The 71,815-nt window shown below is 42.4% G+C and overlaps 2 protein-coding genes and 1 pseudogene across 3 annotated transcripts in view; 1 reads left to right on the top strand and 2 right to left on the bottom strand.

Moving 5' to 3' along the window:
- Positions 1 to 16,472, bottom strand: part of LOC146617601 (multifunctional protein CAD-like) — a 16,987-nt pseudogene extending 515 nt beyond the window's left edge. Inside the window, exons 1-29 of the transcript XR_014906893.1 lie at positions 16,366 to 16,472; positions 15,110 to 15,249; positions 14,805 to 14,934; positions 14,528 to 14,670; positions 14,069 to 14,210; positions 13,800 to 13,971; positions 11,403 to 11,588; positions 11,166 to 11,275; positions 10,823 to 10,965; positions 10,553 to 10,684; positions 9,345 to 9,578; positions 9,032 to 9,253; positions 8,750 to 8,938; positions 8,097 to 8,221; positions 7,382 to 7,515; positions 6,898 to 7,010; positions 6,138 to 6,332; positions 5,969 to 6,048; positions 5,556 to 5,802; positions 5,154 to 5,252; positions 4,728 to 4,951; positions 4,348 to 4,530; positions 4,046 to 4,264; positions 2,290 to 2,457; positions 2,009 to 2,191; positions 1,195 to 1,299; positions 530 to 778; positions 343 to 424; positions 1 to 50 (exon numbers count right to left, since the gene is read on the bottom strand). The exon at positions 1 to 50 is cut by the window's left edge and continues 117 nt beyond it. The product of XR_014906893.1 is annotated as a multifunctional protein CAD-like (transcript). The remainder of the gene's footprint in view (positions 51 to 342; positions 425 to 529; positions 779 to 1,194; positions 1,300 to 2,008; positions 2,192 to 2,289; positions 2,458 to 4,045; positions 4,265 to 4,347; positions 4,531 to 4,727; positions 4,952 to 5,153; positions 5,253 to 5,555; positions 5,803 to 5,968; positions 6,049 to 6,137; positions 6,333 to 6,897; positions 7,011 to 7,381; positions 7,516 to 8,096; positions 8,222 to 8,749; positions 8,939 to 9,031; positions 9,254 to 9,344; positions 9,579 to 10,552; positions 10,685 to 10,822; positions 10,966 to 11,165; positions 11,276 to 11,402; positions 11,589 to 13,799; positions 13,972 to 14,068; positions 14,211 to 14,527; positions 14,671 to 14,804; positions 14,935 to 15,109; positions 15,250 to 16,365) is intronic.
- Positions 16,473 to 45,179: 28,707 nt separating this feature from the next.
- LOC146617600 (uncharacterized) lies at positions 45,180 to 47,561 on the top strand. Its single transcript, XM_085373494.1, has one exon. The coding sequence runs from the start codon at positions 45,180 to 45,182 to the stop codon at positions 47,559 to 47,561; it is 2,382 nt and encodes a 793-aa protein (XP_085229620.1).
- A 7,358-nt stretch (positions 47,562 to 54,919) lies between these two features.
- Positions 54,920 to 66,304, bottom strand: LOC146617599 (uncharacterized). The gene is made up of 5 exons (XM_085372395.1): positions 66,201 to 66,304; positions 65,253 to 65,377; positions 65,011 to 65,072; positions 57,088 to 57,426; positions 54,920 to 56,989 (listed from the first exon to the last, which is right to left on the bottom strand). The coding sequence occupies exons 2-5, from the start codon at positions 65,309 to 65,311 to the stop codon at positions 56,793 to 56,795; spliced, it is 657 nt and encodes a 218-aa protein (XP_085228521.1). The 5' UTR covers positions 65,312 to 65,377; positions 66,201 to 66,304; the 3' UTR covers positions 54,920 to 56,792.
- Positions 66,305 to 71,815: the final 5,511 nt, after the last annotated feature.

Below are 71,815 nucleotides of genomic sequence, written 5' to 3'. Positions count from 1 at the left end.
CTTATGGGTGGCGCCAGGCTCCCGTAGGTGAACGTGGACATCGATCAGACCTGTGATTCAATCAAAAACCAAAATACTTCACCCGGTATCTTTGTACTAGTTTGTCTGCATAGCTCGACTTCAAATATTTAGAAAAAAACAGTACTATGTGAAAAAGAATTAAAATGAGAAGCTGAACTATTAGTGCAAGTAATTAGTAAAGCTTTTAGTAGGATGAAGTATTTACTGTTTAAAGAACCTCAGTCTTTGAACAACTTTGCTTTAAAGACTCAAGAATTCCTGTTTCAGAAACAAACATCTAACATTACATTAGTGTTGTTGTTGCCGTTTACGACCACTCACCGGGCAGACGGACGAGTGTCTGGGATGCCATGCTGTCAACATGAGTTTTCACTGGTGGAGTCCTTCCAATCTGACGAAGAGCCTGCAAACGAGTCACCCTTTATTAATCATGTTCCCATAGAACCACATCACACAAACATCCTAACAAAACAAAAAACAAACAACAAGAAAAAAACAGATCGCGTACCTGAACAAAGAGCTTGGTGCACTTGATATCGATGATGAGCGGGACAGAGTAGTCGATAGCCATACGCCTGGTCCTGTAGCCTTTGGTGACAAAGGAGGAGAGCCTTCGACCGCCGCTGTTCCTCATGGAGAGGTTAATGACAAGGTCGAAGTGGTTCTCCTCCAGGTAGTTCATGATGCTGCGCTGCTTCTCTTTGGTGGCACATTCATCGCTGTCGTACTCCTCAAACGGCCAATCGATTGCAGTCACCTGTACAAGGAGACAAAACAAACTTAAAGTTTCTATCCTGATTTCATCCTGTCATAGATTAATAACACTATATTTTAAGTATTAAAGTACTTAAGTGAACGCCACAATTATGAACAATGACATTTCTAAATAAATTTCTGCTGTTTTTCAAAAGCTCTAGCAAAATAAAACATTTTTACAGTTACATTGTATCCATGTATAAGTGCTGCTCATCTGGAATCTTTGGTTTAATGTGCAATTCAAGAGGAATGATAAAGATGTAAAGGGTTACCAGGATTAAAGCATTTAAAAACAAATACACACAAACACGACCATATTCATGAGTCACTCACAGATGTGCCACTGCAAAATAAGTCGATTTTGATTTAAATAAAGTTTGTTACTCCAAAAAACGAAGCCTGTGTTAAAAGAATTACCTTGACTCCATGCTCTGTGTAGAAGTCAGCCGTGCCCATGCTGGCATACAGGTCATATCCCAAAGACTCCAGGGCCTGCACGGTGGGCAGCAGCTCACTCTTGTTCTGCAAACACAAGTCAATGCAAATAGTTTGGATGAACAATAAAATCATAACATCAGTGCTGAAAGCTGGAAAAATCTATTTCGTTTACTATGCTTCACACAACCGGAACACTCTGCAGCTGCTCCTTAAAATCAGATCACTCTTAAACTTCTTAAATCTATTGTGGTAGACAGACAGTTTCAGTTTCAGCTCATCTTATCTGACATCGATGGCCTTTTCATACAGTTCCATTTGCTGTTTTTTTAACCCAGCATTCATATCTTTAGACTTCCCTGAACCACGGTCGCCCCTTAATATAGTTTTTATATTTTCAGGCAAACAGATCATAATATTTCAACGCCGCAGAAAAATAAATGTGGTTCGATGATTTTTATTCCATTTGTGTTGCTGAGATAGTTTTGATCGAGTTTAACTACATCTGGTCTCATGGTGATAATATTTACAGTTATCAGCTGTTGGTGGAATCATCAACAGCTGCTGCAAAAACAAATAATCAAGGTTTGTTGCTTTTCTCGTTAGGAAAGTAGCAGATGCATAAAATCTGTTGTTTATTCCCATGTGACTGACCAGCCACAAAAACATCTGCACCTTTAATGTGCCACTAAAATGCATCATTCGTACTTCCAGCTGCATCACTTGTGAGCTGAACTCACTGTTCACATCTGGATCCCTATCTGTTGTGTTTTTGTCAGTCGAAACCTTTAAGTACCTTATAGCTGCCGATGGAGAGCAGGATGTTCTTCTTGGGGATCTTGAAGCCTGTGGAGAGCATGGCTTTGAGGTAAGCCTCGTACCGGTTCTCCCCAAAACAAGCTACTTCTCCAGTGCTGGTCATCTCCACCCCGAGCACCACATCAGCTCCGGCCAGCCGAGAGAAAGAAAACTGAGGGACCTGGAGGACATTGAAGCAATCCGTGATGCTCAGTCAGATGAGAAGACAAAAGTGATTTAACATGAAGGGAAATTTATGATTGCTTCCACACTGCTTACCTTGACTCCCACAATCCCTTTCCCTTTCATCAGGCCCACTGGCTCCACGTCCTCCCCCATAATGTACTGGGTAGCCAGAGCCACCAAGTCCACTCCCAGCGTCTTGGACACAAAGGGGAAGGAGCGAGAAACTCGGACGTTGCACTCGATCACTTTGAGCTGGTCATCCTGAGAGAAAAAACACAGCGGTGAATGAATGCTCTGACCAGTGTTGATAGAAGACATAACTGTCCTTTGCATTATTGACACAGCTTAATTTTCACAACTTAAAGAGGACTTTCAGGGTCTGTACTTTACAATGTAAACACCTTAAAGTAACGGACAAACAATGCCATCTGTGGTGGCTGTAAACGGGAAGAAACATATCTGTAGCTTGTTTTCCCAAATCTACAGCAAAAGCATCACATTTACTTTTATTTTTCATGGAGGTAACTTGTTAGTTTGCTTGCTCTGCATGAAGATGACATAACTCTTATATGAACGACTGGCACCAAGCTCAGCTTCTCTCAAAAACTAACACTGCATTAATCTTTGCTTTCCTGGTGTCCTTGGTACTCGCTCTAACGCAGCGGTCCCCAACCCCCGGGCCTCGGACCGGTACGCGAGTCGTTTGGTACCGGGCCGCGAGAGTTGAGGCTCAGGTGTGAAATGTATAGTTTTCAGGGTTTTTAATCAGTTTTCAGCGTTATTTTGTTATCGTTTTTATCGTTAACTCTGTTTTCCTGGATCTTTTCATGTGTGTTATGAATAAATCTTTTTTTGGTACTGGTACTAGTTTTATTTTGTTGTATTTATCTGTGACACCTTAAAGGCCGGTCCGTGAAAATATTGTCGGTCATATTGCGTGGCGCAAAAAAGGTTGGGGACCGCTGCTCTGACGCATAGTTTTTTTGTTTTTTTAAATGACCCCAGCTGCCTTTTAAAAGCTTCAGGAGCACAACAATGAGGTCACCTGAAAAAAAAAAAAAAAAATCCATGTAGCACTTGTATATTTCTGTTACACCAGAAAATAACCCCCAAACATTTCTATGTTTTTATTAAGTACACGCAATATTTTCACTCTCACATTTTACTCTGTACTGGAAGACTTGTTCATTTTCAAGATTCATTCATCCATCCATTTTCTTCCACTTTATCCGGAGCCGGGTCGCGGGGGCAGCAGCCCAAGCAGAGAAGCCCAGACCTCTCTCTCCCCAGCCACCTCCTCCAGCTTATCCGGGGGAACACCAAGGCGTTCCCAGGCCAGCCGAGAGATATAATCTCTCCAGCGTGTCCTGGGTCTGCCCGGAAAACCTCGCCCAGGAGGTATCCAGGGGGCATCCTTGTCAGTTGCCCGAACCACCTCATCTGGCTCCTTTCGATGTGGAGGAGCAGCAGCTCTTCAAGCTTCTCTCAAATAATTTTTCACCATATAAACTAAGGTTTTTTTATTTAGGCGTCATAGTTCTGAAGAGAGATATGTGTTTTTTAATAGGTGGACATTTCTGCCAGCAGGTTGGGGATTAAAAAGGTCGATCATGCTTGGCTAATTTGAGCAACTGTGCCAACTTTACAAAACTATACGTTTTTATACCACAACTCCCCGTTCAGCCTTAAATGCCAGAAGAAGAAGACTAGTCTCCCTAAATCTGACTCTGTTTATTACCGGAATCTGGAAAATACTGTAAGAAAGCTACATAAAGTATCAGCATTGAGTAACAATTTAAATTCACGTCCTCAGCAACAGCATTTAACAGTATTTCCATGTACTTCTTACCTTTGCAATTAACTGCAGGTTAAACGGCCCGGTGACTTGCAGCTCCTGACCGATGGCGTGAACGATCTGCATGATCCTCTCTATGGTTTTCTGATTGAGGTCCTGAGGCGGTGTCACCAAGGTGGCGTCACCAGAGTGAACTCCAGCGTTCTCCACGTGTTCAGAAATCGCAATGCCCATCACTACACCGTCACATGCGACAGCGTCCACGTCTATCTCCTGCGAAATTTATAAACAGTACAGCCTCAACTCAACTTGATAATAATCAATAATTCTGCTGTAATTATCAGGTCTTTAACTACCTTAGCCTCCTGAATGAATTTAGAGATGACCACAGGGTGTTCCTTGGACACTGCTACAGCGTTACTCAGGTATTTCTCGAGGTCGCTGTCACTGTAGGCGACGTTCATGGCCGCTCCGCTCAGAACATACGAGGGGCGAACGAGGCAGGGATAACCGACCGTCTCGCAAAACTTCACAGCAGACTAGAGCAAAGAAGAAACGTAAACGTCATCGAACGCTGGCTTTGCAACTATTTTTCTTAGTGTTGTATGTACAATAGTAAATAACAGTAAATATAATTTACTAGCATATTAAGGCAACATTTGAGGGTTAAACATCTTTAACTTTACAGACCGAGACATCGGTGACATAAAACGAGCTCATCGTCAGTCTGCTGTACCTCAGTGTCTGAGAGCTCCTTCCACTGCGGCTGGCTGATGCCGATGGTGTCCAGCATTCGGGAGAACTGAACCGGTTCTCAGCGCTGTCGATGAACTCGGGCGAAGTCCCCAAGATGTGGCACTGCTGGCGGTGCAACGACATGGCAATGTTGTTGGGAAGCTGGCCTCCCATAGACAGGATCACTCCCTCTGGGTTTTCCCTTTCATAGATGTCCATCACCACCTGAAAGATGCATAGAAATACTCATCTCTAACCACGAAACACTGCAGATTAATACGTGTACAAGGAAATTAATAACAGTGTTAGAAAGTTTGAGGGGATGACTTGCAACAAAGAGCCCAGAGGCTACTTTCACCCAAAATGTGAGACTTGAATCAAGTCACATTCACCACAATCACACTTTCCCGTATCAGCTAAAACTTACCTCAAAGGAGATCTCATCGAAGTAGAGGCGGTCGCACATGTCGTAGTCTGTGCTGACTGTCTCGGGGTTGTAGTTCACCATGATGGTCTTATAGCCCATCTGCAAATGGTTTGATGCTTATTTCGTAACATTTGGATTACTGGCTCTGGGGTGTAATAATACGTGTAATAATCAACACAATAAATGACAAAAAAAGATCTAAATTTGTATGTTTTTTCATAAATAAGTAAATTAATCCTCTCAAGCTAAAAAAAAAAAAAAAAAAGTTTAGTAAAGGAAATAAAGAGATGAACTGAACATGGAGGCGGTTCTTCCTGCTCCCTGGATTCAATTTCAGTGAGGTAAAAGACTAACTCAGTCATAAAGAGAGCATCCGGTATTAAAGTCTCACGTAGGCCTTACCTTCCTGAGCTCGGTGATGCACCCAACAGCGCACCAATCAAACTCCACGCTGCTGCCGATGCGGTACACGCCCGAGCCGATCACCATGACGTGCTGATCGTTGAAGCTCAGGTCGTCCTCTGTGCCGTGGTAGGTCAGGTACAGGTAGTTTGTGTAAGCCGGCCATTCAGCCGCCACTGTGTCAATCTGCTTCACCACTGGCAGGATGGACCAATCGTGACGCAGCTTTCTGACGGCCAGCTCTGTGCTGTTAGAGGGAAACGTGGATTCAGTGATAGAGGACAAACCAAGGAAGTTTGGATTCTTTAAAAGCACTTTATCTAAAATAACATTTCATGCTGATAATACCCTAATCACAGAGAAAGTTACCATTAAGTTAAACTAAGACAGTGATTATTTCCTTTCCTACCCACCTCTGTACAGCCAGTGCTATCTGCTTGTCTGAGAAGCCCAGCTGCTTGGCCTTAAGCATCACCTCTGGAGGCATGGAGCTCTCATCCTGGACGGAAGGAAATTAATCCAGCATCTTAATCCATTTCGAACAGCTCTTAGTTTTTTCACGTTATGTCTTATCGGCCTTACCTGATTGTAGGTCTCCAGCAGCAGCTCGTGGTCGGCGATGTTTTTCATCTTGTGCAGGAACCAGCGGTCGATTTTGGTCAGCTCATACAGCTTTTCCACAGTGTAGCCAGCTTTGAATGCTGCCGCCAGCACAAAGATACGCTTATCTGTAGGAGTCTGCAACTCCTGGTAAGCAGAGGGAGCACAACATACTAACTGTGAAGTAAAGTGCTGCTAGTTATTTGCCAGCCATGAGCATCAGCACAGACATTTGGGCTTATTTTCTCAAAATAAATAAATAAAAATAAATCAGCCACACACATAGTAGCAGAACATGATTAACAGCATGCAATGAAACATTCCTCAAAAAACCCAGAAGCAGGAAGCATTACAGTAGTAGATCGCTCAGGGGAGATCTGGCACCATCTACTGGTCCCGTTAAGACAGAACAATACAGTTTTGACCTTTTAAAATGTCCTTATCACAATCATTTATAGGGTCACCATCCTAATAGAGGCGTAGTAAAACAGATCAACATGCTTTAATGTGCAGCACCATCACTCATCCTTAAAAGTCGATGGCATTGCATAGCAAAAGCACTAATGTTGTGTTCTGACCAAATATGAAGCAAATCATTGCATGTTTGGCTGAAAATGGTTAAAAATCTTTCAACCTGGGATAAAGTATTTGCTGACACTGTGCACTGAACAGGTCGTGCAGCAGCAAGGCATTTTTTAACCAGTACAACCATTTAACCTGGACTTCAGCTATGGGAGGTTACCTTTTCAGAGACAGGCTTGATGGTGTGGTCAAAGCCAACACAGTTCTCATCCACCATCCTCAGAGCTTTCTGGAAGGCTTCCTCAAAGCTACGACCAATAGCCATCACCTCCCCTGTCGAGGAAAAGGTTCAAGCACTGAGCACAATATCCATAATAAGCACCTGACTTACTGGCTTCTCTGCCCGCACTGGTAAAGGTTAACTTTATAATCAAACTGTGAAATAAAGCAGTAGAGTAAAACTTTAATGCCCTCATGGAGAAATCTGCTGTGATAGCAGTGCAGAAAAAATGAATAAATAAGAATAAAAAAGAAAGAAAAAACATAGTAGGTGCAAAAAATGACCATCTGAATTTATTGTTAGCTTTACTGAGACCAAACTAAGTATTTTTAAAATGCTCTGGAATACTAACAGTACTAAATCTACTACCTATTTACAATTTGTTACAACATATTTTTGTTCCAAGCTCGCTTTTGCCTCTTACCAACACTCTTCATGGAGCTGCCTATCTTGGTGGAAACCCTGAGGAACTTGCTGAGATCCCAGCGAGGCACCTTCACCACACAGTAATCCAAACTCGGCTCAAAGTTTGCCGTCGTTGAGTTTGTCACTGAGTTTCTGGACAAAAATACAGATGCAGTGCAAATATTTTTCATTGGTGAATCGCTTAATTTAAAGGCGCTTTACAGTTAAGACATTTATGCCAAAAAAATTTAAAAAACTACAATGCTTATGTTGCAACTGCTCAAAGCAGCTTTGTCAAAACAATAACTTCAAATTAACCAAACTGCCAGCTGTGCAGGTGATGAATATCATCTTGTTTCCAAATTTCTTTGCTGATGAAAAATTGTGAGCACGTTTATACTAAAAAAAGATTGAATTTCAATGATCAGATGTCTTTAAGTGTAATGATTGACTAGCTACATGTTTCCTGGGTCTGTGTGACACTGTGGGGTCCACATGCAGTGAAGGCAGAGAGTCTGTGCTGCCTTACTTTACAGGCATCTATGCGTCACAATTATTTTTTGGTCGTTTAATATACAAAAATTGATTTTAAGCTTGAATACTTTAAACCCCACTTTTAAAAAATGTTCAGTTTGGCAGAATACTGGAACGTCTTTGTTGGATGTCATCATTCTGTAAAAGCAGCGATGCCCCTGTTAGTTCATTATCCGCCGTTCTTAAGCTGAGAGACGTACTTGAGCTGTGGCAGTGGGATCCCCAGACCAAGTTTAGCTGCTACGTAGGCCAAAGGATAACCAGTCGCTTTACTGGCCAGAGCAGAGCTCCCTGACAGGCGGGCATTCACCTCAATGATGTAGTACTGCAACACATTATACATAGAAGATACAATTCAATCACAGACATTACGGGAATTAGACCAGGAGCAGGAATACCAGCTCCCCATGCACACAAGACCTGTTTAAAGGCCTGTTCTGATACATAAAGCCTATTCATACAAATCTATTCCTGGTTTGTATGAAATGAACTTGGTCACATTGATACCTAAAACAATTTTCTTTTAAAACTTATTGAACTAGGATTTACATAGCAAAGGCTTTTTACAACCTTGTTATGGAGCCAAAACAGTAAATGTAAGCCGTTGACATACCTGGCTGTTACATTATCTGCAGATCCAGCCGCACACTCTGTACATCCTATAGCCATATAAACTGTATATACTTCAAGTCATGTTACCACCCATGCTTATTTCAATATACCTACACTTTCTGTACTATTCATTACAGCATGTCACTGGCTTTAAAATAAGGAAATGCAAAACAGATCCACTTTATAGGTGAACAGTCCTATTTGTGCTTTTCATCACCCAGGTCTTCACATATATGCTTACCTGTTCAGATTCGGGGTTAAGAGCGTACTGGATGTTACACTCTCCCACGATGCCGAGATGTCTGATGACTTTAATGGCCGTGTTTCTCAGCATGTTGTACTCGCGGTCATTAAGCGTCTGACTGGGAGCCACTACAATGGATTCCCCAGTGTGGATACCCAGTGGGTCGATGTTCTCCATATTACACACCTAAACAAGAGGAAACAACAGCCACTTTAAATCGCCCTCAGTTTTTTTTTTAGTGAGTATAAACCGTTTGTTCTCTGGTCTCCTTTTACTCACAGTCACACAGTTGTCATAGGCGTCCCGGACCACCTCGTACTCGATCTCCTTCCAGCCTTTCAGGGATTTATCCACCAGCACCTGAGAGGTGTGAGCGAATGCTGCCGTTACCAGAGAGGTCAGCTCCTCTCTGTTGTTGGCAAAACCGGAGCCGAGGCCTCCGAGAGCGAACGCTGAACGAACCAAGACGGGGTAGCCAAGACGCTCAGCAGCTGCCACCGCCTACAGCAGAGTTAATCAGATAAATTTAGACTTCACTGGGGCAAAAAACAATCCAGAAGCTATTAATTTATAAGCGAACACGTCTCCTCACCTGTTCCACCGACAGAGCTGCTTCACTGGGAGCTACATGCTCATTGATCTCTTCCATTTTCTCCACAAAGATTTTTCTGTCTTCGGTCATCTCAATGGAGGAAACAGGAGTTCCCAGAACCTGCACTTTATATTTCTCCAGAACGCCCAGCTTGGTCAGCTCTACACCGCAGTTCAGAGCAGTCTGACCTCCAAAAGTCAGCAGGACGCCGTCCGGGCGCTCATTTTTTATCACCTGTAACAACAAGATGTAATGACACGAAGCACTCACAACACATGAAAATGAGACAAACAGCTCTGTGGATTTCACACTGGGAATTTCATCCCGTCCAAGACATTTGGAAGTCTGCAACTGAACTAAAAGCAGCTTAAGTGATCTTTGATTTTTTACTGTAAAAGCCTTTTAGCCTCTTCGTTTCCACTCTATACTGCCATATGATGGATGCAGGTAGAAAGCTGAGCAGGGATTTTTATATCTTTGAGCCAGCACATTTTTACAGAAACGTATTATGAACACTGAAATTTAAAAAGAAATAAAAATAATAACATAAACTACATTAAATAAACCTGGGCAAAGAAGGTAAAAATCTGAGGGAATATTTGTCCTCAAACTTGTTTCTTTTCATTATCATTATTAATCCGCACTCTTATTTTTCCTCTTACTAATTACTGGCTGTTGTCTCTATATTGCATCTATATAAAAACCAGAGTGGAGCAACGAGCTCTCTTTAGTCCACCAGCACCACCCTTTATCTTACATGATGACTTCCATGGAGCCGCGGATTTAAGGGCTGCAACACAAAGCTCATGTTTTGCCTTTGCTTTTAAACACTTGTGCTGCATTCAAGTGTTCAACCAAACAAAGTGATGGACCACGTAAAAGTATCTTATCCACAGTAAAGAAATAAAAATAAAGGTTGTCCTAGAACCCACTGTCCCAATTCCTACAATACAGACACAAAAGAAGACTGAACTACCTTCAACAGTCACCAAAGCTACAAACACACCTGTACAGAACTGCTCTGTGTTCTTTGGTGGGCTGTGATTATGTGAGACCCCCTCAGTCTTTTAGACAAACACAAGCTGGGGTCAATACTGACTGATCTGAAAAAACAAAACAAACAAAAAACAGTTGACCTACAAATTTCACTGTGTCCACAGTTTCTCTTCTTTCATCAGTCACAGAGTTGCAACAGAGAGAATCCATACCTGAGTGACGTACTCTGCTGTAATCGGCAGAAAGTAGACTTTGTCAGCCAGATCTTTGGAGGTCTGGACAGTGGCAATGTTGGGATTGATCAACACAGTCTGGATATTCTCTTCCTTCAGAGCCTTAATAGCCTGGAAAACAGAGCAGAGTAACATCAGGAGGCACAGAAAAAAGTCCTCTGCGTTCAAGTGTTCTTCTTTAAATCCTGAATTAACCCTCCGCTTTACACACAGCCCAAAATAAGACCAAATAGCTCCTGTTTCACAGACCTGCGAGCCGGAGTAATCAAACTCTCCAGCTTGGCCGATGGACAGTCCACCTGAGCCTAGGATGAGGACTTTTTTGGATCTGACATGCCCTTCAGCCTTTGGGGAACCAGTGAAAGTGAGGTGGTCCATCAGACGCTGCTTCACTGGAAAAATATCACACAAATTGCTACTTATTAGTTGTTACACAAGCCAGACTTACAAGGGTTTCTCTTCTTCACAGGCATAGTTACATTACTACTATTAAATACCAATTACTACTGAAAACTACAAAAGTACTTTAGACATAAATTAATATGCACCACAACATTTAAGATGATAAAAAATGAAAGTTAAATTGGAATACCAGATTTTCCAGTGTTGCCCTCTTTATGGTCTTTCACCGTTTCAATGAAGACATCAAACAGGCCGACCAGATCTGTAGGACCAGCCATGTGCTCTGGGTGGAACTGAACACTGGATGAAAGGGACCACAAATGATTTAATTGGGTTTTTTCCGGCCAGTACAGAGGCACTTAAGGTACCAGAACCAGTCACTTCTAGAGTGAATCACCACTGGACTCCATCTTTCACCGACTGTTACCTGAACAGAGGCTTTGTGTTGTGTACGATGCCCTCGTTGGTGTGGTCGTTAGCATTTGTGAAGAGCATGTCCCAGTCTTTGGGCAAAGTGTCAGGGTTGACAGCGAAGCCGTGATTCTGACTGGTGATGAAGCAGCGCTCTGTCCCATTATGGATGCACGGTTGGTTGTGTCCACGGTTACCGTACCTGAGAAACAAGAGGAAATAACACACTAATTAAAAGATGGATAAAAGACATTTCCCACAGTTAACAAAATCTATAATTATACATTTAGCTTAACCAAGGTGCCCTCTAATGAGGCATTATTATAGCAGAAGCTTTAATTGTCACGGCTGCCGAGGCGAGCCGCGTGGAGTTGGAAGAAGGACCCAAGATGCAGGCAGTGGATGAGATACCGGTGGTTTTATTTACAGAGGTGTAGTGGCAAACAAACAGTGGGGCATAACAAATAACTAAATACACCTAAACTGGGAGAACTAAAAATAACAGACCTGGGAGCATACGACAACGGGATGAGAAGCAGCCGAGGAACAGGACACCGTGGAACACAGGGTAACAGACTGACACAGCGTTACACAGACGAACCAGCAACAGGCAGGAGAACACACAGGGCTTAAATACACACACCAGTAATCAGGGGATGAGAAACAGGAGGGCAACACAGCTGGGAGGAATCTGAGCTGACGGAACAGGGGAAACGTAAACTGAGCACACTCACATATGACACAGACCTTCACAATAAAACAGGAAACTCAGACACATGGAACCAGACAAGACATTGAACTAAACAGACAGATTCACAAACAGATGGGGTGACACCATAGACAGACAGATACAGACGCGGACACAGAGGCAGACTGAATATAACACAGAACTTAAACAATCATCATCAAGAAAATGATAACGAACTAAAAGTGCTGGGTCACCGACCCAGGACCATGACATTAATTAACTTGGCCTTTAGATTGTTCATCCAGGTACAGACAAAGCACATTTTAGGACGACTTGTTTGACACTTGTAGTCTTTCAGAAAGAATCTCCACAAACAACCTGTAATCTGTCTGATGGGATGCCAGCCACATTCCAGCAGGACACATGCTGCCCACTCCGACCTTCAGACTCAGCCTGATAAAGCTGCCATCGACAAAGTCTCCCATAATAGATATGGCTACAGAATTTGGCAGACGTGTTTATTCAGCCTTTTTCAGAACAACGACGCTCAATCCAACCCTCTAGTGATCATAAGGGAGACGCCAGAGTGCTGAGAACAGCAAAAATCTGCATTTCACAAAGAAAGTGAGAGCGTGTTATACAGTACAAATAAAATGTTCACGTTTCTCCAACGTTGTCTTCCCAACAGTTTCACCGGATGGCCAGGAAGCGTTCGCAGTGTCTTCTCGGGCGCTTCTCTGGTGCTGATAATTGGCGTCTGTCTTGTGTCAGTGACGTAAAAGACGGATTTAATGCGACACGACCATTCAAACAGCAGTCGCTTTCTGAAACATCGGATATGTATCGGATTCAGTACCACATACGAAAGTGACCCAGATCGGATTTGAAAATATCGGATTTGTGCCGTTCACACGGTCAAACCATGATCGGATATGGGTCGCATAGGGTCAAAAAAATCGGATTTGATGCGCTTTCGCCTGCAGTGTGAACGTAGCCTTAGTTATCCATGTCCCAGTTTAGTTTTCCATACCATTCTGCAATAAAGCAGCTTTTTGAGTTTAATTTGGTTGTCGTGAGTTTTGCATTTGGGTCCTTCTCCTGCCTGTACACAGCCGAAACACAACACAATGATCCTGCCAGGAAGGCTTGCAAAATATGAGGACGTCCTATTTCACAACTTTAAGACAAGTCCACATCTACACTAGAACATACAGTGAGTTCTTCATTCACATGTGCTCACCCTTTCCACCAAAGGTCATGAAATTCAGCTTCTGACCAGCTGTTCTCACAACAGTGCAGCTGTGGGGCCGGAGTAAAAAGATGGAGCAAAGGTAACTTAAACAAATTTAAATAAAATGTTTTCACACCATCCACCTTCACTCTGGATCTTTTTTTGTTGTTGCTCATGAAGGATATTTTTTTCTTGTGCTTTTAAATCACTTGCTGTTTAGTCCAGCTCCAGCTAACAACACCAGAGCAAGCACTGGCTAACAAGCCTGCGGAAGGGTTTCGAATTTATTACAAAGAGAAAGAGGTGTGTTAAATTGAAGAAATTAGTAATCATGTTAAGTTTACAGGACTGAAAATAATTGAATACAATTTTCTTATAATGGAGCACCATTACTTTTTGATAGTAAACGTTGGTAAAAGTTTAAAATCACTTAAGAATCAAAGTTTAACAATTTATCTTTCAGGTTACGGAGGTGTTGAGTTTGAGGTACTCACTTCATCTTGTAGGTCTTGGCTCCAATGACCAGAGAGAGCAGCTGGTGTCCGAGACAGATGCCAAAAACTGGCTTTGGTTGGTCCACAGAGATCACCTTCCTCACGTTGTTGATGGTGGCCTGACAGAGCTGGGGATCCCCGGGACCATTACTGACGAACAAACCATCAAAATCTGGAAAAAGATGAGAAACAATTATTTATGTAACCACTGATAAAAGTGGTACGAGTTCCCCTGAAGAAAAATCCCCGACATAGCGCGTGTTCCTGACCGGCGGTGTCCAGCGGGTGGTCCCAGGGTACGACAGTAACACGGGCTCCTCTCTGAGCCAGGCAGCGGATCTGGTTGTACTTGATGCCACAGTCCACCACTGTGATATGAAAGCTGCCGCTATGATTGAACACTTTTGGCTCCTGGAGACAACCAAACAGAGAAACATCTAAATATCTGACAGGCACAAAACAAGCAGCAAGCTACCTGCTAAACAATATGTTTTGAGACAACTACAGACAAAAGCTTTTTATTTAGTTTAAAACCTCTTACTTGAGCTGAAGTGTGAGCGCTAAACTTTTCCTATGTTTTAGAGCTTTAAAAAAAACCTTCACAAAATTAGATCCACAGATCAAATCTCCAAGTTTCTAGTTTATCAGTAACATAAATAACGCCCTCCATTAGCACTCGAGAGCTGGCAGAGCTTCGATGGGACTGTAACAAAACTCCTGGTGGTTACCTTCATGGAGACCTCTCGGACCAGGTTCCTCTTGTCGGGATTATCGAAGGGAATACTTTCCTCAGGAGTCCCGTCCACTATCAGCTTCCCCAACAGGGTCCCCTTCTCTCGGATCTTTTTGGTCAAGCAGCGGGTGTCAACACCTGAAGAAAATGGAAACAGTTTGTAGCATTAAATTGAAAAGCTTGCATCTGATTATTTTATGCATTAATATATATTACAGATGCTGAGCAGTTTTCCAATTAAATTACGCCCATTTTTATTCTGGGTTTCTGACCTTGTAATCCAGGAATGCCTTGCTCTTTGAGCCACTGGTCCAGTGACTTGGCTGAACTCCAGTGACTGGGACTTTCAGACAGTTCTCCAATAATCAAAGCAGCAGCGTGGATCTTGTATGACTCAAACCACTGAACAAGACAACAACAGATGAGACAGTGTGTTTTATCAGAGTTAAGACTTCTTTCATTCAGATAAAACCGTCCCACAGAAGAAAAGAAGAAAAATCCTGACTCGCTTTTCCACTTTAAATATGTTAATAAGTTTGCAAATTAATTTTCACCTGGAGTTTAAATAACCGCTTACCTTGCTCAGCCCGAACTCTCCCTCTTCATCCATTGGCACACCATAGTTGCCAACCAGAGGGTAAGTGAGGGTCAGCAGCTGGCAGCGGTAGGATGGATCAGTAAGAGCCTCGGGGTATCCCACCATCCCCGTCTGAAACACTAAACACACAAAACATTCTTGAGTACATCATATCAACTACAAGAGCTTAAATCTGCCAGACAGTTAATAATAATTAGGTTTTTTCTTTAGAGTCAGAGAATATTAGCAAACTGAGTTCTTTTCTTTTTAATGCACACTGATGCACTTTCAATAACAATGAAACTCTTATGGTTTAGGACTTGGATGACTTTTTATCTCATAATTATGATTCTCTCATATTTAGTACAATTATATCTTTGTATCTCAAGTGTTGTATCTCATGAGACGATATCCAATTTTTTTCTTGTAGTTCATAATAAACAGTCTCATTATTAAGACATCCCATATTACCTGATATTAAAATTATTTCAGTCGTTGCTGTTGGAAAATACAGATAAATGTGGAGTCTCTTGTAGTCTGAGTGATCACTCAGACTAGAAAGTGCATTAATTACCAGTATTTCCCATTTGATTAAATGAACTCATGCGGCATCTTTAACTGTCTACATATGACTGTTTATTGAGAACGAAATGTGTTTTTCGATCTCTATAGTCGATTATTTTATTGTGTTCTACCTACTTGTGTTTCTGTAATAAACGTTTGAAGGGATTATAACACCTGGCTGGAATACAGTCGCATTCCACCCGGGTATACGTCCTCCATCCAGCATACGCTTACATTTTTATTTATCATTTTAACGTTGCGTGACTCATCTCTGCAGTCACGCATACTGAATGTCAAAATCTGACCTGATCCAAAATCACTATTATCTTATCTTTAATTCGGCATGCTTATTACGACACAGCAAGCAGTTTCCTAGTCACATCTGCCTGCCAAAATACACACAGGTGGGCTCTGAAGGTAGAGGTGGGCGCATGGCTGTGATGGCGTCACCAAATTCCACTCTTTTTCAATGGAGTTTGGCACTGGGGGGGAAACGTTAGGAGGATTTGGCGCTTTACAACTCTGAACCATGAGCGTCTTGGAACAAAGGGGCAAACCACACCACACATCCAGATTACACAATGTACCAAAGCAAATGTTTAACCCATGCTGAGTTATATTATACACAGGTGGACTATGCACAATAATAAACTGAGAGTCTGAGGTGAATTAAAACAGTATAAATCACGTACCAATTTCTCCGGATACCGACATGCTTGCACCAAATTGGCGGCCTTTGAACGTCGTCCCGTCCTCCAGGATCAGGGTTGCCATATTTTGTAGTGATTACAGCTGAAGCTAATGCCGGTCTCTGCAATTCTTTTGGTCCTGGTAGAGATCACGCTGAGATGTTTCCAAGTATCAAAGTATCACTTTATTTCCCAATCCCAATACAAATGCGCGTTTGGAGATCAACACTACATACAGTGCAGTCCTATTCTAAAGTTGATCTGAAGAGTTTTACACAGCAGCTACAGTTATAGTCTCTGGTCTCCTCCTCCTACAGTAAACCCCCCACAGTGGAAAAACACTGGTACAGTGGCCAGGTATGCTAACACCCTGACCCCCATCTCCTTTTAAGGAAATGTCCATCCACCATTGTCTGCCCCTCACCCTCAGTAACTCTTGCTACTGTCCTGAGGGTGGGGGTTAGATGTCCCACTGCCCTGCGATCCAGTTCTTTGTTCCCCCCTTCCAGGACTATTTTTTATTGTGTATTGCTACATTCTATCTACAACAAAATCCTACTATGACACCCACTAATAAACTACATTCCCTATGACCTCAATACCTAATAAACAATCTATTATTTCTACACTAACTGCAGATACCGATAACTGAAGCATTTGTGACGATCCCAGTTTCCACGTGAACGTTCTGCCGCGCAGAAGCAAGAGATGTAGATGAGACTGAGTCACAAAATACTTCAAAAAACACCAATAAACATGAGATCTGGTGGCCAAAAACAAACCTTTGAATGTTGAAACGAATCCAATTTCAATCCGGGAGAAGCAAAACAAAGGAAATATGTTTAGGTTGACAGTTTAGAGTTTGTTCAGACGGGACGATGAGACCAATGTGTTCCACACGCGCCGCCAGCAGCGTGGAAGTTGTTTGTTTGTTTTTTTTAATCATATTTGGTATTAAAATAAATAAATAAAAAATGTACAAATAGACTTTTCCATAAGAATATAAAAGCAAATTTTAGCTAAATAGCTAAATGTCAGGTTAGGAAAATTACATTAAAATAACGTCTTGATGCATTCTCAATCATCCAGGAAAGTCTCCAAAAGTTGATTCTGTTCATCTGGACGTAGCGTTTTGTGGGAGAAACGTTTCGTCACTCATCCAAGTGACTTCTTCAGTCTCAGCTGACTGCAGGTTTCCCCAAATCTTATAAACAGTAAATTTGTATAATGACTGAAACAGTCACAGAAGCGTTGGAGGTAGTCCGTAAGAGATTACAGGATGACCCCAACCTCAGCAACAGGACCACTCTCAGCAACGACCAAGTGTGTTTGCTTTTGGAGCTGTGTCTTCATTCCACCTACTTCACATACAAGGGTCAGTTCTACAGGCAGAAACACAGGTGTGCCATGGGCTCCCCAGTTTCACCCATCGTTGCTAATTTGTACATGGAAGAAGTGGAAAAGAGGGCTTTGCTATCCTACCCTGGAACACCACCAAGCCATTGGTTCAGATATGTGGATGACACCTGGGTGAAAATCAAATCTCAGGACGTACTACATTTCATGGATCACATTAACTCGGTGGACCGACACATCAAATTCACCAGGGAGGATATGAAAAGGGGCAGGTTAGCCTTCTTAGACTGTGACGTGTACCGTAAACCTACACATACGGATCAGTATCTAAGGTTTGACTCTCATCATCCACTGGAGCACAAACTGGGTGTCATTAGGACGCTACAACACGGAGCGAACACCATCCCCACAGACACAGCGGCCAGGAAAGCTGAAGAACAGCACATCAAGAAGGCCCTGAGTAAATGTGGTTATCCCAGCTGGACTTCTGTCAAAGCGGGAAAGGCACCTAAAGAAAGCTCCAGCTAATCCAGGAGAGAAGGACAACCACTGCCCAAGCAAAAACCTGTAGTGATCCCATATGTGTCAGGAGTATCAGAGCAATTGAGACGCATTTTTTCTAAACACCAGGTCTCTGTGGCTTTTAAACCCCAAAACACACTGCGCCAAAAATTGGTCCACCCCAAGGATCGGGTCCCCCGACACAAACAGAGTAACATAGTGTACGCTGTTAAGTGCCAGGAGGATTGCCAGGATTTATACATCGGGGAAACCAAACAACCTCTGGCGAAGCGGACGGCACAACACAGAAGAGCTACCTCGTCAGGCCAGGACTCTGCAGTCTATTTACACCTACAGACCAGTGGACACTCTTTGAAGGATGAGGATGTGCACATCCTGGACAGGGAGGAACGCTGGTTTGAGTGCGGAGTCAAGGAGGCCATTTACGTGAAAAGGGAAAGACCATCTCTGAATCGAGGAGGGGGCCTAAGGGTACATCTTTCGCCATCTTACAATGCTGTGATTGCAGCCATTCCCCAACTCTCTGTGAATGGTACTCATGGCCATTGATCTGTGGTCTTTGATCAGTGGGTTTTGGTCAGTGGTTGTTGATCAACGGTCATGAGAATTTGCATAATTATGATTAAGGAACTGACCTCCCAGCCCATTGTTCCTTCAGTGGGCTGGTTTCAGTCATTATGCAAATGTACTGTTTATAAGATTTGGAGAACCCTGCAGTCAGCTGAGACTGAAGAAGTCACTTGGATGAGTGACGAAACGTTTCTCCCACAAAACGCTACGTTCAGATGAACAGAATCAACTTTTGGAGATAGAAAAATATAGTTTTTCATATAAACTTGATTATTGTCTGTTGTAGGGCTGCAAACGATTATTTTCATAGTCGACTAGTCATCAATTATTTTTGCGATTAGTCGACTAATCAGATCATGTATCCATTGGACGTAAAACATACGGCTTATTGCACCAGCATTCATCTGCTCTTATATAACTATAATTAGCTTACTGCTTGAAGTGTTTAAAGTATGTGCTAACTAAAAATAAAGACAAGATGATAGATTAGACTTTTAATGAAATTTGAAAATTGTCTCAGTGGTTTAATAAATTAAGTTGTCTGCTCTTTGCTCCCTAAAATTTAACAGGACATTGGAGTAAATTCTCGACCATCTCAAACTTCTGTTTAATCAGTTTTCTGTTTGACGTTTATTCAGATGTGTAAAATCTATAACTTTAATCTCAGCCAAACCGAATTACTCCGGAACAAATAAAACACTGAAAAAAGCCAAACAATAACATTTTTAGGTTATCTAAGTGACTTATATATCATGTTTAACCTGAGTAGCAAAAGACCGCGGGGGTTTGAAAACGATGTGCCGGGTGTTTGCTGTTCTCCACGGATCTAGTGAGCCTTACCCCGGCTAGCTATCAAGCTGGTGGGTAACAGACGTCTCCGAAAACGTCGGTGCACTTTTGCAAATATGTGGTGTCTTGATAAACTGAGCAGATGTTTGATGTTTACACAGCTACATTCTCTCTGAAAATATGTTAAACGTTTATTTTGTGACCCAGAAACAGTCATAAGAGTAATATTAAAACTAAGTAGCTGCCGCCATTGTTGGAAACTGGAATTGGCTGGGCTGCGCTATGAATCGGGTTTGGCAACAAAGGATACACCCGACCCATCCTTCAAATCTGGGGAAATGAAGAATGCATTGTCGACCACATTTGGAGGCGTCTTCGAATTTGGACAGCCTTCCTCCCATCGCTGTAACGTAATCGGCCTCGTACACAGCTACGATACCGGAGACTTCTGCTTCTTCTTCTTCTTCAGGGTTTAACTGCAGCTGGCATCCTTGTACATGCAGTGCTGCAATCTTCGGTTTCAGTCTGTTATTACACTGCTGTTTACCTACTGTTTATTCCTGCGTCTTTCGGGATCTTACAAAGTTTCAAACGACGCGTCGACTAGTGGTGCAACCGATCGAAAATCTCTCGGATCGGATCACTGTTTTAAGTCAGTGAGCTGACCATAACTATTGCTTGACAGACCCACCACGCGCTTTTTTTTCTTCTTTTTCGAATCTTTGGATCACGTGCGTTTCAACATCAGTTCGGATTACGGATCAACCGTGATCTGCTGCCCCACTAGCGTCGACTATTAAATATGTTGTTGACGATTTTGATAGTCGAAGTAATCGTGACTAGTCGAGGAATCATGGCAGCCCTAGTCTGTAGCCCACATAATTAAACACTTTAGTTAGATAAAACGTGAGTTTTGATCTTATGTACTGTATAGCCTGTATAATAAATAAATATGTAGGCCAATAAGTACAAAATCCAGAGAGCTACACAACATGGGACGGTTCATTTACAAAGAAGTGGACAATTTTACAGAGCTTCATTAACTCTTCCAGTCACATATCCTGAAAAGGTTGAGTTAAATTGATTGTCCCCGGTGAATGGGAGGTGTCTGTTTACCTCGGAGATTGAGTGGCAGTCCACAGAGAAAAACTTTGGTCAGATCCGTCTTCATCTAATCCCAGCTAACTCAATTTTGTGTTTCTTCAGTGTTTGGCGGCATGATGTCGAGGATGTGCCGCTTCCTAACCACTGATGGGAACCACCTACGAGTGCTGGAGCAGATGGCTGAGAGTGTCCTGTCTCTAAACGTTCCCAGACAGCCTTAGATGTAAACTGGGATGGTTTGCATCTAAGAGTGAAGTTGCAGGAATGACAGTGAGCACCTTCAAGTCAAGGGCCGTGGTCTTCAGCAAAGAAAGAGCAGAGTCCTATCTCCAGGTCAGGGATGACTCGCTGCATCAAATGGAGAATTTTGGTACCTCAAGGTCTTATTCACAAATGAAGGGAGAACAGAGCGGGGTGTTGACAGACAGATTGGGGCTCTGTTGTTTTGAAGTAAGAGTTAAGCATAAAAGTGAAGCTGTTGATTTATCGGTCAATCTACCTCCCCACCATCAACTATGGTCGTGAGCTTTAGATAGTGACAGAAAGAATGAGATGGCAGATATAAGTGACAAAATAACCCTTCTCTGAAGGGTAGACAGCCTTTGCCTTTGTGATAGGATGAAGAGTTCAGTCATTGGGGAGGCATTTGGATTAGAGCCACTGCTCCTTCACATCGAAAGGAGGCAGCTGATGTGATTCTGGCATGTGATTTGGATGCCTTCTGGACACCACCTGCATGAGGTGTTTTAGGCATGTCCTGGAGGTAGGAGGCCCCAGGGCAAACTGAGTGCTTGGTGGAGAGATTACATTTCACAGTTGGCTTGGAAATAATTTAGTTTTCCCCCAGATGAGCTGGAAGAGGTGGCTGGCAAAAGGGAGGTCTAAGTTTCTCTCCTTAGATTGACCAAACCCATGACCTTGAACCTGGATATATAGGACAGGGAGGATGAATAAAAGGATGTTACATTAAACCAGTGGTTCCCAAACCTTTTTTTTTTTTTTTGCTAGGCCCCTGTTTGTTTTACAAGAAAATCTTCGCAGCCCCCCGGCACAAACACATCCTCAAACCACACACCGCCATTTATTGTTTTCAAACTCCACTGCAGTTTCTTTCACACCTCAAACCTTTAAAAAACCAAAAGCAAACAAATAAAAGTAAACTACAATAAATTACAGGTTGGAACAAAATAAACTAATACCATCTTTATTTTAAGTGTAGTTGTTTCTTTCCCCCTTTGTAAGAATAATTTTTCAAAACATGCCTCTATGTGCAAAGTGGGTTTAAAAACATAAAACGTGATTTGGACAGGGGAAATGGGTTTTGGTTTAGACACAAATACATATGATTTTAAAAAAAATCTTCTTGTGATCACACATACTTTTTTTTGTGCCTCTAAAACATCCTTGTTTGTCTTTCCAGAACAGACATATGATGTCGTAACTGTCGGAGCACCGGCCTCTCACTGCCAGGGTTTCTAAAAATGGCGTTCTGAGGAAGCTCATCCAGAAGTTTGAGGAAGCAAAGAAACGGTAAGTTGAGAGTAAAGTCGGGCGTCACATTAGGGCTGGGCGATATGGCCTAAAATCCATATTGCGGTATAATTTGAAGCACGTGCGGTAACGATATATATCGCGAAATATTCTTTTCTTCTGTATAACATATTTTCCACACTATATGACACACTTAATTAATTTTGTGCCTATGTATGAATTCTGGTTGTGCTTACTGACCTCGAACCGATTTTGGCGTGCAGAAATCTGTTAAAAAATGTTTTAGTACAACTTTGGTAAGCTGCACTGCTTGATGGATTGTCAGAGCATTACGGCTGCCGTAGTGAGGAGCTTCACGGAGTAATCTGGGTCCAAAACTCCGTGGGCTTCAGCTCCCAAAGTCAAACGAACACTGAGAGTTAAAAACGGTCTAAATTCTTTCATCTTTAATGAAATCATCAACCTTGCTGCTTTACCAGGTGTAACAATTAAGTTTAACATCCATGAATCAATGAAAACAGAATTTATTAAATTTAACGGAGTTACAAGTTAACAGGAAGTTAGCTTGCTAGTTTCCATCTAAACATTTCATACCATGTTCTGACTGAGAGATTTTTTAAACTAATTAAAACGTACAGCTCTGCTACCACTTCCAACATAAATGAAGACAGAAAACTAAACAGCAGTGGCGTTTGCAGGGTTACTGAAGTTGGACTACCTGGTATATAATGTTGTGCTACGTGATTGCTAGCGACACAGCTTTGTTAGCATAACATTAGCACAGTGAAGCTGGAGGATGAACGCCAGCTTCACTTTTTTCCACTTGATAAAAGTTAACGTGAGGGACAAATGCAATCGCATAGCGATGACCTCTGCTCCTGTTTTGGGTTTTTATATTTTGCTTTATTCGTCTTGTGATTTGTATTTAAACTGTCACGGTCCTGGGTCTCCTGACCCAGCGTTTTTAGTTCTTTGTGATTTTCGTATTATTGTACTTGTGTGTAATTTATTCTATGGCTTCTAGTTTTGATCCCTTGCCCTTCATGTCTCCCTGTGTGCCCCTCTGTGTATCTGTGAGCCCTCGTCTCTCCTTATGTTTTATTCCATGCTTCCCCTGCCCATTATGTCTAAGTTCTCCCCGTGCTCTCTCTTCCCCCTGTGTGCCCTCTATGTATTTATGAGCCCTCGTCCCCTTTCGTGTTTATTCCATGTCTCCCCTGCCTGTTACGTTGGTGTTCTACTCGTGCTCTCTCTCCTCCTGTACTTCCTGTTTCACCTCTCCCGTCAGTGTTCAGTTCACCCCGCCCTGTCTCGTTATGATTATCAGTGTCACCTGTGTTCCCCGTGTGTTCCCACTTCCCTCGTTAACCCTCTGTGTATTTCTGTCTGCGTCTCCCTCTGTTCAGTGTGACGTCGTCCCTCATGTTGTGTGGATCTCCCTGTGTCTCTTCGCGTATGTTAGTTTACTTTTCCCAGTTTAGTTTTGTATTTCCTATGTTCGGCCATTCCAGCATTAAAGCTGTGATTTTGAGTTCATCCCCGTGTCTGTGAGTTTTGCGTTTGGGTCCTCCTCCTGCCTGCCACACAGCCGAGCCTTGACAGTACGACGTCACCAGACATGGACCCAGCAGGCTCCTCCCGGGAAAGCGATTTGGCCCGCATCTTCGGCCTGTGGGAGCGAGTTTCCCACGCCTCGGACATTAAAGCCGTGTCCATTGGGATAAACGCCATCGAGGCTATTCTCAAAGGGAATCCCCATCTCCACGAGCTCTCAGGATTTTCGGGCCTACTGTCCAATCTGCAGAAAGCCAAGGAGACAGTACAAATTCGCGAGCTCGTCATACCGCAACAGCGACCGCCACAATCGGGAAACGTTTCCACGTTACTGCCACTGGACTCCTCTCCATCCACCCTCCACTCTGACTGTCACTCACCCGCTGCTTTTCTCGCAGCAATGTGGTCGGAGGATGAGGAGCCGGCCGCGATCTCTCCGTCGTTGCCGGTTTCCTCCATCACCGCACCTCCGGCTTCCCGAAGAAAACGGCATTCACGCCGCCGACGCGCCACCCCACAGCCGGACATTCGGCCTTCTAATTCACCTGCTGTGGTGAGTGAGAACTCTGTGTCTTTTCCAGACATTATGACTGTTCATTCAGGGGCTGTGTTTTGTGTGGCGGAAGTCAATGCGAGCTGCTTATCGCCTGCGCAGCCCTTCACAGCTCCGTTAGCTCCCTCGCAGCCCTTCACAGCTCCGTTAGCTCCCTCGCAGCCCTTCACAGCTCCGTTAGCTCCCTCGCAGCCCTTCACAGCTCCGTTAGCTCCCTCGCAGCCCTTCACAGCTCCCTCGCAGCCCTTCACAGCTCCCTCGCAGCCCTTCACAGCTCCCTCGCAGCCCTTCACAGCTCCGTTAGCTCCCTCGCAGCCACCCTCAGTTCAGTCTCCTGTGTCCCCGCTAGCTCAGCCATTAACTCCACCACAAGCTCCATTTTCACCTCTACCATCGCTTCAGTCATCAGTTCGGTCTGCCACTCAGTCGCCCTTAGCTCCATCATCCACACTACCACCTGTTTCTCTTCCACCACAACCGTCACTACACCCAGCCACTCAGGCTGCTACTCAGTCAGTCATTCAACCCATAGCCCTGCCGTTACCATACCCTGTAGCTGAGCCACTAGCCGTCCGACCCACAGCCACTTCAGCCACTCCTTCACCCGTTACACCTCCACTACAACCATCACTGCAGTCTCCAGTGTCCCCAGTGCAGTCTCCAGTGTCCCCAGTGCAGTCTCCAGTGTCCCCAGTGCAGTCTCCAGTGTCCCCAGTGCAGCATCCCTTAGCACAGTCATCCACTCAATCACCAGCTCCACTTTCCCCTCAACTATCACTACCACCTCAAGCTCAATCTCCTGCGCACTCACCTCTGGTTCATTCTCCTGTGAAGTCATTTACTCCACTGCCTACTCCACTCTCACCACCTCCGTTACAACAGACATCAGTTCAGTCCCCTGTGCCAGTGCAGACGCCCTCAGTTCAGTCCCCCGTGCAGTTATCTACTTCACCACCATCAGTAGCTCAGCTCCCACTCTCATCCGCCCCTCCAGTAGCTCAGCTCGCACCTGAACCATTGGCCCAGTCCCCGATAGCAATACGGTCTTCTGTTCGGCTTAACATTCAGCCAGGGGTCCCAAACCTCTCTGGCTCTACATCAGCTCCTGCTGGAAGCTCGGATGAGCTCATCCAGGACTCCGTGGCTCCCACGCCGCCATCCGCCTCATCCGCTGGGGGTTCCAGTGAGCCCGGCCAGCACCTCCTCGTCTCCGCTGGAGGGTCCGAGAGGCCCGTTCAGCCTCCTGTCTCCGCTGGAGGGTCCGAGAGGCCCGTTCAGCCTCCTGTCTCCGCTGGAGGGTCCGAGAGGCCCGTTCAGCCTCCTGTCTCCGCTGGAGGGTCCGAGGGGCCCGTTCAGCCTCCTGTCTCCGCTGGAAGGTCCGAGGGGCCCGTTCAGCCTCCTGTCTCCGCTGGAGGGTCCGAGGGGCCCGTTCAGCCTCCTGTCTCCGCTGGAGGGTCCGAGAGGCCCGTTCAGCCTCCTGTCTCCGCTGGAGGGTCCGAGGGGCCCGTTCAGCCTCCTGTCTCCGCTGGAAGGTCCGAGGGGCCCGTTCAGCCTCCTGTCTCCGCTGGAGGGTCCGAGGGGCCCGTTCAGCCTCCTGTCTCCGCTGGAGGGTCCGAGGGGCCCGTTCAGCCTCCTGTCTCCGCTGGAGGGTCCGAGGGGCCCGTTCAGCCTCCTGTCTCCGCTGGAGGGTCCGAGGGGCCCGTTCAGCCTCCTGTCTCCGCTGGAGGGTCCGAGGGGCCCGTTCAGCCTCCTGTCTCCGCTGGAGGGTCCGAGGGGCCCGTTCAGCCTCACGTCTCCGCTGGAGGGCCCGAGGAGCCTGTCCAGCCGCCATCTGCGACCGCTTCGTCATCGCCTGGGCCAGCCTCTGCCTGTGCTTCTGCTACGCCTGGTCCGGCCTCAGCCTCTGCAGCTCCGCCTGGTCCGGCCTCAGCCTCTGCAGCTCCGCCTGGTCCGGCCTCAGCCTCTGCAGCTCCGCCTGGTCCGGCCTCAGCCTCTGCAGCTCCGCCTGGTCCGGCCTCAGCCTCTGCAGCTCCGCCTGGTCCGGCCTCAGAGTCTTCGTCCTCGTCTGGCCCGGCCTCAGAGTCTTCGTCTGCTGCAGCCTCCTCAGAGTCTTCGTCTGCTGCAGCCTCCTCAGCCTGTGCTTCGCCTGGTCCCGTCTCGACTGGTCCTGTGCCCTCCGGGCCTCGGCCGGTGCGCCTGACACTGGAGAGCCGCCGCCGCTGCCTTCCGCGCGGCCGGCCCCCTGAACTGCACCGTCATCGCCTGAGTGGCCGCCGTCGCCTTCCGCACGGCCGGCCCCCGGACCGCCTTCGCCTGAGTGGCCGCCGTCGCCTTCCGCACGGCCGGCCCCCGGACCAGCGCTGTCATCGTCGCCGCCGCCTCCCGCGCGGTCGGCCTCCTGAACTGCTCCGTCGTCTCCTTCACCGCCGCCATTGCCTTGCGCACGGCCGGCCTCCTGAACTGTTTCCACGTCGCCGCCGTTGCCTTGCGCACGGCCGGCCTCCTGAACTGTTTCCACGTCTCCGCCGTTGCCTTCCGCATGGTCGGCCCCCTGAACTGCTCTGTGTTTGGGTTATTTTCTTGGGCTCCGGTGTTTGCTATGCTCCTTTGTTTTCTGTTCCGAGCCCTCCGTCCTGGGCCCCCGCCGCCCGCCCTGGGTTGTTTTCTGTTTGGTTTTGTTTTTCTGTGTTTGGGCTGTCTGGAGCCAGCCCTTGAGGGGGGGGGTACTGTCACGGTCCTGGGTCTCCTGACCCAGCGTTTTTAGTTCTTTGTGATTTTCGTATTATTGTACTTGTGTGTAATTTATTCTATGGCTTCTAGTTTTGATCCCTTGCCCTTCATGTCTCCCTGTGTGCCCCTCTGTGTATCTGTGAGCCCTCGTCTCTCCTTATGTTTTATTCCATGCTTCCCCTGCCCATTATGTCTAAGTTCTCCCCGTGCTCTCTCTTCCCCCTGTGTGCCCTCTATGTATTTATGAGCCCTCGTCCCCTTTCGTGTTTATTCCATGTCTCCCCTGCCTGTTACGTTGGTGTTCTACTCGTGCTCTCTCTCCTCCTGTACTTCCTGTTTCACCTCTCCCGTCAGTGTTCAGTTCACCCCGCCCTGTCTCGTTATGATTATCAGTGTCACCTGTGTTCCCCGTGTGTTCCCACTTCCCTCGTTAACCCTCTGTGTATTTCTGTCTGCGTCTCCCTCTGTTCAGTGTGACGTCGTCCCTCATGTTGTGTGGATCTCCCTGTGTCTCTTCGCGTATGTTAGTTTACTTTTCCCAGTTTAGTTTTGTATTTCCTATGTTCGGCCATTCCAGCATTAAAGCTGTGATTTTGAGTTCATCCCCGTGTCTGTGAGTTTTGCGTTTGGGTCCTCCTCCTGCCTGCCACACAGCCGAGCCTTGACATAAACAGTCGTTTTTGGTCATCTTGTTTCTTCAATTTCTGCATTAATACTTCAGTTCCCATTTTATGGCTTCCTCTTAGTTTTGCTTTTGTTACTTTTTCCAATCAGCGGTAAATGAGGAGGAATGGTGAGTCCTTGCACTGCTTTGCTTGTTTTCATTTGACTGAACTAACTTCATTAGAGTTATTTGATATTGTATTTTGCACTATCCTACTGTATATTACTGTATTAGTAGTATTCTTATTGTATATATGGTATATCTTATTCCTCTGTCTCTCTTGCTGCATTGAGTATGTGTATGACTAAAGAATTTCCCTCGGGATAAATAAAGTTCTTCTTATCTTATCCTTAAGATTTGTACAACAAAGTATTTTCAGTTTTAAGCTGGAAGAATGGGGTTTTGCACAGCTTATCATGTTAATGCAAGGAAAAAAGGGCACGTAGCGCATCGGTGATGTGTTCACTAATAGAACTAAAATGTGTGTTACCTTAAAATGAGCAAATCCTTTGTCACAAAGTTGTATATGAATACTGCTCATTGTATACATTCAGTCATTTTAAAGTCTATCAAAAACATGTTTCTGTGCTTGGAAAGTCAAATCCTGACAATATTAATGAGACGTTTCTAAAATTCTTCTACACAGATGGTCTGAATTTGTGAAGCGAGTGGTATCGCTCTCCGTCCCCGGCATTTATCGAAGTCGGCTCCTCGTTGTTTTTTCTAAGCCACGATTAGGCTCATTGAGAGCAGGCATGTGCATGCAGACAGTGTTTGTTTTTACATCTGGTGGGTAACGTCCCTCCCTATATTTTTGGAACAGTACCTCTGAAGCTTGATTTAGATTTCTGCAGGAAATTTACGTTCTAACTTCAGATGTAACACCTCTTAACACTAAACCGGTCCATCACGCTGTTGTTTCCAGTTACAGCGTATATTTCCTGCTGAAGCATATTTCAGGCATAAGACAGAAACATTACAAAAATATACACCTGCAGGCCACTCTATTGTCTTTATTTGACTAAATGCACTAAATTGCTGCCACAAGCTTTTGAACACATGTACCTAATAAAGTGGCTGGTGAGTGTCCTCAGTCCCAGCTCGGATACAGATGTGTCGGTGTGTCTTTGTTCCCTGCAGTAGTGCCCTCTCCAGCTCAGTCATCATCCACATACCCCAGGACACTGTCCGAGCCAAAGAGATCATCGCCTACGTCAACACGCTGAAGACTCAGGTCAGCTATTACGCAGAGAGGCTGTCTCAAGCTGCCAAAGACCAATCGGCCAGCGGACTGGAGTGGACGCTCGCCAGTCTGGTTGACAAGGTACTAAAAGTGTTTGACGTTACGTGGGGACGCTTCATATTTCATTCATACCCTCTTCCTTTCAGACCCGTCAGCTGGTGACAGTGTGCGGCTGCAAACTGCTAGCTTCAGCTATTTAGGCCCTGAACGCAGTACGAGTACATCGCAACCAAAGCTTCTCCTTCCGCTGAGTCTGAACAAGTAGTGCTTCGCAATGACCAGGATATGCTGAGAGCAAAGTACAGCGGTCACAACAGCCAGTCGTCACTGCACGTGGACTGGCACGAAGAGGAGTGGGTGAGTTGATCAGCAGTTATTGGCTGTTTTCTGATTCCAGATTTTTTTATTTCTTTAGCATGACAACAGGGCAAACTGAGGGCTCGGTGGAGAGATTACATTTCACAGTTGGCTTGGAAATAATTCAGTTTTCCCCCAGATGAGCTGGAAGAGGTGGCTGGCAAAAGGGAGGTCTAAGTTTCTCTCCTTAGATTGACCAAACCCATGACCTTGAACCTGGATATATAGGACAGGGAGGATAAATAAAAGGATGTTACATTAAACCAGTGGTTCCCAAACCTTTTTTTTTTTTTTTTTGCTAGGCCCCTGTTTGTTTTACAAGAAAATCTTCGCAGCCCCCCGGCACAAACACATCCTCAAACCACACACAACCATTTATTGTTTTCAAACTCCACTGCAGTTTCTTTTACACCTCAAACCTTTAGAAAACCAAAAGCAAACAAATAAAAGTAAACTACAATAAATTACAGGTTGGAACAAAATAAACTAATACCATCTTTATTTTAAGCGTAGTTGTTTCTTTCCCCCTTTGTAAGAATAATTTTTCAAAACATGCCTCTATGTGCAAAGTGGGTTTAAAAACATAAAACGTGATTTGGACAGGGGAAATGGGTTTTGGTTTAGACACAAATACATATTGATTGATTGATTGATTGAATCTTTATTTTGAACATGTTGAAAAAGTATAAAAAAAAAATAGAATTAAAAGAGACAAATGAACAAAGCAAACAAAAGGAAAACGAGCAACCACAACTCCAAATAACGTCCATGTTCAAAAAGGAGCAGGAAGAAGCATAAGCTTATTTAATCCCACCCCTTTTCCACTATCTAGTATCAATAGACTACAGAAATACCTCCTTGTAATTACATTATATGTTATGTGTAATTTTTTTTTATTTTTTTTATATATACACATATATGTTTCTATCTATCCATACCTACGTATATACACACATACGCACATATACACATTTTCAATAACCCCATTAACACCTGAAGGATACACAACCTACAATTTTATATATATATATATATATATATATATATATATATATATATATATATATATATATATATATATATATATTACATACATATATACATATATACCCATACCAACAAACCTGTGCATGCGCACACACATGAAAATATTAGACAAGAACACCCTATCAAATCTCTACCTTTTCCCTGTACCCTGTAAAAACCATATCCTTAAACCGCTTTTTAAACTGCGCCATGCTTGGACATTGCTTCATATCTTTACTTAGTCTGTTCCACAGCTTCACTCCACACACAGAGATGCAAAAACTTTTTAATGTTGTACGGATACGAGGATGTTTTAAATTTAATTCCCCCCTCAAATTGTATCCCCGTTCCCTTTTAGAAAACATTTTTAGAATATTGTCAGGAAGCAGGTTATTTATTGCTTTATATATAATTTGTGCTGTGAAAAAATGAACCAGATCTGTGAATTTTAGAATTTTTGATTTTAAGAATAGTGGATTTGTATGATCTCTGTAACCAGTTTTATGGATTATCCTTATGGCCCTTTTTTGTAATATAAAGATTGATGATAGCGAACATTTGTAAGTATTGCCCCAAACCTCTGCACAGTAATTCAAATACGGTGCAATCAGGGAACAATAGAGAATGTGGAGTGATTTGTGGTCCAGAATGTGTTTTACTTTACTCAAGATTGAGACACTTCTTGAAATTTTGTTATGTATATGATTTATATGAGACTTCCAGTTTAATTTATCATCTATAATCACACCAAGAAACTTATGTTCAAGTACTCTTTCAATTTCCACACCATCTACATGAATCTGCACTTGTGCATTTCTAAGGGAATTCCCAAATAAGATAATTTTAGTTTTACTTAGATTTAGCGATAGTTTGTTCCTGTTAAACCATTTTTTAATTTTGCACATTTCTGAAGTAATTGTATCCAGCAGCTCCTTTAGATTCCCCCCAGAACAAAAAATATTTGTGTCATCTGCAAATAATACTAATTTTAATATATCAGATGCCTTACAAATATCATTTATATAAATAATAAATAATTTGATTAAAAAAAAAAAAAAATCTTCTTGGGATCGCACATACTTCTTTTTGTGCCTCTAAAACATCCTTGGTTGTTTTAGACATATGATGTCGTAACTGTTGGAGCACCGGCCTCTCACTGTTTCTAAAAATGGCGTTCTGAGGAAGCTCATCCAGAAGTTTGAGGAAGCAAAGAAACGGTAAGTTGAGAGTAAAGTCGGGCGTCACATTAGGGCTGGGCGATATGGCCTAAAATCCATATCGCGGTATAATTTGAAGCACGTGCGGTAACGATATATATCGCGAAATATTCTTTTCTTCTGTATAACATATTTTCCACACTATATGACACACTTAATAAATTTTCTCAAAAATCGAAAGTGTGCCTATGTATGAATTCTGGTTGTGCTTACTGACCTCAAACCGATTTTGGCGTGCAGAAATCTGTTAAGAACTGTTTTAGTACAACTTTGGTAAGCTGCACTGCTTGATGGATTGTCAGAGCATTACGGCTGCCGTAGTGAGGAGCTTCTTAAATGTTGGTTTAGTGTAAGCTCAGCTTTTTAACTAATGTAAGAAGTGTTATGACTGACTCGTTTTTAATACCTAAATCTGGCCTCAGTGCACAAACCTAAATGAATCGGTACATATGAAAGCGCCCAAGTCACGAGCTGAGTTCAAGGACATGGATAAAACAAAAAGGTTCAAATTTGTGCCCAAAAACCCCACAAATCAGTGTCACTGTTTTAAAATCTGCTGCGAGACCGCTCTAAATGTCAGCTTTTTCTTTACGTAAAGACTGGGGTCTGTAACATATCAGCTCGTTTCTTATTTATTAAAGAACATGCCTGACACCAGGCTTTTGAGTCAAACGGCTCCATTAGATCTCTGCAAGTATTTTTAAGTATTTTTAGGTTCTTTCCAGCAGGATTTGTGGCTAGTTCTGGAGCTTGACCCTAAAAGATTTCAGTGTGTCGGTGCTTCTGCTTTCCCTGTTGTCCTTCTCTTCCGTCTTTTTTTCTGTTTCTGTCAAATTTAAAAACAACTGCACTCTGAAATACACACTCTTTGCAAGATGTTGTCTAAACTAGTGGTTGGAAGGCATATTTGTGTTTGGTCTCTGATGGTTTATTTACACTTTTTGCAGGCCACGCCCACGGACTACAGCGCCATGATGAGCAACAAAGCCAAGAAGTCTATTGACTTCCTTCTGATGCAGGACACCGCCCCGACGATAGCCACGGACGTGTCACTGCAGTACCGCCTCGACATCGTCTTCTGCCAAACGGTCACCTACACATATTTTAATTATTGTATGTCTGAGCTGATGCGTTTATCCTGGAGTGACTCAGAGTGAAGGAGAAGGCCAAGAAGAAGTGTAAATATCATAGAAGCAAGGAGTTCAGAGCTCTACGACTTAGTGTCTTTATGGTATTTATGTGTGTAATGGAGACCAGGGGTTCCATTACCCTTACTTGTATTTTTATTAATTGACTGACTGATTTGTATTTAAAAACCGTAATGAAGAAAAACACACACTGGTTGATTGTGATTCTTTATTAGGCTTTTTGGGTTGTTAATTAAGTGACTCGTTAAAGGTGAAGAGACAGGGGGACTGGCCATCCTACCTGTGTCAGGAAAAGAACCTGTGTTAGAGCTGTTCACATTTAATCATTTGTCTGTAACCTAAATTAGTTGTATATGTAAAAAGAGAAGTGTTAACAGTACTCACTTTGTAAAGAGTAAAAGCAGCTCAATCACCTGCTTATGAGCTCCTGGAGAAAACCAATGTGCCAGGCTAGGGGAGTGTGTGTTGGAGTGATTTTGTTAAAAGTTGTCATTATTGTGCTTGGACCTTGTCTTGAACTGTATGTTCAGATATTTTCTGTTCCTCCCCCACATGTAGGATGTTGGGGATGTTACTAGCTATAGTTTTCAACTGCAGGCACAATCTAAGTAAGATTCTGGTTTCCTTATTTGGTAAGGAGTGTTCACTTCCTGCCCTTTATGGGCTCACCATGTAAATGGTGGACTGTTAGAGAGGTTAAGCCATATACGAGGTTGAGGGGAGATGACCCTTTTATGACTAGAGATGCGGTTAAAACGTTTGTAAGCAGGAAGTCACGTATACAGACACACATACACTCTCTCTCACTCACACACACACACACACACACACACACACACACACAGTGCCTTAGCTTTTACCACACAACATATGGGGTTTACAATGGGCGGTTGTGTAACTGTTTTCATTCAATAAAAGGCTGCGAGTGGAGGCTGGAGTTGGAGTTGTCTGAGTTTGGGTGTAGAGCTTGCAACTCTGAGAATCCGACCAGGCTTCCCCTGCACAAGTAAAAACCAATCGAACTCTGATTGTCTTACTTTGTTCTGAGTCAGCGAGGGCTGAAACCTAACTGTGGTTAAGGTGTTTTAATGCAGCGGTCCCCAACCGCCGGGCCACGGACCGTCGTTTGGTCGAGAGATGAGGCTCGGGTGTGAAATGTATGGTTTTCAGAGTTTTTATCGTTTTTTATCGTTATTTTGTTATCGTTTTTATCGTTAACTCTGTTTTCCTGGGTCTTTCACGTGTGTTATGAATAAATCTTCTTTTTTTCCGGTACCGGTACTAGTTTTATTTTGTTGTATTTATCTGTGACACCTTAAAGGCCGGTCCGTGAAAATATTGTCGGGCATAAACCGGTCCGTGGCGCAAAAAAGGTTGGGGACCGCTGTTTTAATGTATATAGAAGAGACTGAAGTTTATATGTTATGGAGTTATTTATAGGACTTGTTACAAATCTTCATATGTCTATGATGTTACGCTTTGGGAGTGAGAACGTGTTGGTTATATTGTAGTGGTTTTCTTATGGGGAGGGTTTTGTTTCCCTTTGGTTTGCTGACCCCCAGACTTGGTCTATTCCAGATGCTCACCTGAATCAGGTAGAGTATAACAGGAAGCCATTTGCTTTTCAGAAGGGTTGGATTCTTTGCTGTATCACCATGTGTTCTCATTAATAAAGTACATTTTACTCCAGTCTCGTGCTATTTTAGTGGAAGTGACCCATGACCGTCGGCCAAAACTGACAATATGACTATTAAAAGTCTGAGTAATACTGTAATTTTCTGCTGCTCATTCCTGTGCAATATCCCATCTGACCTCCCGTCATATTTCTTTTCAAGATTTTCTTATTTAATCACTAGTGTACATATATTTATAGATACATATATATATATTTAGTCATCTTTTCTCTTTTACCACGTCTTTCAAATATTTTGCTCTTTACTATTTTTCTATTTTTTATTTTATTTTATTATATTTTATTATATTTTCTTCTACTGTACCATGCTGCTGAGTGACTGCTGCTCGTCAAACACATTTCATTGCAATGTTGACCCTGTGCTAACTTGCATATGACAAATAAAACTGAAAACTGATAAAACTGAAAACAGTAAAGGCAAAGGGAACACATCAAGTAAGGATTTCACACTCCCACTCACAACGGCACTTTCAAAGCATAAAGCCAAATGCTTCAAAATTTCATTTTGAAGCATTTTAAAAATGAATGTGTTTGAGTTTCATTGCTCCAAAGCAATGTTTTCATATAAGCAAGATAACAACCAGTTTGCAACCATGTAAGTACAGTCCTCTATTGTGAACAGACGTGTTGGCAATCTGTCTGCGTTTATAAATTAGACAACAGTTATTTGCAGATCTTCATCAATCTGCCTGAGAGTGATTGCAGTCGGTCTGAGTTGGACTGCAACTGTTTTGAGTCAGGTTGCCTCCAAGGAGGCAGTTTATTATTTTCCTTTCCTAGTTGGACAGATGGCTGTTGTTTTGTTTTTACTGTAGTGTGCTGGGCCATTAATGGCTCAGGGGCTGCAGCGTATCCGCGCCAACACCTAAGGCCAACGTGGAATCACCGGTCAGACTAACATAAAGAAAGAATCTGTTAAATTACACATTTGTATTCATTAAGTCACAGACAATGAAAACAAGCAGAAATCAAGATGTAATATTTTTATAATTTTATTGATGTTAAATTAAAGTCCCAGCTTAGTTATGTTATCAGTGCAAGTCACTTCAATCTGTATAGCACCAAAGGAAACAATGGTGTTTTCAAGGTGCTTCACACTGTAAGGTAACAACTTACAGTATTAAAAAGAAAACCCCAAAAGAACAAACCCCTCTGAGCAAGCACGAGGCGACAGTGGGAAGGAAAAACTCCCTTTTAAGAGGAAGAAACCTTCGACAGAACCAGGCTCAGGGCGGGGTGGCCATCTGCCGCGACCATTCCTGGGGATTTCAAAAATGACTTGATCTGATCTAAATGTAAAACTAGCTCATTTAAAGTGTCCAGTGAGTTTTAGAAAATATTTTGCTGTTGATATCACGATGTCACTATAAAGTGGAAACTTTGTTTCTTCCCTTACACCTCCCAAAAAATGCCCGCACCGATGAGAAGCACTTAGATATGCAACTTGGTTCTGTGAATATCTTTCTTTTGAAAGTTTTAACAATATCTTCATCAAGATCTTGGAAGTTTAATTGCCAGAATGTCACCAAAGATGCATGCTTCCATCTTTTACAGAGGGATTTGAAAACCCTCTCGCTGAGTTTCTTGAACTTCTCTGGTGGGATTTTGTCGTATCTGGCCCTGATTTCAGTCCAGATTTTCATGGTAAGCCGGTTGGAGATAGCTTCAGCACTTTCAATGCTGAAGACTGTGCCTGATTTTTTTGAAACCTGGGAAATCAGTCCTTCCACAAAGATTTCCACTGAAAATCTGCATCTTTCTTTCTTTTCATATGATTCCAGTCTATCAGTAACTGTTACTGCCAACAGGTGTTCTTGGAATACTGAAGTAGTTATGATATTAAATATTGGTTGTTCCATTAAATTCATTGAATCCTCCTCCCCACTCCTCCCCATTTTCAATGATATTAGTGACAATTTATGTAATTTGTCACAAATATCAGTGAAAATCGCATTAGCAATGCAGTCAAAATAATTCTGCACTTTTCGGTCTAAATGCAAATCCATCCCCTTGAATTTGTCCAAGAGTAGATCCAACAAACGTTTTTGGTGAGAATGAGGGCACTTTAAAAGTTTACCAAGCTTTGAAAGCACAGCCTGAATTAATGTCTCTAACCATCTTTCAAAGTCTAAGGTTTTTTCAGGTGGCTCACAGTCTACAGAAGATCTGTGATGCTGTATCTTTTTATATGACTCCGTTTGACTTACGTTTGTTAACGGTGGGATGCTGGCTTCATGTTCAACACAGGATTTCTGCTGCTGGGGATCTGGAATTGGATTGTTTTCTGCTTTTGCAGCACTGTGTTGGTCAGCATTTTGACAGCTTTCTTCTGTGTTAGCTGTTTCTTGGCTGTTAACATCTATATTCTGTGCTGTATCAAACTCCTGCTCAGCAGAATCGTCCAAAAATTTCACACGTGACAAAACCGTTTTGCCAGTAGTGGTGTGGACAGAACAGTTTTCATGTACAGGGGAGTTCTGGGAAGACCTCAGTGGTGATACTGCTACTGACTGTGCACACAGGTCCATTACCTCCTCTACAAAACCTACAAGCCGCTTAGCAGTGAAGCAATCCGGATAGCCTGAGATAAGCTCTCCCCACTGCTTGATCGAAAAACTACTGAACAAGTTATTCAAGAGGGATACCAAAGCATATACTGTAGAATTATCCCCATTGGTCTGAACTGTTTCATCATTTGTCATTGTGTTACAGTTCGAGCTTGCCATTTCACTTTTTTGTTTTTTATGTCTAAAATGTTGTTTTGTGTTAAACTCCGTGTTTGAACGTTTAAAGCGCTGCTGTCCCGCTGTGTGAATGCGTTTCAACTGAACAGCCAGGTCTATATATAAGGTCGGTTTAAGGTTTCTTTGTAACGTCACCTGACGTTTCTTTGTAACGTCACCAGTCAAAGGACTGGCCCGGCTCGTCATAACGAAAGGGGCGGGACAAATCTGTTGCTTAGCAACTGAAAAAAAAGGCACACCGCGCTGAATGCTACATCCGGCCTGCGACGGTACACCGCCTCCGCACCACCGTTTAAACATGAAGTGTGGATGTTAGAAGATCCCAAATATGGTGAGCTACTGGGAAATTACTCACGTTTTTGTTCTTGAGAGTGAGCGATAATAAGCGACATTTTATTGAGAAATTACAGTAGTCTGTCTACAAAAACTACAAAAATGACCTAAATAAGACAGAAGTACACATTCATTTTTATCGTTTTGTCAACAACAGGGCGCATGAGGTTTGTTCAGTATTTGTTGTGTCTACAAGGCTCAGGCGCCCCCATGAAGTGTCTTATTTGTATAGTTGAAAGCATTATAAAGGAACGCAAAACTAAATTACATATAATTATAATTCTTGGCACTTTCTGGTGTGTGTGAGTTAGTGTTTCTCTTTTATGATTTGTGGGTCCAGCATCAAATTCAGAATCCTTCCCATCACACATGAGGTCTTGAATAATCATATTATTTTAAAGACCTCGTAGTTTGATAGTTTGCTCTCAGACTGTGGGCTTCCTTGTGGTTTTTAGGATATTTAGAAGTAGAAGGGGATCATCCTTCTGTGGAACCAGCTCCCAGTTTGAATGCAGGAGACGGACACTATCTCTACTTTTAAGATTAAGTTTCAAAGTTACCTTTTTGCCAACGCATATAGCTAGGGCTGAATCAGGTGACCATGAATCCTCCCTTAGTTACCCTGGGACTACCCTGCTGGGGGATTCCCACCATGTGTTTATACACCTCTCTGCATTCAATAATTAGTTCTTGTTCATCTCTGGCTCTCGTCCACAGTGTGTCTTTTGTCCCCTTTTTCGTCTCCTCATCCCCAAAGGGTCGCAGCGGGCTGCCCCTCCCTGACCGTGGTTCTGCCAGAGGGTGCTTCCTGTTAAAAGTGAGTTGTTCCTTCCCACTGTATTGAGGTTTTTTCTTTTTAATTGTAGACTTTCTACCTTACAATCTATACCACCTCGAGGAGACTGTTGTTGTGATTCAGCTCTGCATAAATACAATTAAATCGAATTAAGTGGGTTCAGCTGTTTTGTGAAATAAATGTGAGTGACATGGTAAGTAATAGCCTGCATGTAACTCATGGTAAGAAGAGCAATATCGCCCCCTCCTGGTTCAACCTTTTTTTCTTTGCAGTAATCTTTCCAATAATAATACATATGCACTAACCTCATGCTTGCTGTTAACAATAGCCTAAAGACACAAAATCAAGTTTAGTTTTTTCCTTAAGTTTATGTTTTTTTTTATATGGTTGGCATTTATTTTGTTTCTTTTTAATAATTATATTGATTCTATTGATTGTTTGCCAAGCACTGAGGTCTCTGCTTAGACTGTGCTACTGGGATCACTGATTTAAAAATGAGGCAAAAGCACCAAAGTTGTGCTCAAAAATAGTACAGTGAGCTACAAGCTGTTGCTGTAGTAATTCTAACACACTTATTGTTTTTAAATACATACATGTTTAGTTCTTTTAAACCTAATTATATATATATTTTTTGCAAAAGTGTCACCTAAACACCCAAATATACGTAATTCAAAACTTACTTTAATTATTACCCATTTGGCTGGTAACATGGACCCAGTCTGATGGATAGTTACTGAACAGATAGTCTTTTCTTTAAAGGCTGCATTCAGAGCAAATCATTGTAAAAACAAGACAAGTCAATAAAAAAACAAGTAATAACTATAATACTAAACTACAATAGAGAGAAAATCCAGTAAATATAATTATATTATGTAAAAAATATACAAATATTTACCTCTAATTTAAAAAGACATTACAAGGGTACTAGTTTCATTTTAATCTAAACATAATCTAAATTGACACTAAATCAGTTTAAATATTACAGCTGAAGGTGATTTTAATAAATGTACTGCTGCTTGACTTTGTTTTACTACTGCAGTATAATTTATCATGTACAAAAGCTCCAAATGTTGTTTCTCTGACTTAATGTTCTGATGACGTTTGTGTTACTTTGCAGGAAATAGTCAGGACCCAGATGAACCTGTGCTGGAATTCAGTGTGGGTGAGTAATATGAGCATTTATGAAGGCTGTCCATGACCTGTAATTAAATTTAGCGTCATTAGTGCCACTCATTGCAAGTGACAGTGCACATGCTTTCAGCATGGAGTCTGCTCTTATGGTAGCAAAATAAATTCAGAAAATCTCCATCAAAAAGCAGCTCAGCAGCAGAAATATATATGGTCAGCTGGTTGTGAGTTAATGAGCATGTGAAATCAGTGTGAACATTTTGAAACAACAACTCTCCAACCTCGTAATTGTAAGACTGCCTGTGCAGCCACAGGAGCCTTCAGAGAGTCTTCCTGCTTGTCTCTTGGGTTGATTTGCTCATGTTTTCTCACCCAGTCAATGACTGTAAAAGGGCTGGACTAATTGGAGGCAGGTGTAATTGATTGCACTGATATGCTAGTCTACTTATAGCCCACATTACAAACACTGCTGTGTTATTTTGTCTCTCAGTGCAGGTATGTAATGTGACAAAACCTCTAATGATCTGATATGTTTGGGATGGATGGGCTGTGAATTATATAGTGAATTGTCTTATTTTGTCGCTCTGTGCAGGCTTTCTACTTACAGGGTGGTGGGTCTCAGAGGACAATTGCTACCCCTGTTGAAGTGAACAACGTGTGGAGTGCAACTGGCTTTGTGGCATAGCTGGCTCTGGCCTTGGACTGTGTGTTTTTACTTTGTACCTAAATGGGACACTGGACTTCTAACTACTATTCATTGTGTTTATAAATAAAATTTTAGAATTTTATTGACTGTCATCTTTTTGCCCACGGTTGGTCAGACCTAGAATCTCTTTGTGTGTGTGTGTGTGTGTGTGTGTGTGTGTAACATCAACAGGGTTTTGCATAAAAGAGTGTGAGCAGGTCAAAAGGTCAATTCATTTATTGTAGTTTTATGGCAGCACCCTCTAGTGGCCTTGAAGCAAACAGTCTCCTAACTAAGCCATGGCATCTCTGGTCTCTCCTACTTTTGTGTGCTCTGCTGGAGGAGCAGCATTGGATCTAGTGATACTGAGTAAGCTGATTAGGACAGGCCTGGAGAAATGTGGTTTGCATGAAGTATCAGGAAAAAAACAACCTTGTATTGTAAAATAATAATACACGAATAATAAATACTTTTCATGACATTCAGATTTCTGGACTCACGAGTTCATAGAACATTAATGTTACGAAACATTGAGAAGTCTTAAAACTACATTGTATACTTATTATTTATTTACTTTAATCAGATTTGACTGGTATTTTTAAACATTAAGTTTTTGTTCCTTCAACTATTGTATTTAAGCTTATGACTCACTCACAGTATGTTTATATAACTGCCTAAAAAACGGTGAGGATGTGGCCGCAGTGGCTGAGAAGCAAGAACTTTGCTTTGTCTTTTTTTTTTTTTTTTTAATTGGGAAGCATAAATGAACATACCAGAAAACCCTGCACGAAGGAGCCATATTTGTTTTTTGTGTGTGCATAAGATGAAGCTTTAGTATTATTACACATATGATAAGGATGTTAGCATGCAACACACAAACTCAAGTGGTGTTGCCAAGATAGTTGCTGACTGGCAAGAAACTTCTAGAAGAAATCTGGTGACAGTCCAAAGCACAAATGAACATGTTTAATACTCGTGCAAGACCCTGTGGGAAGGTGCCAGATTGCTGTATTTTGTGTGAATCAGGAAAAGTGCACGGTGATGACTAAAGCTTATAAAACATCTCTCTCCTTATGTGTGCATATATGAGAAAGAAAATTCTGCCAAAGCAACTTTAGCTTCTTGCAAGCATCAGTACACAAAGGATGCTAACACAAAGCTAGCCAAGAACCAAGAGTGATTTTAAAGTTGAACGTATGCCGACCCCAGCAGCCAAAGGGAGCTCCGGGGAGAGCTTCTTGGGGTCCAGTGATGTGTCCTGAAGAGACGACATGAGCTCTCCCTCCTGTAGGCCCACCCCAGCAGTAGGTGCTGTCTGTCTCATTCCGAGTTAACTGCTACTCCTCTACATCTAAACGAGCCAGTTGAGGAGGTTCAGGCATCTGACAAGGGTGCCTCTTGAACGCCTCCTGGGTGAGATGTTCCAGGCATGTCCCACCAGGACAGACAGGACACACCCAGGACATGTTGGGGAGATCACAGCACTCAGCAGAGAATGCCTCAGTGTCCCCCAAATAATGGAGGAGCTGGCTCGGGAGAGTAAGGTCTGGGTCTTCTCTGCTTATGCTACTGCCACCGAAACTGGACACCAGATAAGCTCAGAAAAATGAACAACCTGTTTAAATAAAGGTTAATTTAAAAAAAAATGTTTGTCATTAGCTAGTCTGTGTACATGTACTTCTTCTCCAGTGTTGAAATTGTTAAACTCACAACCTGCACATTTTCTGGTTGCATCATCAAATAAATACCCCCAAAAGTAGTCTGAGTACTTTTACACTGGTTTTATGCTGCGATATTTTCAAAGTCTTTCACTGAACACATTCAGTCACACATTGTTCATCATTTATTGGAAGTTTATTGTTTAATGTCCTGTCTAAATAACTTCAGTCACCATTTGTATTCATTAATGAATAACTGACTTCCAATATTAAAAGAAATAGAAACTGTTGTGCTGTTGTTCACGTAGAAGGGCCTGCTGCTGGATGTCCAGACTTTGTGCGTCAGCAGGAGGGTCAGGGTACAGGGTTCGAACCTCCTCATGAGATGTCGTATCTGCTGGATAAAAGCAAGCTACATCACATCTGGGATTGTCCTAGAGCTGCCCTACAGTAACAATCAACTGACTAATATATGAAATACTTGCAGTAGCACAATAATAAACACAAAGCAAAAAAGTGTTTAGTGAAGATAAAAAACCCCATCAAAGTTTTAGTTTGGATAAAGGGAGACAGAGCACCAATCTAAACAAGTCTAAACCATCTGGCACCTCCACACTTGTAAGAACAGCATGACCAAAGTGATTGTAGGAGGAAACAACCTTGACTTCCTTTACATAGCTTAGTACTGAGAATAAAAGAAAAGCATGATTAGAATTATTTGTGCTTCTTCTTCTTTCGGCTGCTCCCTTTAGAGGTCGCTACAGTGGATCATCCGCCTCCATCTCTCTATTTCTAGCATCCTCCTCAGTCACACCAACCCCCTGCATGTCCACCTTCACTACATCCACAAATCCTTTCTGTGGTTGTCTGAAAACATCATCCACGGAGACTCTTGCCTGATCTCATCTGTCAGCCTCTCCATCACCAGTGCAAACAAGAAGGGGCTCAGAGCCTCTCTCTGATGTAATCTCAACCCATCACATACTTCTCTGCCCCTCAGGACTTTCTTATGCAGCACCACAGTTACTCTCTTCGCACCTTATCATAGCCTTCACTCCTACCCTCTCTATGCCTCCCGTCTCCATCCTCTTCAGAGTTGCCTCACTTCCTTCTCTAATTCAATTTTCGTCCAAAGTACTCCTTCTCCCTTCTCAACACACTTTCTTCACATTAGCACATTTCCATCTCTATACTTGGTTACTCTCTTCCAGCACAATTTATGTGCCTTGCCATTCATTAAAAATCATTTTCTCCTTAGTGTCCAGCCTCACATACAACTCACTACTCAGCTGTAACTTTATTAATCCCTCGGGAGGGGTCCTCTGGGGTTTTCACAAAGCTGAATAAACGTCAAACAGAAAACTGATTAAACAAAGTGTGAGACGGTGGAGAATTGACGCCAGCGCCCGGTTACATTTTAGACAGCAAGGAGCAGACGCAGTTTCACTCCACCGAGGGAGCTCGTGACGTACTACGCGGCTTTCTTTAGACCGCGAAGGCGGGTCCTCAGGTGGAAGCAGCCTCTGAATTTGGACACCCCCGCTGTTTCCGGCCAGCCAATAATAACGGTGACATTTAACGTATTTTGTCGAATAAATAAACACTGTAAAATATATTTGCCCCCCCCCAACAGCCCTTTGAATGTTGGCAAGTATGAACCGTCTGCTCGGTGTTTCCTAAAACGTTAAAGCACGTTTGGCTTCACACTGACAAACAGACCCAGCTTCGGCACAAACCTAAACTAATATGACACCGGAGCGGAAAGGCTGATTATGTTTCCAAGATGGTTTGTGTTTTTTAAAAGGAAGGAAACCTTCCTCAAAGCGGGCAGAGCAGTGGAGCCGCCGAGGGAAAAGCACACGATACAAAAACTGTAGAATTAAAAATATAATTTATTATGTTTAAATAGTTAAAAATATAAAATGAATTAAAACAACCTTGGCCAAGGGAAGACACAATAAAAATCAATAACACACAACATTAGAAGTCCAGTGGAATCCACCACGGCCTAAAAGTCACAGAAAACTAAGAGGTCCAGCGTAGTATTAAAAGAGGGAAACCCAGCGGAGTCCTCGCCTTCCTCCCCGCATTCCACGTCCTGGTGCACTGAAGAAAGGGAGGGAGCGGCAGTCACTATTCCTTTGGCAGTTTACTTTATAAAAAGGATAAGTCAAAGACTTACCCGGGTGGGCAGAGCTCTCAACTCCGCCCGCCGCTTCCTCAAACTGCAATCGGCACCGCGGTCTCACTGCTTCTGTTCTCCCGCAGTGCACGAGCTGGCTCTTGTCGTTATTGCCACCAGACTGCCGCTACGCGTCCCTAGTCGCTGGTCATCTGCCTTTTTTTCCTCTGATCGTTTCCCCTTTCCAGTCGCTGGTAATCTCTCTTCCCAGTCGCTGGTCGTCTGCTCCATCTGATCATCTCTACTCTCTGATCGTCTCTCGCTCTCCCCTCTGATCGTCTGTGTCTTTCCTCTGTCTGTCTCGCATTCTCCGTGTTACATTTTTGTTGAACACCGGCTCCAAACCTCTTATGTGTCCTTGAGCACTCTGTAAATTACCTTTTCTTTTCTCTCAGGTGTGTCCAATTAGTAAAAACGGGGGGAAAGGCGGAGTCTCTCCAGGACAATTTGCCGGCAACTAAAAACATGCAAACTAAATAAAACACTGCACAAAATACATGCAATATAAAAAATAAATATATACACTTCACATAAAAATACAGCACAGCAAAACAACGTCCGTCTTCCCTGGATGACACTAACTAACCGACCAAAGAGCCGCGTTAAGTGGCGATATCACTAACGTCACGTAACTTAGCCGAAGGTTAGCTAAATTTGACTTTGTAAGACTTTTTCATTACGCTAACATTTGTGATATGACTGCACTATGCTGCTGTTGTTGACTCCACTTAATTCTACAATTCTTTCATTATGCTAACATGTGTCCTGGTGTATATATGAAGTGGGATAAAAACCCAGAACTAACTTTTAAGAGTTTATTTCTTCTCCGCTTCGACCGTCGGCCATTTCCCCAAAACGTCCTCCAACCTATGATTCCAATGAATCCTGGTGGGTCAGGAACTGCTTTTAAGCATCTTGTAATCGTCGTTCCAACACAGCGTGTTTGTTTTGATTCGTAGACCCCGAAAATGGTGCCGGGCTCCCACAATGCATTGCGGCGTGCCGTCAACTCCAAAGCGTCATTCAAATCTGTGAGCGCGCAAGGAACGCCGCCTCTCCGCGTGCGTTTCTTGTGACGTCACTGGCAGATCAAAGGCGTTCGCGCTGGTCTGTCAGTAACGTCACAGACAACCGAGCCTATAAATAACGGCTCTCAGACAGAAAAATCAGAACTCGATGCTCATGTGTTTGCAAAACGTTCAGCAGTCGGCGCTCTGTAATACAAGAAAATTCTCACACGCTCAAACGGAGAAAATCTAATTTGTGACACAACAATGGAAACCATCAACGAAAATTCAATCGTGGTCACACCAGACCAGATTATCCCGCCAATCAACAGGTGCTTTGAAAGGCTCTCTGAAGTTCAGTGGAGCATTATAGAAAATGGAAAATGCGACTCCAGCGTCCATGCCGTGCTCGCTGATATGATTTCTGAAATCATTCAGATCGCCTCTGCCAGCATCCTGAGGATTGCCCTTTCTGTTATTCAGGAACCCATGATAAGGGAAGAGTTTATGGATGAGGGGAAAATAAGGGTGTCCCTCGGAGACTCGATCTCAGCTGCCATCGCCGGCGCTCTTAATGTCTCAAAACAGCAAGATAAGAGCGCTGACAAGCTGACGCTGATGGTTGAGGAAGAGATCTCAGAAAAGGTCAGCTCAACCATTGCACTGATTGAAAAAAGCCCCGATTTCCCAGTAGACCCTGCCGTTTATGTTAGCGGCAAATTTAGTAGTATTAAGAAACTACACCGCATGGTTTGTTGCGCTGCCTCATGCCTGAAAAGGTATGCAGCATGTAAGCTGCGCTGCCAGTGTGGGACAAATGGGTCTCATTCCAGTACAGAACGTACTGGTTCAAAAATATCAGTGAAATCAGCAATCGCAGAGATTTCTGTTATTCTGTCAACAAGGAGCTCAGATGGAGAGATGACAGGAAAAGATAAAGATGAGCTCCCAGAAGAATCACAAAGCCATATAAAACCCACTGCAGAAACACAAAGTATCCAGGCTCCAACCCCAGTAGAAATGGTTGCAGTTGACATCGTAGGTGAGATACTTGCTAACATGGATTCAAGCAGTGAAGAGCTCTGTGAGAAATGTAACTTACCCAAACCTGCCTTTAATGCAGGCTTAATTATCCACAAGGTGAGACACTTCTTCTCCAAATGTGTGCCATCCACCTCACACGCCAGGCTCAAAGCACGCAAACACAACTTTTCCATGTTTGCAAAAAAACAATTTGAAAAAATGAAAACAGAGCTGAAAAAAAGAATAAAGGCAAACAGGAAACATTTTGTTTGTCTACAAAACATTTGCAATCACCCCAAGAAGGAAACTGCGCCCTCCAATGAAAGTATAGTTTTCATTCTCCCAGGGTCAGTACCTGAAACGGCTGCTCCCCAGAGTACAGAGGCTCATCGCTCCCCTTCTCCACATACGGCAAGCCTGGGAACCGCAATTAAACGTTCTTCTTCAGTCGACTTTAACGTCATTAGATCAGACGTTAATCAGTTATTTGACAAATTAACAAAGAAAGAAGAACTCTTCCTCATCGATAAGACCTTGGGGGACTTTAAAAATAGTGGGCATATCAGGAATTTTACGGAGGACTTAGTGGCAAACCTGTTTGATCTACTTACGGTGGATCGAGGCTATCAAATCCCCATACCTCTAATGGGTAGGTCCCTCTCAGACACGGTCATCTCCAGGACTCCGAAATCAGTACAGGGCTCAAAGCGTCGCATTTCTGCTGAAGTCCTCTATGTCCTCATAGATGACACAGTAGAAAGGTTTTTGCAGAAGCTTTTACTCTTCTGCAATGAAGAGAAAGATCAAATGATTCAAATGGACAAGATTTCTGGGGCCCTGGAAGACATCCACAACTTTATTAAAAGAGCACAGACCACAACACAGGAAAAAAGCCCTGATTCAGATGGCAGAGGAAAAGAATCTGGTGCATCACTTCCAACACCAAAACCTGGGAGCATTTCTCCAGATAAATGCTCTGTGGCATCTGACAAGTCACCTCGAACGCCACAACCTGGGAGCATTTCTCCAGATAAATGCTCTGTGGCATCTGACAAGTCACCTCGAACGCCACAACCTCGGAGCATTTCTCCAGATAAATCATCTGGAGCCTTGAGCCTGAAACACTCTCTCAAAGATTCCTCCAAAATATCAGAGATGGATTCTGTGTCAGGTTCATCTTCTGATGTTGAGAAAATTTCCAATGACCTTGCGTTGCTCCTTATCATGAGAGTCATCTATAAATCTAAACCTGAGACCCAAAAGTTTGCTGCTCGGATCGCAACTACTACAAAAGAAATAGACACGGTCATCAACCGTCTGAGCAATCTAATGCAGCCTGAACTCAGCAGCACAGCGTCTGCCACAAGTCTGACAAATGACAAGACAAAGTTCATCAAGAAAATAGCCAAACGCCTCATCAAGGAGTTTGGCTCCCCAGACAATGTCTTAAAGGCTTTGATGGCAAATGATTCATCTTTTGATGAGGCTCTGATTAGACATCTAAAAATCACTCTCGGAGTCATCCCGGGTCCCCCAAAGACGTCCAAAATATCCAGGTTTTTTTCTGCGGTGGGAAAAACATTGCTAAAACCCTTCAGGTGGTTCACTAAAGCCAGAGATCATTAAAATGACCATTTTGGCTTTTCCCACTGCCCTGCTTCTTTTAAAATCTTGAAGCAGACTTTTAGCACCAAATCCTTTTTTTAAAAACATCACCATAAAATTTTGGGATCAGCCCTCAAATCCAAATTTTAGAACTGTAGTTCACGCCATCTCGTCTCCTTTTGATTTCCATCCCCCCAACCGGTCGCAGCGGATGGCCGTCCCTTCTGAGCCCGGTTCCGTTGGAAGTTTCTTCCTGTTAAAGGGAGTTTTTCTTCCCCACAGTCGCCTCGCGCTTGCTCAGAGGGGGATCATTTGATTGTTGGGGTTCTCTGTAGTACAGTAGGGCTTTGACCTTACAGTACAAACAGGGAGGAGACTTTGGCTTGATTTTTAAAATATCTAATTCGGCATGAAATAAAAAAAATCCAAATTAAAAATGCATTCCAAGTTTGTTTGTGTTTTTCTTCTGTTGTCAAATATGTAGAAAGTGTTACACGTGTGATTTTAGTCATTTTGCATCAGTTTGTAGCCGACGTGTCTGTTTGTGATCATCCTGCATCTGTTTTTGTCTGATTCGTGTCTTAGTTTGGTCAATTTACATCACTTTTGTGGCCCAATTTAGTTGTTTTGCATGTATTTGTGGCAAAATGTGTGGACGCTGTTTGACGTTGCTATGTTTTGTCTTAATGCTTCACTTTGGTTGTTTATGTATGTGCTCATTTTGATTCTAGATGTAGACCTGACATCTGAAAATTAGCACCTAGTCCACTTCGAACATTTTTTTTAGTCCAAATAAAAAAATTTGGACTAATAAAAGTCCAAATTAAAAAATGTTAATACATTTTTTTTTATTTCGCCAACCTTGTAGAGCAGTGGTTCCCAAACCTTTTTTGCTAGGCCCCCCTTTGTTTTACAAGAAAAATGTTCGCTAAAAAATATTATTAGCCAAAGCTTTCACTGGAAGTCAGTTACTGGTGTCAGGCCAGCTCCCACTTCTTCTTTTGTGTTACTTCTGCATATAAGTATACACAAAGAGACATTGAGACCTGAATCACAAATAAAAGCCACCTTCAAGATTAACAAACACTGTTTAAAGAGCTCCGTATAAACTTCTGTGTGCAACAAGGCCTCTGTAGCATCCAGACCACACTGATCTAGGTCTTCTTGGTAGAAGAAGGTGTTTCCTTTTTCCAGATGTTTAAATGCCAGCCTCCCCAGATTCAGAAGAAATTTCCTTTCAGCCATCTCACTTGTTTCATGTCCCCCCACATGTTTGTTCCCCTTCTTCATCTGAACCAACAAGAAGTGTGAGTACATGTCAGTCAGGGTCTTGGGCAGCTCTCCTCTCTGCTCTGTAGTCAACATGTGCTCCAGAACTGTAGCAGTGATCCAGCAGAAGACTGGGATTCTACACATGATGTGGAGGCTCCTGGATGTCTTCATGTGGGAGATGATTCTGGACAGCTCTTCATCACTGAATCTCCTCCTGAAGTACTCCTCCTTCTGGGCATCAGTGAAGCCTCGTACTTCTGTTACCCTGTCAACACGTCTAGGAGGGATCTGATTGGCTGCTGCAGGTCGGGGAGTTATCCAGACGAGAGCCGAGGGAAGCAGATTCCCCTGGATGAGGTTTGTCAGCAGCTGGCTGACTGATGACTTCTCTGTGACATCAGACAGCAGCTTCCCGTTGGTGAAATCCAATGATCCAAGTCTGCTTTCATCCAGGCCGTCAAAGATGAACAAAAGTTTACAGACAGCGAGCTTCTCTGCTGTGACCTTCTGTAATGTTGGATGGAAAACATGGAGCAGCTCCAGAAGACTGTACTGCTCGTCTCTGATCAGCGACGCTGTTGGTCAGAACCACTCTGATGGGTCTCTGTTGGTCAGGTAAGGCTTTAAAGGTGTCGTGACACCTGACTGTAATGTCATCAAGAGCCTCCATCTTGGAAGCTGTCTCCAGCTGCATCACCTCATGTTGGTTATGAACGTCTTCATTCTGTCCCTCTGTGATGTAGAGCTCAGTGTAGATCCTGTTCGGGAGGGTTCCACTTCCTGTATTATCAGTTTCTTCAGTCACACTTTCAAACCTCCTCCTCAGACTGATCTTATATTCTTCTAAAACCTCTTCCAGACTCGCATCTGCTGATTGACAACAAGAAACCAAAAAGAATGAAATGTCTTTAGTGTGTGAAACTGCATGAAAAACAGACTTTTATCTTTTGACGGGAGGGATGGGAATGGTGTTAAGCATTGTAAATTGTAAATAAGCTTCAGAAAATAGTAAATCGTGTAACATGACATTTTCGGCATTAAGTTATAACCAGTGTGTGACTTATTTAAAACATTTTGATTCATAATCAGAACCTTTTTTTGTCACAGCAGAGACAAGAAGCAACTGTTAAAAATGTTCCTAATGAGACATTTTAAGAGGAGGGAAAATCCCCCTCATACTGGCTTCACATCATTGGCTCCCTGTTAAATCCAGAGCTGAATTCAAAATGCTTCTCACATAAAAAGGGCCATAATAAAACAGCCCCATCTTATCTGAGAGGCCTCACAGTATCATATCAGATAGATGGAGCACTTTGCTCTCAGCCTGCAGGTTTTATCCTGCCCTCCTCCCCTCATTCCAACCAGTCGTGGTGGATGGCGGCCCGTCACTGAACCTGGTTCCGTCTCAGTGTTCGACTGTACAAAGAGAGAGTTTTTCTTTCTTAATGTCTCCAAGTCGTTGCTCGTAGGGAGTTGTCTGAGGCTTTATTACTGAGGCTTTACCTAACACTATAAAGTGCCTTAAGGTGGCTGTTGTGACTTGGTGCTATATGAATAAAATTTAAGCGATAGCAGAAAAGCAACAAAAACTGTTAACCCAAGAAAATAATGGAAGGAAATAGTTCTGAATATGCTTAATACGCGAATCCTCATCTTATATAGTTCATGTAATCTGCTACATGTAATTTCATTCAGTGTGATGTTATATGTAATCTGTGTGGGAAAAACGAGTTATTGTCGTCTTAGTGAGCTCTGTGGGTCAGACGTTTCTGGCTCTGTACGAAGAGAGGGCTCGTGAGCGCGCTCCATTTGTTCTCCATGTGATCCTTTACTCTCTCTGTGCTACTGCGTCTCTTTGCCTGCTGTGCTACACCCTGGGATTACTGTTGCTGTTGTTTGGCCATTTACATGATTCTGTTCTTGTTGTACAGTAGCTGCTTAATAAAGTGTGTACATGAACTCTGCTCTTCTTTAGATGATCTTTTGTTGAGTGTTTTTTTTGTTTTTTATTTCATCTAAAAATCTACAAATGACCAGCTAAACTTTTGGCCCAGCAGCACACGCAGCCATACAAACTATTTCATTTTGAGCTGCTGCTATGAAATCAGAGCCAAATGGAAAAGCCTGCTGCAGCGTTTTTTACTCTGATTTTCTGTTTGTATTTGGATTCAGCCAGTATCCAGTATTTTGATCATTTATTTCCAACAAACAATTGAATCCTTTCGTTTCTAACACATCACCCAGTTTGCATCAGTATTGATCTCCAGCATGTTTTTCTCCGCGCGAGAGCCATTATGTTTTCAGTGTGTTCCTCTGATTGTTTTGAGTAGTATATATTGAGGATTGCCTGATATTGTGAGCAGGTGGGGAACATGACAGCTGAACTTTAGCAAACCAGGTGAAAAATAATTAAGACAATCACAAAGCAGGAAGTAAAACTAACGTGAGACATGAAAGGAAACAACATTCAAAGTAAAACAGGAAAAAAACCTATACCATAAAAAATCGAATGAAATCTTTTTCATGCACCTACAAAACAAGAAGTCAAGTTTTCAAAAATGTGTTCATCAGCACACGGATACCGACTCTTACTTTGGACAGAGATGCCACAACTGGTAGCGACTGAATCCTCTGAGACATCTTGACCCAAAGCACAGCAGGACAACTGCTCCTCCTCCTCCACACCAACATCACTGTTCTCTCTGAGGACACAAAGGGAAAATTATTATTACCAGTGCAACTGTCAAAGTGACCAAAGTGACTCACACGCAGGTGTTTACAGTGCATTCATCTGTAGTGAATAGTGAAGCACAGTTCAAAAAGACAACAGGACGAGTTGATGCAGGAACTTGCCTTAGTTAAAGGTACAGCTGCACAAACTAAGTTCAAACCTGATCCTTTTCTATGCAGAGCTCTTCTCTAAGGTCAAAAGTGTTCTCCTCAAGGTTTCCCACCCAATGACTGCTTTCAGTTTGTCACGTTAGGTGCAGTGTGGAAGATTATTCCACGATCAATGGTCTTTGATCAATGATTGTTGATCAATGGTCATGACAATTTGCATATTCATGATCAAGGAACTGACGTCACAGCCAGTGGGCTGGTTTCAGTCATTGTACAAATGTACTGTTTATAAGACTGGAAAGCTGCAGTCAGCTGTGTGTGACCACCCAACAATTTATCGTTGATGGAGTTCATCTTGTTCCAGAACAAGGAAGGGAAAATGCAGCTTTTTCCCTTCTGCTGTCTTTCTCGAACTGAGCAAAACTATGACGTGGGAGAAGTGGAACTGCTAGCTGGCGGGAGGGAGCAGAACACCTGCTCATTGTTCATCGTTTGACTGACCACAAGCATCTTGCATATCTCACAGCAGCCACTCAAGACAAACCAGGTGGGCCCTCTCCTTTGCTTGGTTCAACTGTGTTATGATCTATAGACCCGGCAACCCAAAACGAGAAACCCAACACTTTGTCCCGTCAATTCTCAACTTCTGATGCCACGGCAGAGGAGGCCATTATTTTCCCGCCCTCCTGCATTGTTTGTTTGCTGTACTAAGAGATTGAGTCATTTTCTGCAATGCATAGCGGGACACATGTCCCAGATGTTGAACTTCACATCATATCATGCTTTGTAGATACTTGCAAATCTCTATAATATTAAAGCTTGGCATTCTACACAAAAAAGCTATGAAACCCTGAAAAAGAACCAGCTGTTTTTCTGTGTTCTTTAAATTAATATATTGACCATTATTAGCTGCAAAGGCCTTCGAAACGGATTTGCACAGGGCAGATGTATTCAGGTGAAAATGTATGACTATATTATGCCAAGCTTTTGAGGATCTTAATGTCTTTTTCCTTTTTGGCAGTTTTGTTCGCTGACTGTGGCAGATCAATACTGAACTACAGGTTAAAAGTCTTCATATAACAGGAAAATTTTTCAGCTGCATTATTCACTTGGAAACTCAATCTCTGATTTTCAGAATCCATTTGTTCCATTCCAATCATATTACCAAATCATACACTTTTGTTGTTGTTATAAATGTTATTTTGGTTTTAGCGACAGCAATTCTTCGCTTCTTTTTGACTTTTTAAAGATGCATCTTGTGGGCTTCAAGTATTTGGAGTTTCCATCCAAACTTCTACATTCTGAAGCCTCTACAGCTCTGAAGATATTCAGAGATGCTGAACCAAACAACCAACCGTGTCTTCTAAGCCTACATTTTATTTCTTTTTAGTTTGATGACAAAAAGTAGCCCCTCACTCAGCCGTACATCTCTGGGCTCAACTCTAAAGTCCAACCTCCTCCTTAGGTTTGTCCTTAAGGCTAAACGTCCAAATTCTTGAGACGTAACAAAATTCAGTTAAAATGAAGTCTTTATTTTAAACTAATCTTACAAACCAATACCAACTAAAAATTGGCAACTAATATTACCAAAGTCACTTTGACTATTCTCATAAACTGATCGGACTGCATTCATTTTATATATAAAGCTCCAGTCACCTCAAAGTGTTACTGGGCACTGCGCTGGTATGGAATGAGTGATAAACGTCTGTACAGGTGTTTTTGAAGTAATAATCATCATAATCTCAAACTTCCAGGAGTAAACTCCACTGACACCAAGTCCACCTGTTTGTCCACATTCTTTTAAAGATTTCAAAGTGAAACTTTTTGCACGGATACTGTGGAATTTTCTCTTCTTCCTGTTAAACCAGTCCTCTCCCACTCAATCTTACTTGTCCTTTTAAACTTGTAATTGTTTCTACATACTGATTTCACCTATGTTCTCTATTTCCTTCGTGTACATTAGAGACAGTATCTTACTTTGTGTCGGTCACAGACAGACGGCTGGATCCTGGAGACTCCAGATCACTCATCTTCAGTCAGTCTGAGAGAGAAACCAGCAGTACTGACTGTGAAAGGAGAACCAGAATCATGGTGAATCTCTTTTCAGGAGTCACATCCAAGACTGACAGAACAAAAAATGAAACACACTCATGGTCTCGTAAAAAGTGACTGTGAGGAGAAGGAGGCAGGCCTTCATCAACACAAATCAAACAATTATTAATTAATTCGATTTTTGATGGAAACGGAAACAAGCAAAATACGCACTTACTTTGACAGTTAATGATAATTATACTACTGTTTAACACCGCGTGTTTCCGTTTGAGTTAATCTAATTATGGTTCTGTGAAATAACACTCAGTGATTTTCAGAGTTCAGTCAGACTGATCTCAGAGTTATGTCCGTGATCACCACTGTATGAAAGCTTTAGTCACATTTAAGGGCAATATCACCAAAATACAGTAAAAGATCTCCTCCTTGAATGTTTCAGATAAAATGGAAAACAGACTCATGCAGTAAATATTCTTTTATTGGAGAGAAAACTGTGCAGTATAATTTACTCGAGATGTTGAAGATATGAGAGCATTAAACAGGCTGATGTTTGGAAGAGGCTCTGACAGGAGAGAGATGATACAGAAACATGGCATCCTTATAAAATACTGACACACTTTATGAACGGACAACTTTTCACAGCTCTTTGAACATTTAAATGAGCTGCATACTTTTACAGCGCCCGGTTACATTTTAGACAGCAAGGAGCAGAAGCAGTTTCACTCCACCGAGGGAGCTCGTGACGTACTACGCGGCTTTCTTTAGACCGCGAAGGCGGGTCCTCAGGTGGAAGCAGCCTCTGAATTTGGACACCCCCGCTGTTTCCGGCCAGCCAATAATAACGGTGACATTTAACATATTTTGTCGAATAAATAAACACTGTAAAATATATTTGCCAAACTGATCCATTTTATCATTAGGCTAGTATATATGTGTATCGTCACACCTATCTTCCATTTGACAGTCCTCATATTCTCAATTAAAAACTAAAACAGACATTGAAAATAACAAAAGCTAAACATTTAAAAGAGGAAACAAAAATGTAAACTAATAAAAAAAAAATAAAACGCAAATTCTGCTCTACATTATCTTTATGTGAACCATAAAGACTCAACAAGAGCAGCACACTCAAGTGAAAGAATAAATAGATCTTTATTGGTCTCAGGGTCATGATTGTACAGAGCATGTGCAGAACATACAAAAGAAACGATGGCACTTGGAATGTTCCATTGTAAAAATGTTTTTTAAAAAAGCACAGTTCATAGCAATATACAGACTCACAAAGTAAGAACAAATATTCAAAGTTTGTTTCAAGGCTTTAGTGTCATCATGTCATCATCACAGTAAAAAGTATGGATGCTTTGCCCTTTGTAAAATACTAAACCCAAACTTTTTTGGACCAAGGAAATAAAAACAAACACAATGTTAAATAGTGTAACATAGGAAAGCACATTGAAAGACATGAAACTGTCGCTATAAATATAATGATAGGGCCACTTATCATTACCCTTTTGTTAGAGATACCAAGGAAATTTCATTAACCAGGTAAAAATGTGATCATGTACCTGAAAACATCCATTTCAACAGTTAAAGAGCAGTTATTATTGCTACAAAAATGTATACTCTGTATGTGCCTAATGCATTTCTTGGGGAGTCAAAAAACATACAGTATGGTCCCACAAATTCACTGTAATCAGGCCATGAAGCAGAAAACGACAGAAGATAAAAACGTAAGGCATGAATCACCTTTCTTTCCTTTAGTGATAAGCAGCTGGTAGCCAATGTCCCACAGCCCTCTGACTATGATCCTTCACATTCAACTTTCAACATTTGATAAAGTATCTAATAAAGTGCCCTAATGCTTAATGGGCACATTGTCTACCATACAGTATCACATAATACATAACCACATCTGGAATGCTACTCAAAGTTAAAGACTTCTATTATTCAGTATAATGCAGTGCTTTAGTGAAAATACAATAATGCTTAAATACTTGAACAGCTTGGGGTCGACTGGCGATTTACTTTGTGAACTCTGTAAACATCTCCCAGATGAGTTCATGCTGTCAGCCACCTTTTTCTAGTCTTATGAGATAAACATGATGCTCACTTTCTAAACCATGATCCCCATGAGAGTCATAAGGGAGATGAAGCAGGGTAATACCTTAAGCGTGTGGGTACCCTGTAAGTAAACTCAGTTTTTCAGAGAGATCCATCCCTCATTGTCATGTCCAGTTCGAAAACATCAAGACGGTGTCAGTAAAAATCCCTCATAATTTAAATCTTACTAAACAATTTACGGGACTTTTCCCTCTTAGCACCACAACACTGTTGTTTTTGGCAGCTAGAACAACCTAAAGACAAAACGGATCTGCAAACATGAAAACATTTTACTGGCAGAAAGTAACTTCAATAAAAACATGTTTCTCTTTTCAGGAAATTTGTGCTTGGATGTAAAACACACAAAATTCTGTCGGGAAAACGTAGGACCTTTTTTCATTTAGGAGTTTTAAAAGCACCTTTATACTAAAAACCAAATAAATAAATAAGAAAAAGTTTCAGTGCATTATAATAAATACTTTTGCATAAGGTTTACACATTTAGTGTATGACTTGTTAAGGTTCATGTTGTGAAGTAAAGCTTTGAAAGAAACTTAATTTGGACTCGTTCCAAATTTGGTGCATGAACTTGTTGTGCGCCATAATGTTTGCTCTGTTGACTTCGTTATGAAATATAAATTCTTTCGGTAATTTTTTTAAAATCAAAGTTAAAATTTCATTCTCGATGGGCTCCAGAGCGCTCTTAGTGGTAAACAGTGCAAAGAAATCTCTAAAAAATCCCAGCCAATCTATCACGTGACATATATACGGCCAGCATTAGAAAACATATGACAAAGGCACAAATCAAAGTGGTTCCGAGCCGAACCACAATCTGAATTTGCTTAATGTAGGTTAAACGATAAATGGATCCGAGCTTCTATTATTCTACTCTAATTAACTTCTCTGTGCTTTTCACTACAAGCCACACCTCAGCTTTTAACTGTCATTTTAAGTTTTAGATGTTTGGAATAAATTTGAGGGTCTTTCTAATTTAGACATGCTGAGATGTTGATGTCATTTCATAGTGGGGGGAAGCTGAGGATCCAATGTTAGTTTGGCACCTAATATAGATTAAGAGAATACCAGCCACCAGAATGATCCCTGCAATAACTGACAGTGACACAATGAGACCAAGATGGTTTCTTCCTGTAGCTGCGCCACTGCTGACTCCATTCCTGCTTCCTTCATCTGTCGAGAAAAAAAAAATGCATTGGTGTGAATTGTCAGGAGTCAGGGAGGTGAAAACTCTTTTAAAGTGTCATCATTTGACATGAGCACAAACTCACCTGACTGACTGACATTCAGGTTTACGATGCTGAGGATTTCAGAGTCCATCCCTGGTCTTCTCTGGAAGGCTATACACTCGTATGTTCCAATGTCAGCAGTCGTCATGTTCATCAGTATCATTGAGAAATCCCCATTCTGCATGTGGGTATTGGTCAGGTTTACCCGGCCCGTATAAGACGGATCCTGGTCGTCTGGATCAAGTTGGTCATCACGATAGTGCAGCACGTATTCTGTCAGGTCACGTCTGGACCACTGCATGGCGAGGACTACCATATTTCCAGGAGCATTACATGGCAGAATGACCTGCTGGCCAAGTGAACATATGATGTTTTTGCAGTCTGAAGGACAAAAGAAACAAGACAGAGGTTTAAGAATAAAAATATACATCAGAAATGCATGTACTAAACAAGAAGCACTCCAAGAGCGCAAACCTCCACCAAGGGAGCTCACTGTCTAGCCAGTATTTACTTTTAAGGGTGTTGGGGGAAAACTCTGTAAAAGACCCAGGAGAAATAAAGACACAATGAGACAAGATCACTTTTTATGCTTTAACGTGCACACGGGTAAGCTGTTCAGAACAACTCACACCGTGTACAGAGGCTGGGCACTTTTATAGGAAAGACAGTGAGAACAGGATAAGAAAATACAAAACAGATAAAATAAACAACTCCATATGTGGCGCTAGTCTCGTCAGCAGAGAGCTGGGAGAAAGCTGTGAGAGATAAAACAATCTAAAACAATATGTCCCAGAAACAAGATGTGTTTGCTGGGAAAGTCTAAAAAGATAATTCTAAACTAATCTAACCATAGGCAGAGGGCAGACAAAAGGCATCTTTGTACATTTAAAAGAAGGTAAAGAAACATAGAATCATTTTTCCTGTAACATTCCCTCCTGTTTTAACTTATTTTAAATGTATACAACAATTGTCTGTGAAGGTTATTTATTAAGTATCTTAAGCAATTTTTTAATTTTCAAAATGTCAGCATAGCAGAAATGGAAATCATTTGGTTTAAAGAATAAAACAAAATAAAATAATAAAAAGAAAAACATAGTAAATGAAAATCATAGTAAATGAAATAACAAGTGGAATAAACAAGAAAAAATAATAAAACTAAAACTACAAAAAATAAAGGATAAAACCTTATATTTTAAAATGAAAACTACAAAAAATAAAAGGATGAAAACTAAAATGAAAACTTTGTATTTAAAAATGATGAAAACCTAATATGTAAAATGAAAACTTCAAAAAATACAAGGATGAAAACCTTATATTTAAAATGATGCAAACCTTAAATTGAAAACTTTATATGTAAAATGATGAAAACTTCATATTTAAAATGAAAAACTTTATGTTTAAAACTGAAAACTTCAAAAAATAAAAGGATGAAAACCTGCATAACCTACTAATGTTTTAATCAGTGCATGATCACTTGAAAAAGGCAGAAGTCATTTTTAATCACCACGTCATTCATTAGCAGTTATTACAAGTTCTCCTCTAACAGAATTGCAACGGGATGCTGTTCTTCTTGAGGCACGGCAACATAAGCAGTCATTGTAGTTGTTATCATCTTTGAAATCATTACTCTTAGGCATGGCAACACACACAACACTAATATGAGCAGTGCTATCATGATGAGACCTAGAAGGAAAAATGACTTTGCTACAGCAGCCAGCCATGAACCGCTGAACAGCCAGTCCAGCCAGCCTTGTGCTGTAGCTGCTCCAGGTGTGTGGTCAGTGACATATTTTTGCAGAGCGGTCAAATTCTGCAAAGCTTCATAAATGTCTCCTCCAGTTTCGTATCCATCAGGGATAAAAGTGCAACATGTTTCCCCGATCAGCTTGCAAACTCCTCCTTGTGATGCTGTTAGCAGGTCTAGTGTCAGTGTGTTCTTCAACACCATCGTTCTGATGGCCTTCTGTTCTCCTGCTAAGGCCGTTCCCAGGGCCTTAGTTAAGTTGATGTGTCGTAGCAGAGCATATCGGTTGATTTCCACGTGATCCCGCACCTCGGCAACTCCAATGCCGGGGATCAAGCTCTGTAAGAATTTCACTCCTCCTCAGATGCGAAACTCTGGTTCCTTTACTGCTTGGTGCCGTCCGTGCACATCCTGTCTGGTAATGAGTCTTTGTTTGTAGTATCATCCGGTAGCTGTAGTTGGAGCGACAGTTGAGGCTCATCAGTGTCGCGTTACTGGCACAGGTTTCGTTGAGTGAACAGTCCATACACTTCCTCTCGTTCCTTGGTGGGCAGAAAGTGTATATGTATTTGCATAGCAGTCAGTTTTATTATTCAAGTGAGCTGTAGTGTTCATAAACTGCCACCAGAAATTAGTGGCATAGCCATGGGGAAACTTGGTGTACTTTCCTTTGTCATACAGTGTCTGCCTTTTCTTCATATAGCGTGACTTATTGTCCCTCACGGAAGCAAAGATGAGGAGCCCGGCCATGGTCAGGGCCGCTGCAGTTGTTAAGAGCCACCACCTCATGACGACGGGACACACCCTCCTGTCGCGAGTAGACCCCCCGGCCAGGAAAGCTGACCCCTCCACCGGGCGAGATCACAACAAGTGGGCAAGCCTGCCGTCAGCTGTGTTTAGATGGCTTCACTTACTGGCTCTGATGGATGCAAGATGGTCGTTCCGCTATTTTGCAAGCTCCAGTTTTTCCTTTGGAGCACTTTGATCAGAACCCAGTCACCGGGCTGTGATCTGCAAGACACTTGATAGACATCATTACATTCTTCGTCATTTACAATCATCTCTTTATTTTCCTACAACTTAGACATACATTTTGCTACTGAAATTGTATCTGCCTTTTTCACTGGGTAGATTTCTGGCCACTTTGAGAATACATCTATAACCACTGGGGTGTATTTTTACCCTTGGCATTCATTTAGCTCAATAAAGTCCATATGGATTGTGTGGTCTCAGGTTTCCCTGAGCATTATATTTTTGACACGTCATGCACGTTCTGACAAATTGTTTTGCTGAGGTTTCAAAATTTACAGTGTAGAAATGAGGGTTGACAATACTGGTCAGTCCCCCCGTTGACAAATGCGTACAGCCATGAGTCACTAATGCCGCCATTTTGTGGAGGAATTTTTTGGCAACACTGGCTTGCCATAACACATCATTAAGTCGTCTGTCAGAACTGCACCGTGTTTTAACCATTTTGCCTGCTCTGCTGTGCTTGCTGCTTTTGTTCATTTTTCAACACATCCAGTGGAATCTGATGTGTGTTTACTGCCATCAATGTGATGTTTGTCTTTTGTGCCGCCTATTTTGCTGCTCTGTCAGCAAAATTGTTGCCTGTAGTAATGAAAGAGTCAGTAGGCGTTGTAAGAGGTTGGCATGGTGAACCGGTTTTCCAGTTGGTGTAATCATTCCTCTGTTATGCCAAATTTTTTGCAAAATGATGCACAGCAGAGAAAACATACTGGCTGTCTGTATGTATATTTATTAGTTTGTCTTTGTGTATTTAGCTTTCGCGTATCACAGCTATCAGCTCAGCGCTCTGTGCAGGACATGAAGAAGAAAGTGGTTTTGCTTCTATTATTTTACTATCTGTGGTTACTGCGTAACCTACACAATTTCGGCCTGTGCTGTAAGGTCAAATGCTGTTCTCCTAGCTTCCACACTTGCTGATCATAAGGTGGATCTGGGCCTGGAGTTTGTTTAAATCTCAGAATGTTGTGATACTCGGTCGGTTTCTGGCACTCAGGTGTAATACCAGAAAAGAATGGCATGACTGCTATCTTAAGTTTTGTCAGAGCGTCTCTACCTAGCAAATTTACTGGACACGACGGGTCATATATGCATTTAATAAAGCACCTGCGGCCACTTGCTGTGTGTACTAGTTCTAAAAGGGAAGTTAATTGTTGTACAGTTGTGTGGCCTGAAGCTGACTTTACAACTAATTTGTCCTCTACTCCTACAATCTCGTGTGAAGTGACCTTCCTCTCCACGGTTCTAGCAGGCGTTGTCTCTATGTTATCTGCTGTTTCTGCGTGGCTGTCTGCAGCCTTGGTGTTTGTGACTTTGCTCGCCTCTCTGTTCCTGATAGCCACCTGCGGATTAGTGTTTTAGTCTATTGTCAACAGTCAGCCTTATTTTGAAGTTACAGAAAGCTTCTCCCTTTTTTTTTTTTTTTTGTATGGGAGAATAGATGCAACTCTACATTTTCACTTAAGGCAGTTTTAGATAATTTCTAGTTCTTCAAACAATGCATGGATCTCACACATTTCAAACTTTCAAGTTACGGTTGTTTCCCATTTATACAAATATATATATATTTAACTTTGCATTGCTCACAGCTCATAGCTCACAGCTCTAAACCTAGGCATTTTTCAATCATATGCCTAATCACTATGTGTCATTGTGACTCTCAAGTATGGTCACAAGTTCGTTTAAAATCGTTTCCAAAACCAACAAAATAATCAAACAAAAACAAAAAACATAAACGTGTCAGGACACAAAAGAAAAAGAAAAATGCTGCCACCCGAACAAGGCAGAAGTCTGCATATGTTGGCTTTTAATAGCATGCAGCTTGTAACATGGTAGACTAATGTGCCTGTGTTAATTCAGCTCCATATTATTGTGTGAAGTTGCACTGGGTTGGGAGTGGTTTTGTGGTTGTCACATTTTTGGTGAGCCAATGGCTGGAATGGGGTTGGACTAATTAGAGGCAGGTGTACTTGATTGCACTGATACACTGGTCTACATATAGCCCACACTACAAACACTGCTGTGTTGTTTTGTCTCTCTGTGCAGTCCAGGGCCTATTATATGCCACAGCCTAAAGGCAGCAGAGTTCCAGAGGCTTGAGTGACCACTGACTATATGCTTGCAGGGTGGTGGGTCTCCAAGGACAACTTCTAACCCTGTTAAAGGCAACATGTGGAGTGCAACTTGGCCGTGTGGCATAGCTGGCTCTGGCCTTGGGACTGTGTGTTTTTATACAATTCATAAGTGGGACACTGGACTGTTTTATCTTTTATCTCTTGATATATTTTTTGTCAATAAATTATCTTTTAGAATTTTATTGACTGACATCTTTTTGCCCACGACTGAAACGGTTGGTCAGACCTAGAGTCTTTCTTTGGGTGTGTTACAGCAGCTTCTGCTCTAAAAGAAACAAATAAATAAAAAGAAAAAGAACATGTGGAACATGCTCATCAGCTTAGCAGTGTCTACATATTTAATTCAGCTTCTCAATCCTGTAGTTTTAGCTGTTGTCTACAGGGTTTTGCTTATTGGTTGTTATTATAGGTGTGCTCTATATCTCAGCAATGTGTCATTCTAGGATGATAGGTTTCAAGCTGGTCAAGTGCCTCTATGCACTTCATTAGTTTAGTTATTCTCTGTATTGTCTTCATCTCACATGTCATTACACTGAGTTTCAGCAAACCTTAAGCTTGATGCAGACTACTGCTTAACAATTATCCACCTTACATCATAACCGATTAAGGTGCCTCTTCATATTAATATGTCATTGTTAATATTATACCCTTTGTCTTATATAACAGCAATAGCATATTATAATATTTTATCAGTGTGTACCACTATACTACTCCTGAGCCAATTTGTTAGTTAGGATCATCTTATTCAGCAAACAGATAATTTTGAATTCATCCAATCTGCGGTCACATTTGTTCTCTCTGTTGCATGGCGGACCAGGCAGTTCTATTATAATATATTATTTATATTTTATTTTGTATCCATCAAGGGCTTCAGATGACCTGCAGAATCATCCTTTTCCCAGGGTGGAGACAGTTACCTTTTCACACACTGTCCTTGGCTGAACAATGACACAGCCTTAATATACTTTATTTATGTTATTAAAATATTTTCGTGTGAATTATTTGCTTTATATTCATTTTATACATTGTGGGCATGGTCATCATGCCAACTGTGTTTCATTGATAATATCACTTTACAGGTTGTTATCCTTGCTGTTATTAATTTCAAATACTCCAAAGATAATTTCTACTGTAACTTTCCCTTTGTTCATCTTTATTTCGTACTTTTTATATTTATATCTACTCAGTGGGGTCTGTTTTCAACCCTTTTAAACTACCTCAAACTACTTTGATCTCTAGTTTTCACTTAATAAGGGATTATTATGTTCTTCCTGATATGGGTGTTGCTGCACATGCAGCTGCAGGAATGAGTGATGGTTTACTAAAAGGATTGTGGGAACTGCACAGTGTCTCGTCTTCTGGTTTTACTAAACTGGCAGTTGAGTTCTGTTCTTCTGACTGTTTATATTTTGTTTTCTTAAATCTCTCAGTTTACATACACTGTTTTTGTCCGGCGTCTGGACTTTTCTTTTCTCACCACTGCTCGTCAGCAGGAATGAGTTTTAATTTCACTTGCTTGATTACCCATCTTATTTATGTATTTACTTATTTTTGTTTAAGTAATATATATACACGATACAGCTGCTATCACCTTCGCTGGTATTAGAGACGAGAGTGGTTGCTCACACGCCCTTCTACTTTCGGACTATTTCCAAAAGCGGTGTGAACTTTACGAGACGGAACTCGACCGTTCTCTCAACTCACCAGCACGTCAGTGAATAGCAGTAAAAGAAAAACACAGTAGGAGCAGCTCAGTCTCTTATTGGACCGTGAAAATTCAGCTTGCTCCGTTAATTAAAACAATACACACACACACATTCACATTCACACCTATTCGCGCGATCGGAACCCTTATCATAAGGGGAGCTGCCAGTCTTTCTGTAGACGAGCTACTTATTCCCTAGACCCTGTCTAGACCCAGCTGGGGGAGCTACCCAGAGCTCCAAACCTAACCCACAGAAGTGGGGAGCTTCCAGTCGACGAGCTCCAAGCTACCAGCCGACGAGCTACTTTAAACCCACAGAGGTGGGGAGCTTCCAGTCGCGACGAGCTACTTTCGCTATTTTAAATTCCCTGAATTCAAAACTCCCTGAATTTAAAATTTCCTGAATTTAAAATACGCTTTTACGCAAAATTGTGTCAGTGTGTCTGTATCTACCTGGTCAGTGTCGCCGGGTCTGGTCCACCTCGATCGGGCCCCACCACCGTGGGTCGCTTTCTAGAACGTTGGCCAAGACTCGAATTTAACGCCCTTGGTCTTTGACCACACACCTAGTGTGTGGGCTGTCGACAGACGAACAACGTGGACTGGTCACGGAGATGGGACACGATGGAGGCGCTCCGGCTCCGAAGGACCAAGAAATGTTGGGGGAAAACTCTGTAAAAGACCCAGGAGAAATAAAGACACAATGAGACAAGATCACTTTTTATGCTTTAACGTGCACACGGGTAAGCTGTTCAGAACAACTCACACCGTGTACAGAGGCTGGGCACTTTTATAGGAAAGACAGTGAGAACAGGATAAGAAAATACAAAACAGATAAAATAAACAACTCCATATGTGGCGCTAGTCTCGTCAGCAGAGAGCTGGGAGAAAGCTGTGAGAGATAAAACAATCTAAAACAATATGTCCCAGAAACAAGATGTGTTTGCTGGGAAAGTCTAAAAAGATAATTCTAAACTAATCTAACCATAGGCAGAGGGCAGACAAAAGGCATCTTTGTACATTTAAAAGAAGGTAAAGAAACATAGAATCATTTTTCCTGTAACAAAGGGAATACTATCATATTTCTTTCATATATTTAAGTTGTTTTCTGAGTGCAGTTGTTTGCAGTGCAGTAAAAGTTGATTTTCTAAATCGATACATATAATATCCCACAGCCATAGCAGGGAATGAGCAAGAGAAGAAGAGAGGTGTGAGGAATACGAGGGTGAAGGAAGAAATGACTTTATAACCTATTAATACAGTCAGTTATAACTAGTCTTGTTCTCAGTTATAGCAATCTAATGTAACCGAGGATTTAACAGTAGTTTACAAACTTTTTAGCAAAACCTACTTACCCACAGCGTCAACTATTGAAGTAAGCGCCAAAGAAAGCCATATGCAGATTTGAAGACACATCCTGAAGAAACAATAAAGACAGAGGGATACATCCTTTAAATCACAAAGTGTTTCCTGGGTAAAGTTATTTGCTAGAAAAGCTGGTTTATTCTGCCTCAAAAGAACTTTCAAACTAACAGTTTTGAAAACTTTCAGACATATGACAACTCTAATACTAAGTCTATCACAATAAATAACTTACTTCGAGAGGTTTTTGCACGATCTTTGTGGTGACAGGATTGAACGGGCTGTGAAAATCATCTTCTTCCTCTTGAGTGGTTATTGGCAGCTGAGGTGTGGAAATGGAGCATGGGCACAAGTGTCAGACTGCAGGAAATAAGAGAAAAAACGGTTTCATGTAAAATAATACAAATATCTGCGGTTTTCAGGAGACAAAACAATGAAAAATCAGAGTGTCTTCCAAATGACTAAAACAGCTGATTTGTCCGTTTCCTATTTTTTTTGGCAGTAGTACAATGTTAAACTCTTTCTTCTTGGCTACCTGCCTGGTTTTTAATTTGAGACTCAGATGTTATATCCGTTAACACTATAGGGAGGGAAGCAGGAAGTTTAAATGATGGACCTTACATTACTCTGTGCTTTATGCCAGCTCATCCCAAACTCATTAAATTTGATAGATCTGGCAAGTACAGTCTGCTGTGATGCCGAGTGAATATCCATAATGCCAAAATCAGCGAGCAACACATCACAAAAGGACCATCAAGAAAACGCTCAGCATCTGTGCAACAGTTCCTAATATAATGACACCGATGAGTCACATCAAGTGATTTAGCAGTGATTACTCCCAGTACAGTCTTGTATACGATACGAGCTCTGTGCAGCAAACTCTCCGGTGCTCTTCAACACAAACACTGCGTCACACAGCGAGCCACCACTGCCACCACAGATATGCGGCGTGTACTTAGCATTTACACAGCACATAATGAGCGCACGTTTTCTTTGTACAATTACGGAAATCGACACCGTTGAATATAAGTTGGCATCTTGGCTGGCTTCAGACGGTCAGGTCAGACGAGCTAACGTGTCACTGTACTACTGTACGGTCATTTGCTGTTACCGGTTACACAAATACTACCCAAATGTAGGAAGCTAAAGCTAGCAGACTCAGCAACTGGTTCATAGAACTTACTCAGAAGTGCATATCCGAGAAGAAAGTCCTTCAATAAATACAGGAAGAAACCCGCCACACAGACCACTTCCAATCCGAATGATGACACCCTGGACTCAGGTTGCTTCACCCCCTTCGGACAGAAAACCATAGGGGCGTGCTGATTGGTCGGTTGAGTACGAGCCCTGTTTTTGCTCGTACCCTCATTGGCTCGTACTCAACTCACGCGGTGTTTCACGAAGTTTCTGTGTTTTTATCCTTAAATTCCAATATCTTTCCTTATGTTGGCAGAAATCACCGGTTTTCCGAGTATATTTATGACTCAGCATTATTGTACGGACCTTGTATTCTACTTATAATCAGTCAAGTCATTTTTAGAAACTGTCATGTTATATTTGTTGCAATTTCTGACTCTTTCTCTGTTAGTGACAGTTTTTACTGGATAAATGCCAAAACCTGTTGCAGCTTGTACCTTTTTAAGGTAATGTACTTTCTGTCTGTTATGAACCAAATAGGGCCAGGCAATGACATGAGTGAGGCACTCGCCGTCACTTACATGAACAAACTCAGGTGCAGTACACACACTGTCTAGTTGGGTGCTTACCTATCAGCTGCAGCACCTGTGTGTCCTACCCCGAGACAAATGATTTCTTCTACTCCACTCCTACCCACTCCTCCCACAACCAACATGTTTTTCAATGTTGTATAGATGCTTTCCTGTATCACTGATGTCTCAGTACTCCTGCCATGATCTGTAGGTTTAAGTTCAGCTTTGCCTAATGGTATCTGTAAATTAAATGACTGTAATTTCACCTAATGTTTTGGTAATATGTACAAATCCTCATTTCCTTCTACACTTACATATGCAGGAACCCCAAAATCCAACATTTACACCCCCATTTCACAATCTTTGCGAACTTTGATATATTTCCTATATAATATCTAATCTATGTGATTTACCAAATCTAAGACCCATCAGTGCTTATAAACTACCAGATGACTTCTGCTGCTTCTTCTATGTGTCCAGAGAATGCATGGCAAACACCCAAGGAGGGACTGTCGGACAACACTGTAAGCCTAGATGTTCACTCTTTATATATGAAACCAGCAATGAATGGAATTTGCATGCATTCACATTCATTTACTCTGTTGGAGCTCCAGCCACTAGAAAGCAGATCAGCGTGTAGGCTAATTATTAGCAATAATATCACTCAATAAAAAGAGAAGTTCACTTTGATCTGTTGACAAACTGCAGCGATTTCCTTTGTTTACTTTATGAAGCTACAGGACAGAATCAGTGGAGGGGTGGCGATTCGGGCACCTTGCAGTCACTGAGATGACCATGAACATCTCTGCACACCAAAGTATTCTACAGTCAAATCTGAGGCCATGTGCATGACAGCTAGAGTTTGACCAAAATGGGTCAGGAAACAGGACAATGATCCGAAGCACAGCAGCAAATCTCCATAAGAAGAGCTTAAAGAGAATCAAAGTGCTGCAGCGATCCAGTCAAAGTCCAGAACTCAACCCGACTGAAAAGTGGGTCCACCATGTGCCATGCTACAGGTTTCTTCAATGTGTTACGTTCTTAGTCTAGGCGTGTATTGAACGCAACAACAAATTGGCCCCACTCACGCACCACCCAAGAAAGAACACAAACAGTAGTATCTTTTAAAGCGCTAAGAAGCCATTTATTTGCTTCAGCAGTGAGCAGTGCCAAAAATAACAAACAAAACTCCCTAATGGTCCCTACACTTTCCTACACAAAATGAAAACCAACCAAAAGACAATTCACTTACCTAACTTTCTAAACGAAAAACAGGAGAAAACTTAATCAACAAAAATGGTTTGTCACGCCTACTAGGCTGCTGCAGTGAACAATATATACAAGGTGAACAAAATACACAATTGCTATTTTACAAATCTCCTGATTGGTTTTGCCTGCTCTGCCGCCGTTGCCGTGTGCACGGTCGGCCTCCGGAACTGTCTTGGTCCTTGTGTTGTCGACCCCCGTGTCGACCCCCTGAACTTTTCTCGGACTCTTGTTGAGCTCTGGTTTTGTTTTTGATCTGTTGTCCTGTGTTCTTGGACTGTTTTCTTGTGTTTTTGGTTTACTCTGGACTCTTGTGCTCCTTGTTTTTTGTTTCGGACGCTCCTTCCTGGATCCCCTCCGCCCACCCTGGTCTGGTGCTCGGTTTTGTTCTGGGTTTTTGTTTAGAGCTGTCGGGAGCCAGCCCTTGGAGGGGGGGTACTGTCACGGTTCTGGGTCAGTTTCGAACCAGTATTTTGAGTTTTGATTGTTAGTTTATTTTTGAATGATTGTTGTGGTTTTGGGTGCTATGATGATTATTATTAGAGTTCCATGTTTCTATTTATTTGTGTTCTCATGTTTTGTGTGGGTTTAGTTCCATGTGTCATTTTCTGTCTGTCTCTCAGTGTCGAGTCTGCGTCTTTGTGTAGTGTTCTTGTTTCCTGTTTTATTGTGAAGGTCTGCGTCTCGTGTGTGTGTGTTCAGTTTTACCTCTGTCTCGTCTTGTTGATTACTCCCAGCTGTGTTCCCTACCTCTGTGTTTTCCTTCATTTCTGCCTTTATGTGTGGACGGGATTATTTTTTTAAACGAAAACGGAAAATCTCCGTTTTCAAAAATACCCGTGTACGTGTGGACGTAGCCTCAGTCTCTGACTGGAAGCGCTAATTCGTCATTCGGCTTTTGTCAGACTAAAGTAACTGTTAAAACTGTTTGAAAAGCTCAGCTATACAACAAGGAGAGATTGAGAATTTCCTTTTAGTTCTCAGTTTATTTGATATTGACAAAAGTTAGTCAGTTTTGTCTGTTCTTCTGTAAAACAAACTAAGATTTATTTTTAGAATAAGTGGAATTGACAATTTAGTCTGTTTCGTTTGTTCTATTTTGAAACTTAAACGCTTTAGCGGCTGCCTTTTGTGTAGTTTGCAATATTTGCCTTTATTTATCTGAAAAAGTCTCATGTTCCTTAAGTACATCTACCCTGTTGAACTTATTATGGGAAATAAATATTTAAATAAAAACAAGCTGCTGATTATTTCACATTTTACTTGTGAGCAACGGCACATTTAAATCTTACAAATATAGTTATTTGGCTTATATCGTGATAGATATCGTTATCGCCTGAAATGAAAAAAAAACATATCGTGATATGAAAAAATCTCATATCGCCCAGCTCTAGGTCATGGTACTGCCTATTGGACCTTAACTTCCTCTTGAGGTGTTGCAAACGAGCTTCAGCCAGTCGCTTGTTGTTTGGCAGCATGGGTGGAGAGCTGCCCTTGAAAGGAAGTGGCATCTCATAGTGTCCATCCTTCCTTTTTGTGATTGTGCTGCCGAGGAGTTTTACAAAATGAACATCATCTTGAGAAACATATTTATCTTGATAGTTTCTTTCGCTGAAATCCATTTCTAGGACCTTTAACACATCATTGACCGGAGGCAATGGCATTTCCTTTACTGCCACTCTGTGTACAAAGCTTTGATGTTCCTTTCTATCAAGATATGGATTTGCTGATCCTATGATGCTCCAGCCAAGCACGGTTCTTTGAGCAAATGGATGGTTTTCTGACCCTACAATGACTTCTAGAGGGGCCAGTGCTGATGGGCAATCATAGCCAATCAGCAATCCCACTTCACAGTCTTGAAGTGGCTGCAGCTTGTTTGCCAGTTGCCTCAGATGTGGCCACTGAAGTGCGGTGTCCTTTGTAGGAATGTTACGGGAGGTCTGTTAAGAGAGCCTCCGTGCAAAAAGAATAGGAATTCTAGTAGGGACCAGCAACAAACCACCACGCACACACTGCAATGGGTTACACAAAATTTATTTGTTCTTCCTCTAGGCAAACTACCGGCTGAAGACAACCCCGGCCAGGGATCCAAAGCCCAAAGACCACCGCGGTCCGAGTTCTTCGCCTAGTTACAAACAGGGGAGAGAGGGTCACTGCACGAACACGCAACCAACACGTATCAATCCTGCAGCTCCCTAAAACAGGTTTGCCACCCACCTTTTCAGGCTTTAACTTTGTTCGAGGCTGGGTCTCCACATTACCTCCCGGCAGTTAAACTTCCCCGAGCTGGTCCAGTTCTTCTTATCGGGGCGCAGGAGGTCTCCAGTCTAGTGCTCGTTTTCCTCTTTTCCAACACGTCCCTTTTTTTCCAGCACGTCCTCTCTTTTCCAGCACGTCCTCTCTTTTCCAGCACGTCCTCTCACAGCTCCATAGGAATACGTCCTCCTTTCCACGTCCTCCGTTTCGTTAAAAGCAAAAACCAGGCCAGGCTAAAAAAAGATCCTTTCTATTAAAAATGCGCACACTTTGTCCTGGATCTCCGGGGCTCTCCTGCTTCACCGAGGTCCTACTAAAAACAACAACAACACTTCCTGCTTCCTCTCCCCTTTATAAAGAGGAACTCCAATCAGCCGCTCCCTGTATTCAACTCCGCCTCACTGGCAGCTGGGCTAGAGTAAAATCTCCCCTCCCACACAGGTGCAACAACCGTAAATAAACACAAAAACATGCAATTAATCCAAAACAAACTCAAAAACAAAACCAACAAAACTTAGGGGGGGGGGGGGGGGGTTTCTCTCCGTCCTTTCCCACCATGCTATACTCCGTAACACCCACCCCAACTTTTTCCTAGCCCGTCCTCGGGCACTCTACTAAGTATATCGAGGTGGGGGCTTCCCGAGATTTTCACGGGCAGATCTCCTTAAACCCTCCTGAGTTGCAGGGGCGGACTTGTTGGAGGACGGATAGTGACTTGGCCCTGGCATCTGCTGTGCCATACTCCATAGAAGTAACCACTGGTCTGAGGCTGTCGCTATATCATGCGCAGCTGCCGTTCCTGGTTCTAAGGCGCCACCTCCTGTTTTATCATTGACGGAAGGCAAGAAAGTACATATGCGCAGGCGATTACGATGGACCACTCTAACAGGCCCATCTTTACCTTCTGGCCGAACTCTGTAGACTGGGTTCATAGGGTTTGGCTGGCCAACTACAATTTGGATCTCTTCCTCCCAGTGTGCTGCCAGTTTACCCTGTCCGTCCCTTCTTGTCGTATGGACTAGAACCCTTTCCCCCGGAAGCAATGGTGCTGCCCTAGCCCCAACATCATACCTGTCCTTCATCCGGCCTGCAGCCTTCTGGCTGCTCTTTTCCACCATCTGGTATGCCAGCCTCAAGCGCTCATGATGTCTCCTCACCCACTCCTGCGTCGTGGTTGACTCCATGGGTCTCTTCGTCCCCATAAACAGCTCGCCTGGCAGACGAGCATTCCATCCAAACATCAGGTAATGGGGGGTGTAACCTGTAGACGCATGGACAGAGTTATTATAAGCCTGGAGCAGTTCGGGCAAACATTGTACCCACCGAGTCCGCCTCTCTTCCTCTAGGGTGGACAGCATATTTATTAATGTCTGATTGAAACGTTCACAGGCCCCATTTCCCTGAGGATGATAGGCAGTAGTTCGACTTTTCCGACAATTATAATACTGACAGAGCTCCTTTATGAGGGCGGACTCGAAATTAGCACCTTGATCCGAGTGCAGTTGTTCTGGGCATCCAATTGGCTGAATAATATGTCTCAACAACATCTTCGCTGTAGTTGCAGCGG

This window comes from Diplotaxodon limnothrissa, linkage group LG15 (assembly GCF_057381915.1).
Source record: "Diplotaxodon limnothrissa isolate DT_005_m linkage group LG15, D_limnothrissa_male_GT1.1, whole genome shotgun sequence".
NCBI lineage: Eukaryota > Metazoa > Chordata > Actinopteri > Cichliformes > Cichlidae > Diplotaxodon > Diplotaxodon limnothrissa.
The sequence above is the reverse complement of the archived record's forward strand: the minus strand, read 5'-3'. Positions and strand labels throughout refer to the sequence as shown.

Bases quoted from the DNA above. Each gene is read 5' to 3' on its own strand.
- LOC146617599 (XM_085372395.1), bottom strand. From the start codon at position 65,311: ATGATTTTCACAGCCCGTTCAATCCTGTCACCACAAAGATCGTGCAAA. The intron at 65,073-65,252 runs GTAAGTTATTTA...TTGTTTCTTCAG, and splicing joins TCGTGCAAAAACCTCTCGAA to GATGTGTCTTCAAATCTGCA. The intron at 56,990-57,087 runs GTGAGTTTGTGC...TTTTCTCGACAG, and splicing joins CCTGAATGTCAGTCAGTCAG to ATGAAGGAAGCAGGAATGGA.
- LOC146617600 (XM_085373494.1), top strand. From the start codon at position 45,180: ATGGAAACCATCAACGAAAATTCAATCGTGGTCACACCAGACCAGATT.